Genomic DNA, 72089 nt, shown 5'->3' on the forward strand with positions numbered 1-72089 from the left:
GAGACCAGACCTATAGAGACCTATAGAGACCAGACCTATAGAGACCAGACCTATAGAGACCTATAGAGACCAGACCTATAGAGACCTATAGAGACCAGACCTATAGAGACCAGACCTATAGAGACCAGACCTATAGAGACATATAGAGACCTATAGAGACCAGACCTATAGAGACCAGACCTATAGAGACCAGACCTATAGAGACCTATAGAGACCTATAGAGACCAGACCTATAGAGACCAGACCTATAGAGACCAGACCTATAGAGACCAGACCTATAGAGACCTATAGAGACCAGACCTATAGAGACCTATAGAGACCAGACCTATAGAGACCAGACCTATAGAGACCAGACCTATAGAGACCAGACCTATAGAGACCAGACCTATAGAGACCTATAGAGACCAGACCTATAGAGACCAGACCTATAGAGACCTATAGAGACCAGACCTATAGAGACCTATAGAGACCAGACCTATAGAGACCAGACCTATAGAGACCAGACCTATAGAGACCTATAGAGACCTATAGAGACCAGAGCTATAGAGACCAGACCTATAGAGACCAGACCTATAGAGACCAGACCTATAGAGACCTATAGAGACCAGACCTATAGAGACCAGACCTATATAGACCTATAGAGACCAGACCTATAGAGACCTATAGAGACCAGACCTATAGAGACCAGACCTATAGAGACCAGACCTATAGAGACATATAGAGACCTATAGAGACCAGAGCTATAGAGACCAGACCTATAGAGACCAGACCTATAGAGACCAGACCTATAGAGACCTATAGAGACCAGACCTATAGAGACCAGACCTATAGAGACCAGACCTATAGAGACCAGACCTATAGAGACCAGCCCTATAGAGACCTATAGAGACCAGACCTATAGAGACCTATAGAGACCAGACCTATAGAGACCAGACCTATAGAGACCAGACCTATAGAGACCAGACCTATAGAGACCAGACCTATAGAGACCAGACCTATAGAGACCAGACCTATAGAGACCTATAGAGACCAGACCTATAGAGACCAGACCTATAGAGACCAGACCTATAGAGACCAGACCTATAGAGACCAGACCTATAGAGACCAGACCTATAGAGACCTATAGAGACCAGACCTATAGAGACCAGACCTATAGAGACCAGACCTATAGAGACCTATAGAGACCAGACCTATAGAGACCAGACCTATAGAGACCAGACCTATAGAGACCAGACCTATAGAGACCAGACCTATAGAGACCAGACCTATAGAGACCAGACCTATAGAGACCAGACCTATAGAGACCAGACCTATAGAGACCAGACCTATAGAGACCTATAGAGACCAGACCTATAGAGACCTATAGAGACCAGACCTATAGAGACCAGACCTATAGAGACCAGACCTATAGAGACCAGACCTATAGAGACCAGACCTATAGAGACCAGACCTATAGAGACCAGACCTATAGAGACTAGACCTATAGAGACCAGACCTATAGAGACCAGACCTATAGAGACCAGACCTATAGAGACCAGACCTATAGAGACCAGACCTATAGAGACCAGACCTATAGAGACCAGACCTATAGAGACCAGACCTATAGAGACCAGACCTATAGAGACCAGACCTATAGAGACCTATAGAGACCAGACCTATAGAGACCAGACCTATAGAGACCAGACCTATAGAGACCAGACCTATAGAGACCAGACCTATAGAGACCAGACCTATAGAGACCAGACCTATAGAGACCAGACCTATAGAGACCAGACCTATAGAGACCAGACCTATAGAGACCAGACCTATAGAGACCAGACCTATAGAGACCTATAGAGACCAGACCTATAGAGACCAGACCTATAGAGACCAGACCTATAGAGACCAGACCTATAGAGACCAGACCTATAGAGACCAGACCTATAGAGACCAGACCTATAGAGACCAGACCTATAGAGACCTATAGAGACCAGACCTATAGAGACCAGACCTATAGAGACCAGACCTATAGAGACCAGACCTATAGAGACCAGACCTATAGAGACCTATAGAGACCAGACCTATAGAGACCAGACCTATAGAGACCAGACCTATAGAGACCTATAGAGACCAGACCTATAGAGACCAGACCTATAGAGACCAGACCTATAGAGACCAGACCTATAGAGACCAGACCTATAGAGACCAGACCTATAGAGACCAGACCTATAGAGACCAGACCTATAGAGACCTATAGAAACAACCCCGCTTCAGGCCAGTGCCGTGGCTACGGTCAAGAGGACAGGAAGCCACTACAAGATGTCTTTGGTAAATAATTACAGAGGTAGCCTACAACTACAGTGAATTTGTATTGATTTTGAATAGTCTAGTAATAGGATATTGTTTAGATTTTCATAATTAATAGTCTGACACATTACCTTCAGTTACAGAACTTCTCACCACTGTGCGTTTCCATCCTCCTCTCTCTCCTTCATTCCTTTCTCGAGTGTGCAGAGAGGGGCTGCCAACAGTAAATCTTCTTCAGGATTGGTGGGTACCCTGCGGGACGGTTGAGCTAACGTAGGCTAATGTGATTAGCATGAGGTTGTAAGTAACAAGAACATTTCCCAGGACATAGACATATCTGATATGGGCCGAAAGCTTAAATTCTTGTTAATCTAACAGCACTGTCCAATTTACAGTAGCTATTACAGTGAAATAATACATTTACATTACATTTACATTTAAGTCATTTAGCAGACGCTCTTATCCAGAGCGACTTAATACCATGATATTGTTTGAGGAGAGTGCACAGTTATGAACATGAAAGTTATTAATAAACAAATTAGGCACATTTGGGCAGTCTTGATACATTTTGAACAGAAATGCAATGGTTCATTGGATCAGTCTAAAACTTTGCACATACACTGTAGTCATCTAGTGGCCAAAAAAGACCTGGATAGTATGACAGAACTGTGCAGGCTATCTCTGCAGCAGATTGCAACTCCGTCCTCTTTGGCAATTCTATCTTGATGGAAAATGTTGTAGCTGGGGATGGAAATTTCAGAATTTTTGTTGGCCTTCCTAAGCCAGGATTCAGACACGGGAAGGACACCAGGGTTGGCGGAGTGTGCTAAAGCAGTGAATAAAACAAACTTAGGGAGAAGGCTTCTGATGTTAACATGCATGAAACCAAGGCTTTTACAGTCACAGAAGTCAGCAAATGATAGTGCCTGGGGAATAGGTGTGGTGCTGGAGGTTACAGGGCCTGGGTTAACCTCTACATCACCCGAGGAACAGAGGCTATAAGAACTGGTCGTCTAGTGTGTTTTGAAAAGAGAATAAAAGGAGCAGATTTCTGGACGTGGTAGGATAGATTCAGGGCATAATGTACATACAATGGTATGGTAGGATGTGAATACAGTGGAGGTAAACCTAGGCATTGAGAGACGATGAGAGAGGTTGCATCTCTGGAGGCACCAGTTAAGCCAGGTGAGGTCTCCGCATGTGTGGGGGGTGGGACAAAAGAGGTATCTAAGGCATGATGAGTGGGACTGGGGGCTCTCCAGTGAAATAAAACAATAAGAACTAACTGAAATAGCAGTAGACAAGGCATATTGACATTAGCGAAAGGCATAAAGCAATGATAGGTGTTGATCGGGAGAGCTAAGACAGCAACGGGTAAATGGCGATGAATGAGCAGAGTAGGTCAGTTAGGTAAACACAGGACCTGAGTTCGAGGCTGGGGCCGACAGATAAACAAAATGAGGTACTAGTGTGTTATTAAACAGTCCAGGGGGCATCAGCTGTGTAGCCGAGTGATCATAGGGTCCAATGAGTAGCAATAGGTAAGTCAGGGAGCCATTCGGTAGTCGCTACTACGCTAGGCGAGCGGGAGACAACGGCGTTCAGAAAGCTAGCGGGCATTTAAAATCACACGGCGTTTCAATACAAGTCAGATTACTTTGAGATTTTAGAACAACAGGAGACTCAAAGATTATACCTGTTAGGATAAAAACTGGTCAATTTAGTTGACCAAGACCCTTCCCAAAGTTTGATTACAGCGGAAGCCATTTTCACCCAGGTGAATTCCAACTTTGTCATGGTTTCACCTGTCACCAGAGGACAGCAGAGACGTCCTAGAGACATTAACCACACTCAGGTTGTCATGGTTCCATCTGTCACCAGAGGACAGCAGAGACGTCCAAGAGACATTAACCACACTCAGGTTGTCATGGTTCCACCTGTCACCAGAGGACAGCAGAGACGTCCTAGAGACATTAACCACACTCAGGTTGTCATGGTTCCACCTGTCACCAGAGGACAGCAGAGACCGTCCTAGAGACATTAACCACACTCAGGTTGTCATGGTTCCACCTGTCACCAGAGGACAGCAGAGACGTCCTAGAGACATTAACCACACTCAGGTTGTCATGGTTCCATCTGTCACCAGAGGACAGCAGAGACGTCCTAGAGACATTAACCACACTCAGGTTGTCATGGTTCCACCTGTCACCAGAGGACAGCAGAGACGTCCTAGAGACATTAACCACACTCAGGTTGTCATGGTTCCATCTGTCACCAGAGGACAGCAGAGACGTCCTAGAGACATTAACCACACTCAGGTTGTCATGGTTCCACCTGTCACCAGAGGACAGCAGAGACGTCCTAGAGACATTAACCACACTCAGGTTGTCATGGTTCCACCTGTCACCAGAGGACAGCAGAGACCGTCCTAGAGACATTAACCACACTCAGGTTGTCACGGTTCCACCTGTCACCAGAGGACAGCAGAGACGTCCTAGAGACATTAACCACACTCAGGTTGTCATGGTTCCATCTGTCACCAGAGGACAGCAGAGACGTCCTAGAGACATTAACCACACTCAGGTTGTCATGGTTCCACCTGTCACCAGAGGACAGCAGAGACGTCCTAGAGACATTAACCACACTCAGGTTGTCATGGTTCCACCTGTCACCAGAGGACAGCAGAGACGTCCTAGAGACATTAACCACACTCAGGTTGTCATGGTTCCACCTGTCACCAGAGGACAGCAGAGACCGTCCTAGAGACATTAACCACACTCAGGTTGTCATGGTTCCACCTGTCACCAGAGGACAGCAGAGACGTCCTAGAGACATTAACCACACTCAGGTTGTCATGGTTCCACCTGTCACCAGAGGACAGCAGAGACCGTCCTAGAGACATTAACCACACTCAGGTTGTCACGGTTCCACCTGTCACCAGAGGACAGCAGAGACGTCCTAGAGACATTAACCACACTCAGGTTGTCATGGTTCCACCTGTCACCAGAGGACAGCAGAGACCGTCCTAGAGACATTAACCACACTCAGGTTGTCATGGTTCCACCTGTCACCAGGGGACAGCAGAGACGTCCTAGAGCCATTAACAACACTCAGGTTGTCATGGTTCCACCTGTCACCAGAGGACAGCAGAGACCGTCCTAGAGACATTAACCACACTCAGGTTGTCACGGTTCCACCTGTCACCAGAGGACAGCAGAGACGTCCTAGAGACATTAACCACACTCAGGTTGTCATGGTTCCACCTGTCACCAGAGGACAGCAGAGACCGTCCTAGAGACATTAACCACACTCAGGTTGTCCTGGTTCCACCTGTCACCAGAGGACAGCAGAGACGTCCTAGAGACATTAACCACACTCAGGTTGTCACGGTTCCACCTGTCACCAGAGGACAGCAGAGACGTCCTAGAGACATTAACCACACTCAGGTTGTCCTGGTTCCACCTGTCACCAGAGGACAGCAGAGACCGTCCTAGAGACATTAACCACACTCAGGTTGTCCTGGTTCCACCTGTCACCAGAGGACAGCAGAGACGTCCTAGAGACATTAACCACACTCAGGTTGTCATGGTTCCACCTGTCACCAGAGGACAGCAGAGACCGTCCTAGAGACATTAACCACACTCAGGTTGTCACGGTTCCACCTGTCACCAGAGGACAGCAGAGACGTCCTAGAGACATTAACCACACTCAGGTTGTCACGGTTCCACCTGTCACCAGAACACAGCAGAGACGTCCTAGAGACATTAACCACACTCAGGTTGTCATGGTTCCACCTGTCACCAGAGGACAGCAGAGACCGTCCTAGAGACATTAACCACACTCAGGTTGTCATGGTTCCACCTGTCACCAGAGGACAGCAGAGACGTCCTAGAGACATTAACCACACTCAGGTTGTCATGGTTCCACCTGTCACCAGAGGACAGCAGAGACGTCCTAGAGACATTAACCACACTCAGGTTGTCATGGTTCCACCTGTCACCAGAGGACAGCAGAGACGTCCTAGAGACATTAACCACACTCAGGTTGTCATGGTTCCACTGTCACCAGAGGACAGCAGAGACGTCCTAGAGACATTAACCACACTCAGGTTGTCCTGGTTCCACTGTCACCAGAAAACAGCAGAGACGTCCTAGAGACATTAACCACACTCAGGTTGTCATGGTTCCATCTGTCACCAGAGGACAGCAGGGACGTCCTAGAGACATTAACCACACTCAGGTTGTCATGGTTCCACCTGTCACCAGAGGACAGCAGAGACGTCCTAGAGACATTAACCACACTCAGGTTGTCATGGTTCCACCTGTCACCAGAGGACAGCAGAGACGTCCTAGAGACATTAACCACACTCAGGTTGTCATGGTTCCAGCTGTCCCCAGAGGACAGCAGAGACGTCCTAGAGACATTAACCACACTCAGGTTGTCATGGTTCCACCTGTCACCAGAACACAGCAGAGACGTCCTAGAGACATTAACCACACTCAGGTTGTCATGGTTCCACCTGTCACCAGAGGACAGCAGAGACCGTCCTAGAGACATTAACCACACTCAGGTTGTCATGGTTCCACCTGTCACCAGAGGACAGCAGAGACCGTCCTAGAGACATTAACCACACTCAGGTTGTCACGGTTCCACCTGTCACCAGAGGACAGCAGAGACGTCCTAGAGACATTAACCACACTCAGGTTGTCATGGTTCCACCTGTCACCAGAGGACAGCAGAGACCGTCCTAGAGACATTAACCACACTCAGGTTGTCATGGTTCCATCTGTCACCAGAGGACAGCAGAGACGTCCTAGAGACATTAACCACACTCAGGTTGTCATGGTTCCACCTGTCACCAGAGGACAGCAGAGACGTCCTAGAGACATTAACCACACTCAGGTTGTCATGGTTCCACCTGTCACCAGAGGACAGCAGAGACGTCCTAGAGACATTAACCACACTCAGGTTGTCATGGTTCCACCTGTCACCAGAGGACAGCAGAGACCGTCCAGGAGACATTAACCACACTCAGGTTGTCATGGTTCCACCTGTCACCAGAGGACAGCAGAGACGTCCTAGAGACATTAACAACACTCAGGTTGTCATGGTTCCACCTGTCACCAGAGGACAGCAGAGACGTCCTAGAGACATTAACCACACTCAGGTTGTCATGGTTCCACCTGTCACCAGAGGACAGCAGAGACGTCCTAGAGACATTAACGAAACTCAGGTTGTCATGGTTCCACCTGTCACCAGAGGACAGCAGAGACGTCCTAGAGACATTAACCACACTCAGGTTGTCATGGTTCCACCTGTCACCAGAGGACAGCAGAGACGTCCTAGAGACATTAACCAGACTCAGGTTGTCATGGTTCCACCTGTCACCAGAGGACAGCAGAGACGTCCTAGAGACATTAACAACACTCAGGTTGTCATGGTTCCACCTGTCACCAGAGGGCAGCAGAGACGTCCTAGAGACATTAACCACACTCAGGTTGTCATGGTTCCACCTGTCACCAGAGGACAGCAGAGACGTCCTAGAGACATTAACCACACTCAGGTTGTCATGGTTCCACCTGTCACCAGAGGACAGCAGAGACGTCCTAGAGACATTAACCACACTCAGGTTGTCATGGTTCCACCTGTCACCAGAGGACAGCAGAGACGTCCTAGAGACATTAACCAGACTCAGGTTGTCATGGTTCCACCTGTCACCAGAGGACAGCAGAGACCGTCCTAGAGACATTAACCACACTCAGGTTGTCATGGTTCCACCTGTCACCAAAGGACAGCAGAGACCGTCCTAGAGACATTAACCACACTCAGGTTGTCATGGTTCCACCTGTCACCAGAGGACAGCAGAGACGTCCTAGAGACATTAACAACACTCAGGTTGTCATGGTTCCACCTGTCACCAGAGGACAGCAGAGACGTCCTAGAGACATTAACCACACTCAGGTTGTCATGGTTCCACCTGTCACCAGAGGACAGCAGAGACCGTCCTTGAGACATTAACCACACTCAGGTTGTCATGGTTCCACCTGTCACCAGAGGACAGCAGAGACCGTCCTAGAGACATTAACCACACTCAGGTTGTCATGGTTCCACCTGTCACCAGAGGACAGCAGAGACGTCCTAGAGACATTAACCACACTCAGGTTGTCATGGTTCCACCTGTCACCAGAGGACAGCAGAGACGTCCTAGAGACATTAACCAGACTCAGGTTGTCATGGTTCCACCTGTCACCAGAGGACAGCAGAGACCGTCCTAGAGACATTAACCACACTCAGGTTGTCATGGTTCCACCTGTCACCAAAGGACAGCAGAGACCGTCCTAGAGACATTAACCACACTCAGGTTGTCATGGTTCCACCTGTCACCAGAGGACAGCAGAGACGTCCTAGAGACATTAACAACACTCAGGTTGTCATGGTTCCACTGTCACCAGAAACAGCAGAGACCGTCCTAGAGACATTAACCACACTCAGGTTGTCATGGTTCCACCTGTCACCAGAGGACAGCAGAGACCGTCCTAGAGACATTAACCACACTCAGGTTGTCATGGTTCCACCTGTCACCAGAGGACAGCAGAGACGTCCTAGAGACATTAACAACACTCAGGTTGTCATGGTTCCACTGTCACCAGAAACAGCAGAGACCGTCCTAGAGACATTAACAACACTCAGGTTGTCATGGTTCCACTGTCACCAGAAACAGCAGAGACCGTCCTAGAGACATTAACCACACTCAGGTTGTCATGGTTCCACCTGTCACCAGAGGACAGCAGAGACCGTCCTAGAGACATTAACCACACTCAGGTTGTCATGGTTCCACCTGTCACCAGAGGACAGCAGAGACCGTCCTAGAGACATTAACCACACTCAGGTTGTCATGGTTCCACCTGTCACCAGAGGACAGCAGAGACCGTCCTAGAGACATTAACAACACTCAGGTTGTCATGGTTCCACCTGTCACCAGAGGACAGCAGAGACCGTCCTAGAGACATTAACCACACTCAGGTTGTCATGGTTCCACCTGTCACCAGAGGACAGCAGAGACGTCCTAGAGACATTAACCACACTCAGGTTGTCATGGTTCCACCTGTCACCAGAGGACAGCAGAGACCGTCCTAGAGACATTAACCACACTCAGGTTGTCATGGTTCCACCTGTCACCAGAGGGCAGCAGAGACGTCCTAGAGACATTAACCACACTCAGGTTGTCATGGTTCCACCTGTCACCAGAGGACAGCAGAGACGTCCTAGAGACATTAACCACACTCAGGTTGTCATGGTTCCACCTGTCACCAGAGGGCAGCAGAGACGTCCTAGAGACATTAACCACACTCAGGTTGTCATGGTTCCACCTGTCACCAGAGGACAGCAGAGACGTCCTAGAGACATTAACCACACTCAGGTTGTCATGGTTCCACCTGTCACCAGAGGGCAGCAGAGACCGTCCTAGAGACATTAACCACACTCAGGTTGTCATGGTTCCACCTGTCACCAGAGGACAGCAGAGACCGTTCTAGAGACATTAACCACACTCAGGTTGTCATGGTTCCACCTGTCACCAGAGGACAGCAGAGACCGTCCTAGAGACATTAACCACACTCAGGTTGTCATGGTTCCACCTGTCACCAGAGGACAGCAGAGACCGTCCTAGAGACATTAACCACACTCAGGTTGTCATGGTTCCACCTGTCACCAGAGGACAGCAGAGACGTCCTAGAGACATTAACCACACTCAGGTTGTCCTGGTTCCACCTGTCACCAGAGGACAGCAGAGACCGTCCTAGAGACATTAACAACACTCAGGTTGTCATGGTTCCACCTGTCACCAGAGGACAGCAGAGACGTCCTAGAGACATTAACCACACTCAGGTTGTCATGGTTCCACCTGTCACCAGAGGACAGCAGAGACCGTCCTAGAGACATTAACCACACTCAGGTTGTCATGGTTCCACCTGTCACCAGAGGACAGCAGAGACGTCCTAGAGACATTAACCACACTCAGGTTGTCATGGTTCCACCTGTCACCAGAGGACAGCAGAGACGTCCTAGAGACATTAACCACACTCAGGTTGTCATGGTTCCACCTGTCACCAGAGGACAGCAGAGACGTCCTAGAGACATTAACCACACTCAGGTTGTCATGGTTCCACCTGTCACCAGGGGACAGCAGAGACGTCCTAGAGACATTAACCACACTCAGGTTGTCATGGTTCCACCTGTCACCAGAGGACAGCAGAGACGTCCTAGAGACATTAACGACACTCAGGTTGTCATGGTTCCACCTGTCACCAGAGGACAGCAGAGACGTCCTAGAGACATTAACCACACTCAGGTTGTCACGGTTCCACCTGTCACCAGAGGACAGCAGAGACCGTCCTAGAGACATTAACCACACTCAGGTTGTCACGGTTCCACCTGTCACCAGAGGACAGCAGAGACCGTCCTAGAGACATTAACCACACTCAGGTTGTCATGGTTCCACCTGTCACCAGAGGACAGCAGAGACCGTCCTAGAGACATTAACCACACTCAGGTTGTCATGGTTCCACCTGTCACCAGAGGGCAGCAGAGACCGTCCTAGAGACATTAACCACACTCAGGTTGTCACGGTTCCACCTGTCACCAGAGGACAGCAGAGACCGTCCTAGAGACATTAACCACACTCAGGTTGTCATGGTTCCACCTGTCACCAGAGGACAGCAGAGACGTCCTAGAGACATTAACCACACTCAGGTTGTCATGGTTCCACCTGTCACCAGGGGACAGCAGAGACCGTCCTAGATACATTAACAACACTCAGGTTGTCATGGTTCCACCTGTCACCAGAGGACAGCAGAGACCGTCCTAGAGACATTAACCACACTCAGGTTGTCATGGTTCCACCTGTCACCAGAGGACAGCAGAGACGTCCTAGAGACATTAACCACACTCAGGTTGTCATGGTTCCACCTGTCACCAGAACACAGCAGAGACCGTCCAAGAGACATGAACCACACTCAGGTTGTCATGGTTCCACCTGTCACCAGAGGACAGCAGAGACGTCCTAGATACATTAACCACACTCAGGTTGTCATGGTTCCACCTGTCACCAGAGGACAGCAGAGACCGTCCTAGAGACATTAACCACACTCAGGTTGTCATGGTTCCACCTGTCACCAGAGGACAGCAGAGACGTCCTAGAGACATTAACCACACTCAGGTTGTCATGGTTCCACCTGTCACCAGAACACAGCAGAGACCGTCCTAGAGACATTACCACACTCAGGTTGTCCTGGTTCCACCTGTCACCAGAGGACAGCAGAGACCGTCCTAGAGACATTAACCACACTCAGGTTGTCATGGTTCCACCTGTCACCAGAGGACAGCAGAGACGTCCTAGAGACATTAACCACACTCAGGTTGTCATGGTTCCACCTGTCACCAGAGGACAGCAGAGACGTCCTAGAGACATTAACCACACTCAGGTTGTCATGGTTCCACCTGTCACCAGAGGACAGCAGAGACGTCCTGGAGACATTAACAACACTCAGGTTGTCATGGTTCCACCTGTCACCAGAGGACAGCAGAGACGTCCTAGAGACATTAACCACACTCAGGTTGTCATGGTTCCACCTGTCACCAGAGGACAGCAGAGACGTCCTAGAGACATTAACCACACTCAGGTTGTCATGGTTCCACCTGTCACCAGAGGACAGCAGAGACGTCCTAGAGACATTAACCACACTCAGGTTGTCATGGTTCCACCTGTCACCAGAGGACAGCAGAGACGTCCTAGAGACATTAACAACACTCAGGTTGTCATGGTTCCACCTGTCACCAGAGGACAGCAGAGACGTCCTAGAGACATTAACCACACTCAGGTTGTCATGGTTCCACCTGTCACCAGAGGACAGCAGAGACCGTCCTAGAGACATTAACCACACTCAGGTTGTCATGGTTCCACCTGTCACCAGAGGACAGCAGAGACGTCCTAGAGACATTAACCACACTCAGGTTGTCATGGTTCCACCTGTCACCTGTTCATTGTCAATAGCAGAACCTCAATTGTATTTCCTTGATTGATTGTGTCCTCTCTCCTCGCCTCCTTCTTACAACCCATTTGAGGGCAGAAGGAATCCTTCTCAAAACCCATTGGATGAGATGGTGAGAGGGCCCTCACCTCATCCAATGGGTTTGAAGGAATCAAAGAAAGAGCATGTGAGGATTCAAGGAAATGCAAGTGATATTCTCCCAATGACTATTGTCTATGTTCGTATTGTACAGATTCTTGTAGGCCAATAGGAGAAGCACGTCAGCACGATCCTTTATTCTGCCCAGATACCAAGTCGATTTTGGGGCTTACATATGGGGCAATGTATCAGTGGAGGTTGGGGTCAGCTCCATTTCAATTCAGTCAATTCAGAAAGTCAACTGAAAGTCCAATTCAATGTTTTTCTCACAGGAGGAAATGAGGAAAATATACTTTCTTCATTGACTGAATTGAAAAGGAATTGACCCCAACCCATGTGGAGTTGATACGGTAAACTATGTGATCTCTTTCAATGTGAACCTTTACACTGTGTGCTCTCTTTAAAACCTCTTTGGGCTAGGGGGCAGTATTTTCAGTTCCGGATGGAAAGCGTGCCCTAAGTAAACTGCCTGCTACTCAGGCCCAGAAGCTAGGATATGCATAATATTAGTAGATTTGGATAGAAAACACTCTGAAGTTTCTAAAACTGTTTGAATAATGTCTGTGAGTATAACAGAACTGATTTGGCAGGTGAAACCCCGAGCACAATCCATCCAGGGAAATGTTTTGGGGAGCTCAATCTGTTTTCCATTAGGTTTCTATGGTAAGCCCGTTTTAATAGAAATGTGCTTGCAGTTCCTATGGCTTCCACTAGATGTCAACAGTCTTTAGAAATTGGTTGATGTTTTTCCTTTGAGAAATGAAGAAGTAGCCCTGTTATTTTCATGTGTCACTCCAGGTGTCCTCTAATGTTTTGGTGGGCGCGACCTGGAACGTGCTTCACTTTGTTTTCGTCCGGTATTGAGTATTTCCTGTCTTAAATTTTGTGTGTTGGTATGCTGGGCGCTGTCCTCAGATAATCGCATGGTTTTCTTTCACCGTAAAGCCTTTTTGAAATCTGACTGTGTTTGGATAAACAAGAAGTTAATCTTTAAACCGATGTATAACACGTGTATGCTTTTTGAATTCTTGTTATGATTATTTCTGTTTTTGAATTTGGCGCGCTGCAATTTCACTGGGTGTTGTCAAATCGTATCCCACTGGAGAAAACTACTTACTGCCTGAGGAATAAGTTAAAGACATTTTACAGAATTTGGCAACCTTTTATTGACTATATGGAGAATCTCCCCCCACATCACATTGAATGAATCTCTATATTATCCTTATATAATGTTTCACACGTAATGTATAATATGTAGCCTACGGCAGGTGACCATATGATCCAATGTCTCATTATTTTTTTTTATTGTATGTTTGTATATATAATTATAATTTGTTTTATTTTTTCTTTCTTTGTTACGCTCATCTGTTACTGTCACTTTGTCGTATTATTGTCTAATATCTTTTCACTTTTGTGTTGAATGTTCTTAATTGGAAAATGCAATTAACCACAGGTGGTTAAGTGACAGGTGGATCCATGACAACCTGAGTGTGGTTAATGTGCACTGTGTTCTCTCTTTAAATGTGAACCTTTACACTGTGTTCTCTCTTTAAATGTGAACCTTTACACTGTGTTCTCTCTTTAAATGTGAACCTTTACACTGTGTTCTCTCTTTAAATGTGAACCTTTGTCACGTTCCTGACCTATTTTTATGTTATTTTGATTATGTTTAGTTGGTCAGGGCGTGAGTTGGGGTGGGCATTGTATGTTGTGTGTGTTTTGGTTAGTCTATGGGTGTTGTATGTGTATGGGATAGAGTATTGTTCGGTTGTCTAGTTATGTCTATGGCTGCCTGGATTGGGTCTCAATCAGAGACAGCTGTCATTCATTTGTCTCTGATTGGGAGCCATATTTAAGGTAGTCATAGGCAGTAGGCTTTTGTGGGTAGTTGTCTTGTTTAACGTTTGTTGCTTGTCTGTGCACTTGCGTTATTTAGCTTCACGATCATTTGTTGTTTTTTGTTTGTTTGTATAGTGTTTTCGTTTCATGTTCATCTTCGTTCATTTATTAAAAGAAGATGGCTTATTTTCCTCATGCTGCGTTTTGGTCCGAATCTCTTCCACACGATCGTGACAGAACTACCCACCACAACAGGACCAAGCGGATTGAGGAAGGAAGGAAGGAACTAAAGCAATGGAGAGAAGAGGAATGGAGTTGGGAGCAAATTTTCAATGGAGAAGGACCCTGGGCTAAGGTTGGTGTGAATCGCCGCTTGAGGGAGGAGAAGAAGGCAGCCACAGCCCACGAGCGCTGGTATGAGGAGGCAGCACGTAAGAGAGGCTGGAAGCCCGAGAGGCTCACCCAAAAATTTCTTGGGGGGGGGGGCTAAAGGGGAGTGTGGCGGCTTACCGTGGAGTAAGAGGGCGTCGTACTGGTCAGACACCGTGTTATGCGGTAAAGCGCACGGTGTCCCCAGTACGCGTGCTTAGCCCAGTGCGGGCTATTCCACCTTGCCGCACTGGGAGGGCTAGGTTGGGCATCGAGCCGGATGCCATGAAGCCGGCCCAACGTATCTGGCCTCCAGTACGTCTTCTCGGGCCGGTGTACATGGCACCAGCCTTACAGGTGGTGTCCCCGGTTCGCCTGCATAGCCCAGTGCGGGCTATTCCACCTCGCCGCACTGGCAGGGCTACGGGGACCATTCAACCTGGTAAGGTTGGGGAGGCTCGGTGCTCAAGAGCACGTGTCCTCCTTCACGGTCCGGTATATCCGGCGCCACCTTCCCACCCCAGCTCAGTACCACCAGTGCCTACACCACGCACCAGGCTTCCAGTGCATCTCCAGAGCCCTGTTCCTCCTCCACGCACTCTCCCTATGGTGCGTGTCTCCAGCCCAGTGCCTCCAGTTCTGGCACCACGCACCAAGCCTCCTGTGCGTCTCCAGAGCCCTGTACGCACTGTTCCTTCTCCCCGCACTCGCCCTGAGGTGCGTGCCCTCAGCCCGGTACCTCCAGTTCCGGTACCACGCACCAGGCCTAGAGTGCGCCACGAGAGTCCAGTGTGCCCTGTTGTTGTTCCCCGCACTAGCCTGAAGGTGCGTGTCCTTAGCCCGGTACCTCCAGTTCCGGTACCACGCACCAGGCCTACAGTGCGTCTCAGCCGGCCAGAGTCTGCCGTCTGCCCAGCGGCGCCTGAACTGCCCGTCTGCCCAGCGGCGCCTGAACTGCCCGTCTGCCCAGCGGCGCCTGAACTGCCCGTCTGCCCAGCGGCGCCTGAACTGCCCGTCTGCCCAGCGGCGCCTGAACTGCCCGTCTGCCCAGCGGCGTCTGAACTGCCCGTCTGCCATACGCCGTCTGAACTGTCCGTCTGCCATGAGCCTGCAAAGCCGCCCGTCTGCCATGAGCCTGCAAAGCCGCCCGTCTGCCATGAGCCTACAGAGCCGACCGCCAGACAGGAGCCGCTAGAGCCTTCCGCCAGACCGGATCAGCCAGAGCCTTCCGCCAGACTGGATCAGCCAGAGCCTTCCGCCAGACCGGATCAGCCAGAGCCTTCCGCCAGACCGGATCAGCCAGAGCCTTCCGCCAGACCGGATCAGCCAGAGCCTTCCGCCAGACCGGATCAGCCAGAGCCTTCCGCCAGACCGGATCAGCCAGAGCCTTCCGCCAGACCGGATCAGCCAGAGCCTTCCGCCAGACCGGATCAGCCAGAGCCTTCCGCCAGACCGGATCAGCCAGAGCCTTCCGCCAGACCGGATCAGCCAGAGCCTTCCGCCAGACCGGATCAGCCAGAGCCTTCCGCCAGACCGGATCAGCCAGAGCCTTCAGCCAGCCATGACCAGCCAGAGCCTTCAGCCAGCCATGACCAGCCAGAGCCGTCAGCCAGCCATGACCAGCCAGAGCCGTCAGCCAGCCATGACCAGCCAGAGCCGTCAGCCAGCCATGACCAGCCAGAGCCGTCAGCCAGCCAGGATCCGCCAGCCAGTCCGGAGCTGCCGTCCCTCAGTCCGGAGCTGCCGTCCCTCAGCCCGGAGCTGCCGTCCCTCAGCCCGGAGCTGCCGTCCCTCAGCCCGGAGCTGTCGTCCCTCATCCCGGTGTTGCCCCTTATCCCGGTGCTGCCCCTTATCCCGATGCTGCCCCTTCAGTTAGGTGGGTTTAGTTGGAGGGTGGTCATTGGGGGGGGATACGGAAGCGGGGAGTGACTATGGTGGTGTGGGGACAGCGTCCAGAGCCGGAGCCACCACCGTGGACAGATGCCCACCCAGACCCTCCCCTAGACTTTTGGTGGTGCGTTCGGAGTACGCACCTTGAGGGGGGGGTTATGTCACGTTCCTGACCTATTTTTATGTTATTTTGATTATGTTTAGTTGGTCAGGGCGTGAGTTGGGGTGGGCATTGTATGTTGTGTGTGTTTTGGTTAGTCTATGGGTGTTGTATGTGTATGGGATAGAGTATTGTTAGGTTGTCTAGTTATGTCTATGGCTGCCTGGATTGGGTCTCAATCAGAGACAGCTGTCATTCATTTGTCTCTGATTGGGAGCCATATTTAAGGTAGCCATAGGCAGTAGGCTTTTGTGGGTAGTTGTCTTGTTTAACGTTTGTTGCTTGTCTGTGCACTTGCGTTATTTAGCTTCACGATCATTTGTTGTTTTTTGTTTGTTTGTATAGTGTTTTCGTTTCATGTTCATCTTCGTTCATTTATTAAAAGAAGATGGCTTATTTTCCTCATGCTGCGTTTTGGTCCGAATCTCTTCCACACGATCGTGACAACCTTTACACTGTGTTCTCTCTTTAAATGTGAACCTTTACACTGTGTTCTCTCTTTAAATGTGAACCTTTACACTGTGTTCTCCCTTTAAATGTGAACCTTTACACTGTGTTCTCTCTTTAAATGTGAACCTTTACACTGTGTTCTCTCTTTAAATGTGAACCTTTACACTGTGTTCTCCCTTTAAATGTGAACCTTTACACTGTGTTCTCTCTTTAAATGTAAACCTTTACACTGTGTTCTCCCTTTAAATGTGAACCTTTACACTGTGTTCTCTCTTTAAATGTGAACCTTTACACTGTGTTCTCTCTTTAAATGTAAACCTTTACACTGTGTTCTCTCTTTAAATGTGAACCTTTACACTGTGTTCTCTCTTTAAATGTGAACCTTTACACCGTGTTCTCCCTTTAAATGTGAACCTTTACACTGTGTTCTCCCTTTAAATGTGAACCTTTACACTGTGTTCTCTCTATAAATGTGAACCTTTACACTGTGTTCTCTCTTTAAATGTGAACCTTTACACTGTGTTCTCTCTATAAATGTGAACCTTTACACTGTGTTCTCTCTTTAAATGTGAACCTTTACACTGTGTTCTCTCTTTAAATGTGAACCTTTACACTGTGTTCTCCCTTTAAATGTGAACCTTTACACTGTGTTCTCTCTTTAAATGTGAACCTTTACACTGTGTTCTCCCTTTAAATGTGAACCTTTACACTGTGTTCTACCTTTAAATGTGAACCTTTACACTGTGTTCTCTCTTTAAATGTGAACCTTTACACTGTGTTCTCCTTTTAAATGTGAACCTTTACACTGTGTTCTCTCTTTAAATGTGAACCTTTACACTGTGTTCTCTCTTTAAATGTGAACCTTTACACTGTGTTCTCCCTTTAAATGTGAACCTTTACACTGTGTTCTCTCTTTAAATGTGAACCTTTACACTGTGTTCTCTCTTTAAATGTGAACCTTTACACTGTGTTCTCCCTTTAAATGTGAACCTTTACACTGTGTTCTCTCTTTAAATGTGAACCTTTACACTGTGTTCTCCCTTTAAATGTAAACCTTTACACTGTGTTCTCCCTTTAAATGTGAACCTTTACACTGTGTTCTCCCTTTAAATGTGAACCTTTACACTGTGTTCTCTCTTTAAATGTGAACCTTTACACTGTGTTCTCCCTTTAAATGTGAACCTTTACACTGTGTTCTCCCTTTAAATGTGAACCTTTACACTGTGTTCTCTCTTTAAATGTGAACCTTTACACTGTGTTCTCTCTTTAAATGTGAACCTTTACACTGTGTTCTCTCTTTAAATGTGAACCTTTACACTGTGTTCTCTCTTTAAATGTGAACCTTTACACTGTGTTCTCTCTTTAAATGTGAACCTTTACACTGTGTTCTCTCTTTAAATGTGAACCTTTACACTGTGTTCTCTCTTTAAATGTGAACCTTTACACTGTGTTCTCTCTTTAAATGTAAACCTTTACACTGTGTTCTCTCTTTAAATGTAAACCTTTACACTGTGTTCTCTCTTTAAATGTAAACCTTTACACTGTGTTCTCTCTTTAAATGTAAACCTTTACACTGTGTTCTCTCTTTAAATGTAAACCTTTACACTGTGTTCTCTCTTTAAATGTAAACCTTTACACTGTGTTCTCTCTTTAAATGTAAACCTTTACACTGTGGATGGAGAAGCTGTCTTCAAGTATGGGGATTCTAGTGAGGATATACAGTGTCTTCAGAAAGTATTCACACCCCTTGACTTATTCCACATGTAGTTACGTTACAGCCTGAATTCAACATGCCACCTACACACAATACCCTATAATGAAAACATGTTTTTGGACATTTTTGCTGACATTTTTGCTAATGTATTGAAAAATAAATACAGAAAAATATCGTTTACAGAATTATTCAATACATGTCAGAATCACCTTAGGCAGCAATTCAAATTGTGATTCATGAAGTTCATTTCTTTGACACATTTTAATCAAACAGGATGCACGTTTTGATATATTATTTTTCTGTACAGGCTTCCTGCTTTTCACTCTGTCCATTAGTTTAGTATTGTGGAGTCACTACAATGTTGTTGATCCATCCTCAGTTATCTCCTATCACAGCCATTAACCCTCTAAGGTCGATTCCCCCGTGGAAATCTAGTTAGCATTATACATAAATCCCCATAAAAATCAGTCGGTTTAAGCTAGATGTATCTGTTTTGCATTGTATGCGTCTCAACCTACTGCATCGGCCGATGTCTCACTTCCACATCTGCTTTGGTGACAGACTTAGAGCAGTGTGTGTCAGACCATGAGACATCCCGAATATTGTCTATAGCATCCGAACAATATGGCCTAAAAACTCTCTCTCCCTCTCCCTCCCTCCCTCCCTCTCTCTCTCTCTCTCTCTCTCTCTCTCTCTCTCTCCCTCCCTCTCTCTCTCTCTCTCTCCCCCTCCCTCCCTCCCTCCCTCCCTCCCTCCCTCCCTCCCTCCCTCTCTCTCTCTCTCTCTCTCTCTCTCTCTCTCTCTCTCTCTCTCTCTCTCTCTCTCTCTCTCTCTCTCTCTCTCTCTCTCTCTCTGTCTGTCTCTCTGTGTATGTGGTCATTAGTTCTATACTGAAGTAGGATTTTGGGTTTCATATAAAAGTAGCACGTTCCTTTGTCTCCATGATGACACAACCAGACAGAGATGAAAGAGTGTGTAATATAATAACATCTATGTATGAATAATATAATGTAACACTACCACTGACCACACACAGAGACAACTACACACACTCTCACTACTGCACACTAGCCCAGACCCTCTGTATGCCTATCAAGTTCTGACCATCATGCATCAGTGACTCTACAAGCAAGGGGTGGGGTTGGAGGTAGGGAGGGGTGTAAAAACTGTCTCTGGAAGGCAAATGAGAAAGGGCTGTTTAAAGGGCTGATTAAAATGTGGATGTTTTATTGCCTCTTTAAGTTCTGTTGGCTAAAAGAGAAGAAAAACAAGTGGGAGAAAGGGGAGAGAGAGGTGGAGGAAGAGAGAGGTGGAGGGAGGGAGAGGCGGAGGGAGGCAGAGTGAGGGAGAGAGAGGTGGGAGAGAGGTGGGAGGAGAGAGGTGGGAGGGGAGAGGTGAGGGAGAGTGAGAGAGGTGAGGGAGAGAGAGGTGGGAGAAGGAGGTGGGAGAGAGCTGGAGGGAGAGAGGTGGAGGGAGAGAGAGGTGGAGGGAGGGAGAGTGAGGGAGAGAGAGGTGGAGGGAGAGAGAGGTGGAGGGAGAGAGAGGTGGAGGGAGGGAGAGTGAGGGAGAGAGAGGTGGGAGAGAGGTGGGAGGAGAGAGGTGGGAGGGGAGAGGTGAGGGAGAGAGAGAGAGGTGAGGGAGAGAGAGGTGGGAGAGATCTGGAGGGAGAGAGGTGGAGGGAGAGAGAGGTGGAGGGAGGGAGAGTGAGGGAGAGAGAGGTGGGAGAGAGGTGGGAGGAGAGAGGTGGGAGGGGAGAGGTGAGGGAGAGAGAGGTGAGGGAGAGAGAGGTGGGAGAGAGCTGGAGGGAGAGAGGTGGAGGGAGAGAGAGGTGGAGGGAGGGAGAGGTGGAGGGAGGGAGAGTGAGGGAGAGAGGTGGTAGGAGAGAGGTGGGAGGAGAGAGGTGGGAAGAGAGAGGTGGGAGGAGAGAGGTGGGAGGGAGAGAGAGGTGGGAGGGAGAGAGGTGGAGGGAAAAAGGTGGGAGGAGAGAGATGGGAGGAGGAGAGAGGTGGGAGGAGGAGAGAGGTTGAGTGAGTGAGAGAGAGGTTGAGTGAGTGAGAGGAGACCCCCACTGAGTCCCCCCACTGAGTCCCCCCACTGAGTCACCCTACTGAGTCACCCTACTGAGTCCCTATTTGGTTACTATAGGGGTTACTATAGGGGTTAATATTAGTTTACTATAGGGGTTAATATTAGGTTACTATAGGGGTTAATATTAGGTTACTATAGGGGTTAATATTAGGTTACTATAGGGGTTAATATTAGGTTACTATAGGGGTTAATATTAGGTTACTATAGGGGTTACTATATGGGTTAATATTAGGTTACTATAGGGGTTAATATTAGGTTACTATAGGGGTTACTATAGGGGTTAATATTAGGTTACTTTAGGGGTTAATATTAGGTTACTATAGTGGTTAATATTAGGTTACTATAGGGGTTACTATAGGGGTTAATATTAGGTTACTATAGGGGTTAATATTAGGTTACTATAGGGGTTAATATTAGGTTACTATAGGGATTAATATTAGGTTACTATATGGGTTATTATTAGGTTACTATAGGGGTTAATATCAGGTTACTATAAGGGTTATTATTAGGTTACTATAGGGGTTAATATTAGGTTACTATAGGGGTTAATATTAGGTTACTATAGGGGTTACTATATGGATTAATATTATGTTACTATAGGGGTTAATATTCAGTTACTATAGGGGTTAAAATAGGGGTTAAAATTAGGTTATTTTAGGGATTAATATTAGGTTACTATAGGGGTTAATATTAGGTTACTATATGGGTTAATATTAGGTTACTATAGGGGTTACTATATGGGTTAATATTAGGTTACTATAGGGGTTACTATTAGGTTACTATAGGGGTTACTATATGGGTTAATATTAGGTTACTATAGGGGTTACTATTAGGTTACTATAGGGGTTACTATATGGGTTACTATTAGGTTACTATAGGGGTTACTATATGGGTTAATATTAGGTTACTATAGGGGTTACTATAGGGGTTAATATTAGGTTACTATAGGTGTTAATATTAGGTTACTATAGGGGTTAATATTAGGTTACTATAGGGGTTAATATTAGGTTACTATAGGGGTTAATATTAGGTTACTATAGGGGTTAATATTAGGTTACTATAGGGGTTAATATTAGGTTACTATAGGGGTTATTATTAGGTTACTATAGGGGTTAATATTAGGTTACTATAGGGGTTAATATTAGGTTACTATAGGGGTTACTATATGGATTAATATTATGTTACTATAGGGGTTAATATTCAGTTACTATAGGGGTTAAAATAGGGGTTAAAATTAGGTTATTTTAGGGATTAATATTAGGTTACTATAGGGGTTAATATTAGGTTACTATATGGGTTAATATTAGGTTACTATAGGGGTTACTATATGGGTTAATATTAGGTTACTATAGGGGTTACTATTAGGTTACTATAGGGGTTACTATAAGGGTTAATATTAGGTTACTATAGGGGTTACTATTAGGTTACTATAGGGGTTACTATATGGGTTACTATTAGGTTACTATAGGGGTTACTATATGGGTTAATATTAGGTTACTATAGGGGTTACTATAGGGGTTAATATTAGGTTACTATAGGTGTTAATATTAGGTTACTATAGGGGTTAATATTAGGTTACTATAGGGGTTAATATTAGGTTACTATAGGGGTTAATATTAGGTTACTATAGGGGTTAATATTTGTTTACTATAGGGGTTACTATAGGGGTGTCACGTTCTTTCAAAATCGAACCCAGAAGCAGACCAGGACAAGGAGCGTAGGAAGAAGGTGAGTATTTATTTACAAGTGAATGTGAATGGGTAGATATATCCAGGTGGCGTAGCGGGCAGCGGTGGTGAGTTGATGGGAGTAAATAGGTGGATCCAATGGGGTAGCGGAATCCTCCGACGACCAGGCGGGAATGGGGTAAATGATCCGGGTGAGTAACTGAAGACAAAACAAATGGAGGTAAGTTTAAGGCAAGCAATACGTAAAAAACAACAAAACAAATTCTATCCAACTTGAGGCTGATACTATGGCACAACATACTGTTCATGGCTAACGATCCGGCAGGGAATGGATGTCAGGTCCGGGCTTATGAAGAGGAGAGATGATGATCAGGACCAGGTGTGCAGATAGCTGATGGGATACAGGTGCGGGTAATCAGAACTCCCAACTGGCTACATTGCCCGGCAACCAGACAGGGTGCGTTCCAGGACGCCGGAAAAAACACTCCAGGACAGAACACAGGCAAAAAAACGACTCAGGAAACGGGATTCGTGACAAGGGGGTAATATTAGGTTACTATATGGGTTACTCTAGGGGTTAATATTAGGTTACTATATGGGTTACTATAGGGGTTAATATTAGGTTACTATAGGGGTTAATATTAGGTTACTATAGGGGTTACTATAGGGGGTAATATTTGTTTACTATATGGGTTACTCTAGGGGTTAATATTAGGTTACTATATGGGTTACTCTAGGGGTTAATATTAGGTTACTATAGGGGTTACTATAGGGGTTAATATTAGGTTACTATAGGGGTTAATATTATGTTACTATAGGGGTTACTATAGGGGTTAATATTAGGTTACTATAGGGGTTAATATTAGGTTACTATAGGGGTTAATATTAGGTTACTATAGGGGTTACTATAGGGGTTAATATTAGGTTACTATAGGGGTTAATATTAGGTTACTATAGGGGTTAATATAGGGGTTAATATTAGGTTACTATAGGGGTTAATATTAGGTTACTATAGGGGTTAATATTAGGTTACAATAGGGGTTAATATTAGGTTACTATAGGGGTTAATATTAGGTTACTATAGGGGTTAATATTAGGTTACTATAGGGGTTAATATTAGGTTACTATAGGGGTTAATATTAGGTTACTATAGGGGTTAATATTAGGTTACTATAGGGGTTAATATTAGGTTACTATAGGGGTTACTATAGGGGGTAATATTAGGTTACTATAGTGGTAATATTAGGTTACTATAGGGGTTAATATTAGGTTACTATAGGGGTTAATATTAGGTTACTATAGGGGGTAATTATAGGTTACTATAGGGGTTAATATTAAATTACTATAGGGGGTAATATTAGGTTACTATAGGGGGTAATATTAGGTTACTATAGGGGTTACTATAGGGGGTAATATTAGGTTACTATAGGGGTAATATTAGGTTACTATAGGGGTAATATTAGGTTACTATAGGGGTAATATTAGGTTACTATAGGGGTTAATATTAGGTTACTATAGGGGTTAATATTAGGTTACTATAGGGGTTAATATTAGGTTACTATGGGGGGTAATATTAGGTTACTATAGGGGTAATATTAGGTTACTATAGGGGTAATATTAGGTTACTATAGGGGTTAATATTAGGTTACTATAGGGGTTAATATTAGGTTACTATAGGGGTAATATTAGGTTACTATAGGGGTAATATTAGGTTACTATAGGGGTTAATATTAGGTTACTATAGGGGTTAATATTAGGTTACTATAGGGGTTAATATTAGGTTACTATAGGGGTTAATATTAGGTTACTATAGGGGTTAATATTAGGTTACTATAGGGGTTAATATTAGGTTACTATAGGGGTTAATATTAGGTTACTATGGGGGGTAATATTAGGTTACTATAGGGGTAATATTAGGTTACTATAGGGGTAATATTAGGTTACTATAGGGGTTAATATTAGGTTACTATAGGGGTTAATATTAGGTTACTATAGGGGTAATATTAGGTTACTATAGGGGTAATATTAGGTTACTATAGGGGTTAATATTAGGTTACTACAGGGGTTAATATTAGGTTACTATAGGGGTTAATATAGGGGGTAATATTAGGTTACTATAGGGGTAATATTAGGTTACTATAGGGGTAATATTAGGTTACTATAGGGGTTAATATTAGGTTACTATAGGGGGTAATATTAGGTTACTATAGGGGTTAATATTAGGTTACTATAGGGGTTAATATTAGGTTACTACAGGGGTTAATATTAGGTTACTATAGGGGTTAATATAGGGGGTAATATTAGGTTACTATAGGGGTAATATTAGGTTACTATAGGGGTAATATTAGGTTACTATAGGGGTTAATATTAGGTTACTATAGGGGGTAATATTAGGTTACTATAGGGGTTAATATTAGGTTACTATAGGGGTTAATATTAGGTTACTATAGGGGTTACTATAGGGGTTAATATTAGGTTACTATAGGGGGTAATATTAGGTTACTATAGGGGTTACTATAGGGGGTAATATTAGGTTACTATAGTGGTTAATATTATGTTACTATCAGGTTACTATAGGGGTTACTATAGGGGTTAATATTAGGTTACTATAGGGGGTAATATTAGGTTACTATCGTGGTTAATATTAGGTTACTATAGGGGTTAATATTAGGTTATTATAGGGGTTAATATTAGGTTACTATAGGGGTTAATATTAGGTTACTATAGTGGTTAATATTAGGTTACTATAGTGGTTAATATTAGGTTATTATAGGGGTTAATATTAGGTTACTATAGGGGGTAATTATAGGTTACTATAGGGGTTACTATAGGGGTAATATTAGGTTACTATAGGGGTTAATATTAGGTTACTATAGGGGTTACTATAGGGGTTAATATTAGGTTACTATAGGGGGTAATTATAGGTTACTATAGGGGTTAATATAGGGGTAATATTAGGTTACTATAGGGGTAATATTAGGTTACTATAGGGGGTAATATTAGGTTACTATAGGGGTTACTATAGGGGTAATATTAGGTTACTATAGGGGTTAATATTAGGTTACTATATGGGGTAATTATAGGTTACTATAGGGGTTAACATTAGGTTACTATAGGGGGTAATATTAGGTTACTATAGGGGGTAATATTAGGTTACTATAGGGGTTACTATAGGGGGTAATATTAGGTTACTATAGGGGTAATATTAGGTTACTATAGGGGTTAATATTAGGTTACTATAGGGGGTAATATTAGGTTACTATAGGGGTTAATATTAGGTTACTATAGGGGTTAATATTAGGTTACTATAGGGGTTACTATAGGGGTTAATATTAGGTTACTATAGGGGGTAATATTAGGTTACTATAGGGGTTACTATAGGGGGTAATATTAGGTTACTATAGTGGTTAATATTATGTTACTATCAGGTTACTATAGGGGTTACTATAGGGGGTAATATTAGGTTACTATAGGGGTTAATATTAGGTTACTATAGGGGGTAATATTAGGTTACTATAGGGGTTAATATTAGGTTACTATAGGGGTTAATATTAGGTTACTATAGGGGTTACTATAGGGGTTAATATTAGGTTACTATAGGGGGTAATATTAGGTTACTATAGGGGTTACTATAGGGGGTAATATTAGGTTACTATAGGGGTTACTATAGGGGTAATATTAGGTTACTATAGGGGTTAATATTAGGTTACTATAGGGGTTACTATAGGGGTTAATATTAGGTTACTATAGGGGGTAATTATAGGTTACTATAGGGGTTAATATAGGGGTAATATTAGGTTACTATAGGGGTAATATTAGGTTACTATAGGGGGTAATTATAGGTTACTATAGGGGTTACTATAGGGGTACTATTAGGTTACTATAGGGGTTAATATTAGGTTACTATAGGGGGTAATTATAGGTTACTATAGGGGTTAATATTAGGTTACTATAGGGGTTAATATTAGGTTACTATAGGGGGTAATATTAGGTTACTATAGGGGTTACTATAGGGGGTAATATTAGGTTACTATAGGGGTAATATTAGGTTACTATAGGGGTAATATTAGGTTACTATAGGGGTTAATATTAGGTTACTATAGGGGTTAATATTAGGTTACTATAGGGGTTAATATTAGGTTACTATAGGGGTTAATATTAGGTTACTATAGGGGGTAATATTAGGTTACTATAGGGGTTAATATTAGGTTACTATAGGGGTTAATATTAGGTTACTATAGGGGTTACTATAGGGGGTAATATTAGGTTACTATAGGGGTAATATTAGGTTACTATAGGGGTAATATTAGGTTACTATAGGGGTTAATATTAGGTTACTATAGGGGGTAATATTAGGTTACTATAGGGGTTAATATTAGGTTACTATAGGGGTTAATATTAGGTTACTATAGGGGTTACTATAGGGGTTAATATTAGGTTACTATAGGGGGTAATATTAGGTTACTATAGGGGTTACTATAGGGGGTAATATTAGGTTACTATAGTTGTTAATATTATGTTACTATCAGGTTACTATAGGGGTTACTATAGGGGTTAATATTAGGTTACTATAGGGGTAATATTAGGTTACTATAGGGGTAATATTAGGTTACTATAGGGGGTAATTATAGGTTACTATAGGGGTTAATATTAGGTTACTATAGGGGGTAATATTAGGTTACTATAGGGGTTAATATTAGGTTACTATAGGGGTTACTATAGGGGGTAATATTAGGTTACTATAGGGGTAATATTAGGTTACTATAGGGGTAATATTAGGTTACTATAGGGGTTAATATTAGGTTACTATAGGGGTTAATATTAGGTTACTATAGGGGTTAATATTAGGTTACTATAGGGGTTAATATTAGGTTACTATAGGGGGTAATATTAGGTTACTATAGGGGTTAATATTAGGTTACTATAGGGGTTATTATTAGGTTACTATAGGGGTTAATATTAGGTTACTATAGGGGTTACTATAGGGGGTAATATTAGGTTACTATAGGGGTAATATTAGGTTACTATAGGGGTAATATTAGGTTACTATAGGGGTTAATATTAGGTTACTATAGGGGGTAATATTAGGTTACTATAGGGGTTAATATTAGGTTACTATAGGGGTTAATATTAGGTTACTATAGGGGTTACTATAGGGGTTAATATTAGGTTACTATAGGGGGTAATATTAGGTTACTATAGGGGTTACTATAGGGGGTAATATTAGGTTACTATAGTTGTTAATATTATGTTACTATCAGGTTACTATAGGGGTTACTATAGGGGTTAATATTAGGTTACTATAGGGGTAATATTAGGTTACTATAGGGGTAATATTAGGTTACTATAGGGGGTAATTATAGGTTACTATAGGGGTTGCTATAGGGGTAATATTAGGTTACTATAGGGGTTAATATTAGGTTACTATAGGGGTTACTATAGGGGTTAATATTAGGTTAACCTAGGGGGTAATTATAGGTTACTATAGGGGTTAATATAGGGGTAATATTAGGTTACTTTAGGGGAAATATTAGGTTACTATAGGGGGTAATTATAGGTTACTATAGGGGTTACTATAGGGGTAATATTAGGTTACTATAGGGGTTAATATTAGGTTACTATAGGGGGTAATTATAGGTTACTATAGGGGTTACTATAGGGGTTAATATTAGGTTACTATAGGGGTAATATTAGGTTACTATAGGGGTAATATTAGGTTACTATAGGGGTTAATATTAGGTTACTATAGGGGTAATATTAGGTTACTATAGGGGTTAATATTAGGTTACTATAGGGGTTAATATTAGGTTACTATAGGGGTTAATATTAGGTTACTATAGGGGGTAATATTAGGTTACTATAGGGGTTACTATAGGGGGTAATATTAGGTTACTATAGGGGTTACTATAAGGGTTAATATTAGGTTACTATAGGGGTAATATTAGGTTACTATAGGGGTTACTATATGGGTTAATATTAGGTTACTATAGGAGTAATATTAGGTTACTATATGGGTTAATATTAGGTTACTATAGGGGTTAATATTAGGTTACTATAGGGGTTAATATTAGGTTACTATAGGGGTTAATATTAGGTTACTATAGGGGTTAATATTAGGTTACTATAGGGGGTAATATTAGGTTACTATAGGGGTTACTATAGGGGGTAATATTAGGTTACTATAGGGGTAATATTAGGTTACTATAGGGGTAATATTAGGTTACTATAGGGGTTAATATTAGGTTACTATAGGGGTTAATATTAGGTTACTATAGGGGTTACTATAGGGGGTAATATTAGGTTACTATAGGGGTAATATTAGGTTACTATAGGGGTAATATTAGGTTACTATAGGGGTTAATATTAGGTTACTATAGGGGTTAATATTAGGTTACTATAGGGGTTAATATTAGGTTACTATAGGGGTTAATATTAGGTTACTATAGGGGGTAATATTAGGTTACTATAGGGGTTAATATTAGGTTACTATAGGGGTTAATATTAGGTTACTATAGGGGTTAATATTAGGTTACTATAGGGGTTACTATAGGGGGTAATATTAGGTTACTATAGGGGTAATATTAGGTTACTATAGGGGTAATATTAGGTTACTATAGGGGTTAATATTAGGTTACTATAGGGGGTAATATTAGGTTACTATAGGGGTTAATATTAGGTTACTATAGGGGTTAATATTAGGTTACTATAGGGGTTACTATAGGGGTTAATATTAGGTTACTATAGGGGGTAATATTAGGTTACTATAGGGGTTACTATAGGGGGTAATATTAGGTTACTATAGTTGTTAATATTATGTTTCTATCAGGTTACTATAGGGGTTACTAAAGGGGTTAATATTAGGTTACTATAGGGGTAATATTAGGTTACTATAGGGGTAATATTAGGTTACTATAGGGGGTAATTATAGGTTACTATAGGGGTTGCTATAGGGGTAATATTAGGTTACTATAGGGGTTAATATTAGGTTACTATAGGGGTTACTATAGGGGTTAATATTAGGTTACCCTAGGGGGTAATTATAGGTTACTATAGGGGTTAATATAGGGGTAATATTAGGTTACTTTAGGGGAAATATTAGGTTACTATAGGGAGTAATTATAGGTTACTATAGGGGTTACTATAGGGGTAATATTAGGTTACTATAGGGGTTAATATTAGGTTACTATAGGGGGTAATTATAGGTTACTATAGGGGTTACTATAGGGGTTAATATTAGGTTACTATAGGGGTAATATTAGGTTACTATAGGGGTAATATTAGGTTACTATAGGGGTTAATATTAGGTTACTATAGGGGTAATATTAGGTTACTATAGGGGTTAATATTAGGTTACTATAGGGGTTAATATTAGGTTACTATAGGGGTTAATATTAGGTTACTATAGGGGGTAATATTAGGTTACTATAGGGGTTACTATAAGGGTTAATATTAGGTTACTATAGGGGTTACTATATGGGTTAATATTAGGTTACTATAGGAGTAATATTAGGTTACTATATGGGTTAATATTAGGTTACTATAGGGGTTAATATTAGGTTACTATAGGGGTTAATATTAGGTTACTATAGGGGTTAATATTAGGTTACTATAGGGGTTAATATTAGGTTACTATAGGGGGTAATATTAGGTTACTATAGGGGTTAATATTAGGTTACTATAGGGGTTAATATTAGGTTACTATAGGGGTTAATATTAGGTTACTATAGGGTTTACTATAGGGGTTAATATTAGGTTACTATAGGGGGTAATATTAGGTTACTATAGGGGTTAATATTAGGTTACTATAGGGGTTAATATTAGGTTACTATAGGGGTTAATATTAGGTTACTATAGGGGTTACTATAGGGGGTAATATTAGGTTACTATAGGGGTAATATTAGGTTACTATAGGGGTTAATATTAGTTTACTATAGGGGTTAATATTAGGTTACTATAGGGGTTACTATAGGGGGTAATATTAGGTTACTATAGGGGTTAATATTAGGTTACTATAGGGGTTAATATTAGGTTACTATAGGGGTTACTATAGGGGGTAATATTAGGTTACTATAGGGGTTAATATTAGGTTACTATAGGGGTTACTATAGGGGGTAATATTAGGTTACTATAGGGGTTAATATTAGGTTACTATAGGGGTTACTATAGGGGGTAATATTAGGTTACTATAGGGGTTAATATTAGGTTACTATAGGGGGTAATATTAGGTTACTATAGGGGTTAATATTAGGTTACTATAGGGGGTAATATTAGGTTACTATAGGGGTTAATATTAGGTTACTATAGGGGGTAATATTAGGTTACTATAGGGGTTACTATAGGGGTTACTATAGGGGTTAATATTAGGTTACTATAGGGGGTAATATTAGGTTACTATAGGGGTAATATTAGGTTACTATAGGGGTAATATTAGGTTACTATAGGGGTTAATATTAGGTTACTATAGGGGGTAGTTATAGGTTACTATAGGGGTTAATATTAAGTTACTATAGTGGTTAATATTAGGTTACTATAGGGGTAATATTAGGTTACTGTAGGGGTTAATATTAGGTTACTATAGGGGTTAATTATAGGTTACTATAGGGGTTAATATTAGGTTACTATAGGGGTTAATATTAGGTTACTATAGGGGTTAATTATAGGTTACTATAGGGGTAATATTAGGTTACTGTAGGGGTTAATATTAGGTTACTATAGGGGTTAATATTAGGTTACTATAGGGGTTACTATATGGGTTAATATTAGGTTACTATAGGGGTTAATATTAGGTTACTATAGGGGTTACTATAGGGGGTAATATTAGGTTACTATAGGGGTAATATTAGGTTACTATAGGGGTAATATTAGGTTACTATAGGGGTTAATATTAGGTTACTATAGGGGTTAATATTAGGTTACTATAGGGGTTAATATTAGGTTACTATAGGGGTTAATATTAGGTTACTATATGGGTTAATATTAGGTTACTATAGTGGTTAATTATAGGTTACTATATGGGTTACTATAGGGGGTAATATTAGGTTACTATAGGGGTTACTATATGGGTTAATATTAGGTTACTATAGGGATTAATATTAGGTTACTATAGTGGTTAATATTAGGTTACTATAGGTGTTAATATTAGGTTACTATAGGTGTTAATATTAGGTTACTATAGGGGTTAATATTAGGTTACTATAGGGGTTAATATTAGGTTACTATAGTGGTTAATATTAGGTTACTATAGGTGTTAATATTAGGTTACTATAGGGGGTAATATTAGGTTACTATAGGGGTTAATATTAGGTTACTATAGGGGTTAATATTAGGTTACTATAGGTGTTAATATTAGGTTACTATAGGGGTTACTATAGGGGGTAATATTAGGTTACTATAGGGGTAATATTAGGTTACTATAGGGGTTAATATTAGTTTACTATAGGGGTTAATATTAGGTTACTATAGGGGTTACTATAGGGGGTAATATTAGGTTACTATAGGGGTTAATATTAGGTTACTATAGGGGTTAATATTAGGTTACTATAGGGGTTACTATAGGGGGTAATATTAGGTTACTATAGGGGTTACTATTAGGTTACTATAGGGGTTACTATAGGGTGGTAATATTAGGTTACTATAGGGGTTAATATTAGGTTACTATAGGGGTTACTATAGGGGGTAATATTAGGTTACTATAGGGGTTAATATTAGGTTACTATAGGGGGTAATATTAGGTTATTATAGGGGTTAATATTAGGTTACTATAGGGGGTAATATTAGGTTACTATAGGGGTTAATATTAGGTTACTATAGGGGGTAATATTAGGTTACTATAGGGGTTACTATAGGGGTTACTATAGGGGTTAATATTAGGTTACTATAGGGGGTAATATTAGGTTACTATAGGGGTAATATTAGGTTACTATAGGGGTAATATTAGGTTACTATAGGGGTTAATATTAGGTTACTATAGGGGGTAATTATAGGTTACTATAGGGGTTAATATTAAGTTACTATAGGGGTTAATATTAGGTTACTATAGTGGTTAATATTAGGTTACTATAGGGGTAATATTAGGTTACTGTAGGGGTTAATATTAGGTTACTATAGGGGTTAATTATAGGTTACTATAGGGGTTAATATTAGGTTACTATAGGGGTTAATATTAGGTTACTATAGGGGTTAATTATAGGTTACTATAGGGGTAATATTAGGTTACTGTAGGGGTTAATATTAGGTTACTATAGGGGTTAATATTAGGTTACTATAGGGGTTACTATATGGGTTAATATTAGGTTACTATAGGGGTTAATATTAGGTTACTATAGGGGTTACTATAGGGGGTAATATTAGGTTACTATAGGGGTAATATTAGGTTACTATAGGGGTAATATTAGGTTACTATAGGGGTTAATATTAGGTTACTATAGGGGTTAATATTAGGTTACTATAGGAGTTACTATATGGGTTAATATTAGGTTACTATAGGGGTTAATATTAGGTTACTATAGGGGTTAATATTAGGTTACTATATGGGTTAATATTAGGTTACTATAGTGGTTAATTATAGGTTACTATATGGGTTACTATAGGGGGTAATATTAGGTTACTATAGGGGTTACTATATGGGTTAATATTAGGTTACTATAGGGGTTAATATTAGGTTACTATAGTGGTTAATATTAGGTTACTATAGGTGTTAATATTAGGTTACTATAGGGGTTAATATTAGGTTACTATAGGGGTTAATATTAGGTTACTATAGGGGTTAATATTAGGTTACTATAGGGGTTACTATAGGGGTTACTATAGGGGTTAATATTAGGTTACTATAGGGGTTAATATTAGGTTACTATAGGGGTTAATATTAGGTTACTATAGGGGTTAATATTAGGTTACTGTAGGGGTTAATATTAGGTTACTATAGGGGTTAATATTAGGTTACTATAGGGGTTAATATTAGGTTACTATAGGGGGTAATATTAGGTTACTATAGGGGTTACTATAGGGGTTACTATAGGGGTTAATATTAGGTTACTATAGGGGTTAATATTAGGTTACTATAGGGGTTAATATTAGGTTACTATATGGGTTAATATTAGGTTACTATAGGGGTTAATATTAGGTTACTATAGGGGGTAATATTAGGTTACTATAGGGGTTACTATATGGGTTAATATTAGGTTACTATAGTGAATAATATTAGGTTACTATAGGGGTTAATATTAGGTTACTATAGGGGTTAATATTAGGTTACCAAAGGGGTTAATATTAGGTTACTATAGGGGTTTCTATAGGGGTTACTATAGGGGTTACTATATGGGTTAATATTAGGTTACTATAGTGGTTAATATTAGGTTACTATAGGGGTAATATTAGGTTACTATAGGGGTTACTATATGGATTAATATTATGTTACTATAGGGGGTAATATTAGGTTACTATAGGGGTTAATATTAGGTTACTATAGGGGTTAATATTAGGTTACTATAGGGGTTAATATTAGGTTACTATAGGGGTTAATATTAGGTTACTATATTGGTTAATTTTAGGTTACTATAGGTGTTAATATTAGGTTACTATAAGGGGTAATATTAGGTTACTATAGGGGTTAATATTAGGTTACTATAGTGGTTAATATTAGGTTACTATAGGGGTTAATATTAGGTTACTATAGGGGTTAATATTAGGTTACTATATTGGTTAATTTTAGGTTACTATAGGTGTTAATATTAGGTTACTATAAGGGGTAATATTAGGTTACTATAGGGGTTAATATTAGGTTACTATAGTGGTTAATATTAGGTTACTATATGGGTTAATATTAAGTTACTATAGGGGTTACTATTAGGTTACTATAGAGGTTAATATTAAGTTACTATAGGGGTTAATTATAGGTTACTATAAGGGTTAATATAAGGTTACTATAGGGGATAATATTAGGTTACTATAAGGGTTAATATTAGGTTACTATAGGGGTTAATATTAGGTTACTATAGGGGTTAATATTAGGTTACTATAGGGGTTACTATTAGGTTACTATAGGGGTTACTATAGGGGTTAATATTAGGTTACTATAGGGGTTACTATTAGGTTACTATATGGGTTAATATTAAGTTACTATAGGGGTTAATTATAGGTTACTATAGGGGTTAATATTAGGTTACTATAGGGGTTAATATTAGGTTACTATACGGGTTAATATTAGGTTACTATAGGGGTTAATATTAGGTTACTATAGGGGTTAATATTAGGTTACTATAGGGGTTACTATTAGGTTACTATAGGGGTTACTATAGGGGTTAATATTAGGTTACTATAGCGGTTAATATTAGGTTACTATAGGGGTTAATATTAGGTTACTATAGGGGTTAATATTAGGTTACTATAGGGGTTACTATAGGGGTTACTATAGGGGTGAATATTAGGTTACTATCAGGTTACTATAGGGGGTAATATTAGGTTACTATAGGGGTTAATATTAGGTTACTATAGGGGTTAATATTAGGTTACTATCAGGTTACTATAGTGGTTAATATTAGGTTACTATAGGGGTTAATATTAGGTTACTATCAGGTTACTTTAGGGGGTAATATTAGGTTACTATAGGGGTTACTATAGGGGTTAATATTAGGTTACTATAGGGGTTAATATTAGGTTACTATAGGTGTTAATATTAGGTTACTATAGGGGTTACTATAGGGGTTAATATTAGGTTACTATAGGGGTTAATATTAGGTTACTATATGGGTTAATATTAGGTTACTATAGGGGTTAATATTAGGTTACTATAGTGGTTAATATTAGGTTACTATAGGGGTTAATATTAGGTTACTATAGGGGGTAATATTAGGTTACTATAGGGGTTACTATATGGGTTAATATTAGGTTACTATAGTGAATAATATTAGGTTACTATAGGGGTTAATATTAGGTTACTATAGGGGTTAATATTAGGTTACCAAAGGGGTTAATATTAGGTTACTATAGGGGTTTCTATAGGGGTTACTATAGGGGTTACTATATGGGTTAATATTAGGTTACTATAGTGGTTAATATTAGGTTACTATAGGGGTAATATTAGGTTACTATAGGGGTTACTATATGGATTAATATTATGTTACTATAGGGGGTAATATTAGGTTACTATAGGGGTTAATATTAGGTTACTATAGGGGTTAATATTAGGTTACTATAGGGGTTAATATTAGGTTACTATAGGGGTTAATATTAGGTTACTATATTGGTTAATTTTAGGTTACTATAGGTGTTAATATTAGGTTACTATAAGGGGTAATATTAGGTTACTATAGGGGTTAATATTAGGTTACTATAGTGGTTAATATTAGGTTACTATATGGGTTAATATTAAGTTACTATAGGGGTTACTATTAGGTTACTATAGAGGTTAATATTAAGTTACTATAGGGGTTAATTATAGGTTACTATAAGGGTTAATATACGGTTACTATAGGGGATAATATTAGGTTACTATAAGGGTTAATATTAGGTTACTATAGGGGTTAATATTAGGTTACTATAGGGGTTAATATTAGGTTACTATAGGGGTTACTATTAGGTTACTATAGGGGTTACTATAGGGGTTAATATTAGGTTACTATAGGGGTTACTATTAGGTTACTATATGGGTTAATATTAAGTTACTATAGGGGTTAATTATAGGTTACTATAGGGGTTAATATTAGGTTACTATAGGGGTTAATATTAGGTTACTATACGGGTTAATATTAGGTTACTATAGGGGTTAATATTAGGTTACTATAGGGGTTAATATTAGGTTACTATAGGGGTTACTATAGGGGTTACTATAGGGGTTAATATTAGGTTACTATCAGGTTACTATAGGGGGTAATATTAGGTTACTATAGGGGTTAATATTAGGTTACTATAGGGGTTAATATTAGGTTACTATCAGGTTACTATAGTGGTTAATATTAGGTTACTATAGGGGTTACTATAGGGGTTAATATTAGGTTACTATAGCGGTTAATATTAGGTTACTATAGGGGTTAATATTAGGTTACTATAGGGGTTAATATTAGGTTACTATAGGGGTTACTATAGGGGTTACTATAGGGGTTAATATTAGGTTACTATCAGGTTACTATAGGGGGTAATATTAGGTTACTATAGGGGTTAATATTAGGTTACTATAGGGGTTAATATTAGGTTACTATCAGGTTACTATAGTGGTTAATATTAGGTTACTATAGGGGTTAATATTAGGTTACTATCAGGTTACTTTAGGGGGTAATATTAGGTTACTATAGGGGTTACTATAGGGGTTAATATTAGGTTACTATAGGGGTTAATATTAGGTTACTATAGGTGTTAATATTAGGTTACTATAGGGGTTACTATAGGGGTTAATATTAGGTTACTATAGGGGTTAATATTAGGTTACTATAGGGGTTACTATATGGGTTAATATTAGGTTACTATAGGGGTTAATATTAGGTTACTATAGGGGTTAATATTAGGTTACTATAGGGGTTAATATTAGGTTACTATATGGGTTAATATTAGGTTACTATAGGGGTTAATATTAGGTTACTATAGGTGTTAATATTAGGTTATTATAGGGGTTAATATTAGGTTACTATAATGGTTAATATTAGGTTACTATAGGGGTTAATATTAGGTTACTATAGGGGTTAATATTAGGTTACTATAGGTGTTAATATTAGGTTACTATAGGGGTTACTATAGGGGTTAATATTAGGTTACTATAGGGGTTAATATTAGGTTACTATATGGGTTAATATTAGGTTACTATAGGGGTTAATATTAGGTTACTATAGTGGTTAATATTAGGTTACTATAGGGGTTAATATTAGGTTACTATAGGGGGTAATATTTTGTTACTATAGGGGTTACTATATGGGTTAATATTAGGTTACTATAGTGAATAATATTAGGTTACTATAGGGGTTAATATTAGGTTACTATAGGGGTTAATATTAGGTTACCAAAGGGGTTAATATTAGGTTACTATAGGGGTTTCTATAGGGGTTACTATAGGGGTTACTATATGGGTTAATATTAGGTTACTATAGTGGTTAATATTAGGTTACTATAGGGGTAATATTAGGTTACTATAGGGGTTACTATATGGATTAATATTATGTTACTATAGGGGGTAATATTAGGTTACTATAGGGGTTAATATTAGGTTACTATAGGGGTTAATATTAGGTTACTATAGGGGTTAATATTAGGTTACTATAGGGGTTAATATTAGGTTACTATATTGGTTAATTTTAGGTTACTATAGGTGTTAATATTAGGTTACTATAAGGGGTAATATTAGGTTACTATAGGGGTTAATATTAGGTTACTATAGTGGTTAATATTAGGTTACTATATGGGTTAATATTAAGTTACTATAGGGGTTACTATTAGGTTACTATAGAGGTTAATATTAAGTTACTATAGGGGTTAATTATAGGTTACTATAAGGGTTAATATAAGGTTACTATAGGGGATAATATTAGGTTACTATAAGGGTTAATATTAGGTTACTATAGGGGTTAATATTAGGTTACTATAGGGGTTAATATTAGGTTACTATAGGGGTTACTATTAGGTTACTATAGGGGTTACTATAGGGGTTAATATTAGGTTACTATAGGGGTTACTATTAGGTTACTATATGGGTTAATATTAAGTTACTATAGGGGTTAATTATAGGTTACTATAGGGGTTAATATTAGGTTACTATAGGGGTTAATATTAGGTTACTATACGGGTTAATATTAGGTTACTATAGGGGTTAATATTAGGTTACTATAGGGGTTAATATTAGGTTACTATAGGGGTTACTATTAGGTTACTATAGGGGTTACTATAGGGGTTAATATTAGGTTACTATAGCGGTTAATATTAGGTTACTATAGGGGTTAATATTAGGTTACTATAGGTGTTAATATTAGGTTACTATAGGGGTTAATATTAGGTTACTATAGGGGTTACTATATGGGTTACTATCAGGTTACTATAGGGGGTAATATTAGGTTACTATAGGGGTTAATATTAGGTTACTATAGGGGTTAATATTAGGTTACTATCAGGTTACTATAGTGGTTAATATTAGGTTACTATAGGGGTTAATATTAGGTTACTATCAGGTTACTTTAGGGGGTAATATTAGGTTACTATAGGGGTTACTATAGGGGTTAATATTAGGTTACTATAGGTGTTAATATTAGGTTACTATAGGGGTTACTATAGGGGTTAATATTAGGTTACTATAGGGGTTAATATTAGGTTACTATAGGGGTTAATATTAGGTTACTATAGGTGTTAATATTAGGTTACTATAGGGGTTAATATTAGGTTACTATAGGGGTTACTATATGGGTTAATATTAGGTTACTATAGGGGTTAATATTAGGTTACTATAGGGGTTAATATTAGGTTACTATAGGGGTTAATATTAGGTTACTATATGGGTTAATATTAGGTTACTATAGGGGTTAATATTAGGTTACTATAGGTGTTAATATTAGGTTATTATAGGGGTTAATATTAGGTTACGATAATGGTTAATATTAGGTTACTATAGGGGTTAATATTAGGTTACTATAGGGGTTAATATTAGGTTACTATAGGGGTTAATATTAGGTTACTATAGGGGTTAATATTAGGTTACTATAATGGTTAATATTAGGTTACTATAGGGGGTAATATTAGGTTACTATAGGGGTTAATATTAGGTTACTATAGGGGTTAAAATTAGGTTACTATAGGGGTTAATATTAGGTTACTATAGGGGTAAATATTAGGTTACTATAATGGTTAATATTAGGTTACTATAGGGGTTAATATTAGGTTACTATAGGGGTTAATATTAGGTTACTATAGGGGTTAATATTAGGTTACTATAGGGGTTAATATTAGGTTACTATAACGGTTAATATTAGGTTACTATAGGGGTTAATATTAGGTTACTATAGGGGTTCATATTAGGTTACTATAGGGGTTAATATTAGGTTACTATAGGGGTTAATATTAGGTTACTATAGGGGTTAATATTAGGTTACTATAGGGGTTAATATTAGGTTACTATAGGGGTTAATATTAGGTTACTATATGGGGAAATATTAGGTTACTATAGTGGTTAATATTAGGTTACTATATGGGTTAATATTAGGTTACTATAGGGGTTAATATTAGGTTACTATAGGGGTTAATATTAGGTTACTATAGGGGTAAATATTAGGTTACTATAGGGGTTACTATAGGGGTTAATATTAGGTTACTATAGGGGTTAATATCAGGTTACTATAGGGGTTAATATTAGGTTACTATAGGGGTTACTATAGGGGTTAATATCAGGTTACTATAGGGGTTAATATTAGGTTACTATAGGGGTAAATATTAGGTTACTATAGGGGTTACTATAGGGGTTAATATTAGGTTACTATAGGGGTTAATATCAGGTTACTATAGGGGTTAATAGTAGGTTACTATAGTGGTTACTATAGGGGTTAATATTAGGTCACTATAGGGGTTAATATTAGGTTACTATAGGGGTTAATATTAGGTTACTATAGGGGTTACTATATGGGTTAATATTAGGTTACTATAAGGGTTAATATTAGGTTACTATATGGTTTAATATTAGGTTACTATAGGGGTTAATATTAGGTTACTATAGGGGTTACTATTAGGTTACTATAGGGGTTAATATTAGGTTACTATAGGGGTTAATATTAGGTTACTATAGGGGTTAATATTAAGTTACTATAGGGGTTAATATTAGGTTACTATAGGGGTTAATATTAAGTTTCTATAGGGGTTACTATAGGGGTTAATATTAGGTTACTATAGGGGTTACTATAGGGGTTAATATTAGGTTTCTATAGGGGTTACTATAGGGGTTAATATTAGGTTACTATAGGGGTTACTATAGGGGTTAATATTAGGTTACTAAAGGGGTTAATATCAGTTTACTATAGGGGTTAATATTAGGTTACTATAGGGGTTACTATAGGGGTTAATATTAGGTTACTATAGGGGTTAATATTAGGTTACTATATGGGTTAATATTAGGTACTATAGGGATTACTATTAGGTTACTATAGGGGTTAATATTAGGTTACTATAGGGGTTAATATTAGGTTACTATAGGGGTTAATATTAAGTTACTATAGGGGTTAATATTAGGTTACTATAGGGGTTACTATAGGGGTAAATATTAGGTTACTATAGGGGTTAATATTAGGTTACTATAGGGGTTAATATTAGGTTACTATAGGGGTTAATATTAGGTTATTATAGGGGTTAATATTAGGTTACTATAGGGGTTAATATTAGGTTACTATAGGGGTTAATATTAGGTTACTATAGGGGTTAATATTAGGTTATTATAGGGGTTAATATTAGGTTACTATAGGGGTTAATATTAGGTTACTATAGGGGTTACTATAGGGGTTACTATAGGGGTTATTATTAGGTTACTATCAGGTTACTATAGGGGGTAATATTAGGTTACTATAGGGGTTAATATTAGGTTACTATCAGGTTACTATAGTGGTTAATATTAGGTTACTATAGGGGTTAATATTAGGTTACTATCAGGTTACTTTAGGGGGTAATATTAGGTTACTATAGGGGTTACTATAGGGGTTAATATTAGGTTACTATAGGGGTTAATATTAGGTTACTATAGGTGTTAATATTAGGTTACTATAGGGGTTACTATAGGGGTTAATATTAGGTTACTATAGGGGTTAATATCAGGTTACTATATGGGTTAATATTAGGTTACTATAAGGGTTAATATTAGGTTACTATATGGGTTAATATTAGGTTACTATAGGGGTTAATATTAGGTTACTATAGGGGTTACTATTAGGTTACTATAGGGGTTAATATTAGGTTACTATAGGGGTTAATATTAGGTTACTATAGGGGTTAATATTAAGTTACTATAGGGGTTAATATTAGGTTACTATAGGGGTTAATATTAAGTTTCTATAGGGGTTACTATAGGGGTTAATATTAGGTTACTATAGGGGTTACTATAGGGGTTAATATTAGGTTTCTATAGGGGTTACTATAGGGGTTAATATTAGGTTACTATAGGGGTTACTATAGGGGTTAATATTAGGTTACTATAGGGGTTAATATCAGTTTACTATAGGGGTTAATATTAGGTTACTATAGGGGTTACTATAGGGGTTAATATTAGGTTACTATAGGGGTTAATATTAGGTTACTATATGGGTTAATATTAGGTACTATAGGGATTACTATTAGGTTACTATAGGGGTTAATATTAGGTTACTATAGGGGTTAATATTAGGTTACTATAGGGGTTAATATTAAGTTACTATAGGGGTTAATATTAGGTTACTATAGGGGTTACTATAGGGGTAAATATTAGGTTACTATAGGGGTTAATATTAGGTTACTATAGGGGTTAATATTAGGTTACTATAGGGGTTAATATTAGGTTATTATAGGGGTTAATATTAGGTTACTATAGGGGTTAATATTAGGTTACTATAGGGGTTAATATTAGGTTACTATAGGGGTTAATATTAGGTTATTATAGGGGTTAAAATTAGGTTACTATAGGGGTTAATATTAGGTTACTATAGGGGTTACTATAGGGGTTACTATAGGGGTTATTATTAGGTTACTATCAGGTTACTATAGGGGGTAATATTAGGTTACTATAGGGGTTAATATTAGGTTACTATCAGGTTACTATAGTGGTTAATATTAGGTTACTATAGGGGTTAATATTAGGTTACTATCAGGTTACTTTAGGGGGTAATATTAGGTTACTATAGGGGTTACTATAGGGGTTAATATTAGGTTACTATAGGGGTTAATATTAGGTTACTATAGGTGTTAATATTAGGTTACTATAGGGGTTACTATAGGGGTTAATATTAGGTTACTATAGGGGTTAATATCAGGTTACTATAGGGGTTAATATTAGGTTACTATAGGGGTTAATATTAGGTTACTATAGGGGTTACTATATGGGTTAATATTAGGTTACTATAGGGGTTAATATTAGGTTACTATAGGGGTTAATATTAGGTTACTATATGGGTTAATATTAGGTTACTATAGGGGTTAATATTAGGTTACTATAGGGGTTAATATTAGGTTACTATAGGGGTTAATATTAGGTTACTATAATGGTTAATATTAGGTTACTATAGGGGTTAATATTAGGTTACTATAGGGGTTAATATTAGGTTACTATAGGGGTTAATATTAGGTTACTATAGGGGTTAATATCAGGTTACTATAGGGGTTAATATTAGGTTACTATAGGTGTTAATATTAGGTTACTACAGGGGTTAATATTAGGTTACTGTAATGGTTAATATTAGGTTACTATAGGGGGTAATATTAGGTTACTATAGGCGTTAATATTAGGTTACTATAGGGGTTAAAATTAGGTTACTATAGGGGTTAATATTAGGTTACTATAGGGGTTAATATTAGGTTACTATAATGGTTAATATTAGGTTACTATAGGGGTTAATATTAGGTTACTATAGGGGTTAATATTAGGTTACTATAGGGGTTAATATTAGGTTACTATAGGTGTTAATATTAGGTTACTATAGGTGTTAATATTAGGTTACTATAGGGGTTAATATTAGGTTACTATAGGGGTTACTATAGGGGTTAATATCAGGTTACTATAGGGGTTAATATTAGGTTACTATAGGGGTTAATATTAGGTTACTATAGGGGTTACTATAGGGGTTAATATTAGGTTACTATAGGGGTTAATATTAGGTTACTATAGGGGTTAATATTAGGTTACTATAGGGGGTAATATCAGGTTACTATAGGGGTTAATATTAGGTTACTATAGGGGTTAATATTAGGTTACTATAGGGGTTAATATTAGGTTACTATAGGGGTTAATATTAAGTTACTATAGGGGTTAATATTAGGTTACTATAGGGGTTAATATTAGGTTACTATAGGGGTTAATATTAGGTTACTATAGGGGTTAATATTAGGTTACTATAGGGGTTAATATTAGGTTACTATAATGGTTAATATTAGGTTACTATAGGGGTTAATATTAGGTTACTATAGGGGTTAATATTAGGTTACTATAGGGGTTAATATTAGGTTACTATAGGGGTTAATATTAGGTTACTATAGGGGTTAATATTAGGTTACTATAGGTGTTAATATTAGGTTACTACAGGGGTTAATATTAGGTTACTATAATGGTTAATATTAGGTTACTATAGGGGGTAATATTAGGTTACTATAGGCGTTAATATTAGGTTACTATAGGGGTTAAAATTAGGTTACTATAGGGGTTAATATTAGGTTACTATAGGGGTTAATATTAGGTTACTATAATGGTTAATATTAGGTTACTATAGGGGTTAATATTAGGTTACTATAGGGGTTAATATTAGGTTACTATAGGGGTTAATATTAGGTTACTATAGGGGTTAATATTAGGTTACTATAATGGTTAATATTAGGTTACTATAGGGGTTAATATTAGGTTACTATAGGGGTTAATATTAGGTTACTATAGGGGTTAATATTAGGTTACTATAGGGGTTAATATTAGGTTACTATAGGGGTTAATATTAGGGTACTATAGGGGTTAATATTAGGTTACTATATGGGGAAATATTAGGTTACTATAGGGGTTAATATTAGGTTACTATAGGGGTTACTATAGGGGTTAATATCAGGTTACTATAGGGGTTAATATTAGGTTACTATAGGGGTTAATATTAGGTTACTATAGGGGTTACTATAGGGGTTAATATTAGGTTACTATAGGGGTTAATATTAGGTTACTATAGGGGTTAATATTAGGTTACTATAGGGGGTAATATCAGGTTACTATAGGGGTTAATATTAGGTTACTATAAGGGTTAATATTAGGTTACTATATGGGTTAATATTAGGTTACTATAGGGGTTAATATTAGGTTACTATAGGGGTTACTATTAGGTTACTATAGGGGTTAATATTAGGTTACTATAGGGGTTAATATTAGGTTACTATAGGGGTTAATATTAAGTTACTATAGGGGTTAATATTAGGTTACTATAGGGGTTAATATTAAGTTACTATAGGGGTTAATATTAGGTTACTATAGGGGTTAATATTAGGTTATTATAGGGGTTAATATCAGGTTACTATAGGGGTTAATATTAGGTTACTATAGGGGGTAATATCAGGTTACTATAGGGGTTAATATTAGGTTACTATAAGGGTTAATATTAGGTTACTATAGTAGTTAATATTAGGTTACTATAGGGGTTAATATTAGGTTACTATAGGGGTTAATATTAGGTTACTATAGGGGTTAATATTAGGTTACTATAGGGTTTAATATTAGGTTACTATAGGGGTTAATATTAGGTTACTATAGGGGTTAATATTAGGTTACTATAGGGGTTAATATTAAGTTACTATAGGGGTTAATATTAGGTTACTATAGGGGTTACTATAGGGGTAAATATTAGGTTACTATAGGGGTTAATATTAGGTTACTATAGGGGTTAATATTAGGTTACTATAGGGGTTAATATTAGGTTATTATAGGGGTTAATATTAGGTTACTATAGGGGTTAATATTAGGTTACTATAGGGGTTAATATTAGGTTACTATAGGGGTTAATATTAGGTTACTATAGGGGTTACTATAGGGGTTACTATAGGGGTTATTATTAGGTTACTATCAGGTTACTATAGGGGGTAATATTAGGTTACTATAGGGGTTAATATTAGGTTACTATCAGGTTACTATAGTGGTTAATATTAGGTTACTATAGGGGTTCATATTAGGTTACTATCAGGTTACTTTAGGGGGTAATATTAGGTTACTATAGGGGTTACTATAGGGGTTAATATTAGGTTACTATAGGGGTTAATATTAGGTTACTATAGGTGTTAATATTAGGTTACTATAGGGGTTACTATAGGGGTAATATTAGGTTACTATAGGGGTAATATTAGGTTACTATAGGGGTTAATATTAGGTTACTATAGGGGTTAATATTAGGTTACTATAGGGGTTAATATTAGGTTACTATAGGGGTTAATATTAGGTTACTATAGGTGTTAATATTAGGTTACTATAGGGGTTAATATTAGGTTACTATAGGGGTTACTATATGGGTTAATATTAGGTTACTATAGGGGTTAATATTAGGTTACTATAGGGGTTACTATATGGGTTAATATTAGGTTACTATAGGGGTTAATATCAGGTTACTATAGGGGTTAATATTAGGTTACTATAGGGGTTAATATTAGGTTACTATAGGGGTTAATATTAGGTTACTATAGGGGTTAATATTAGGTTACTATAGGGGTTAATATGGTGGTTAATATTAAGTTACTATAGGGGTTAATATCAGGTTACTATAGGGGTTAATATTAGGTTACTATAGGGGTTACTATAGGGGTTAATATTAGGTTACTATAGGGGTTAATATTAGGTTACTATAGGGTTTAATATTAGGTTACTATAGGGGGTAATATCAGGTTACTATAGGGGTTAATATTAGGTTACTATAAGGGTTAATATTAGGTTACTATATGGGTTAATATTAGGTTACTATAGGGGTTAATATTAGGTTACTATAGGGATTACTATTAGGTTACTATAGGGGTTAATATTAGGTTACTATAGGGGTTAATATTAGGTTACTATAGGGGTTAATATTAGGTTACTATAGGGGTTAATATTAGGTTACTATAGGGGTTAATATTAGGTTATTATAGGGGTTAATATCAGGTTACTATAGGGGTTAATATTAGGTTACTATAGGGGTTACTATATGGGTTAATATTAGGTTACTATAGGGGTTAATATTAGGTTACTATAGGGGTTAAAATTAGGTTACTATAGGGGTTAATATTAGGTTACTATATGGGTTAAAATTAGGTTACTATAGGGGTAATATTAGGTTACTATAGGGGTTAATATTAGGTTACTATATGGGTTAAAATTAGGTTACTATAGGGGTTACTATAGGGGTTAATATTAGGTTACTATAGGGGTTAATATATGGGTTAATATTAGGTTACTATAGGGGTTAAAATTAGGTTACTATAGGGGTTACTATAGGGATTAATATTAGGTTACTATAGGGGTTAATATTAGGTTACTATAGGGGTTAATATTAGGTTACTATAGGGGTTACTATAGGGGTTACTATAGGGGTTATTATTAGGTTACTATCAGGTTACTATAGGGGGTAATATTAGGTTACTATAGGGGTTAATATTAGGTTACTATCAGGTTACTATAGTGGTTAATATTAGGTTACTATAGGGGTTCATATTAGGTTACTATCAGGTTACTTTAGGGGGTAATATTAGGTTACTATAGGGGTTACTATAGGGGTTAATATTAGGTTACTATAGGGGTTAATATTAGGTTACTATAGGTGTTAATATTAGGTTACTATAGGGGTTACTATAGGGGTAATATTAGGTTACTATAGGGGTAATATTAGGTTACTATAGGGGTTAATATTAGGTTACTATAGGGGTTAATATTAGGTTACTATAGGGGTTAATATTAGGTTACTATAGGGGTTAATATTAGGTTACTATAGGTGTTAATATTAGGTTACTATAGGGGTTAATATTAGGTTACTATAGGGGTTACTATATGGGTTAATATTAGGTTACTATAGGGGTTAATATTAGGTTACTATAGGGGTTACTATATGGGTTAATATTAGGTTACTATAGGGGTTAATATCAGGTTACTATAGGGGTTAATATTAGGTTACTATAGGGGTTAATATTAGGTTACTATAGGGGTTAATATTAGGTTACTATAGGGGTTAATATTAGGTTACTATAGGGGTTAATATGGTGGTTAATATTAAGTTACTATAGGGGTTAATATCAGGTTACTATAGGGGTTAATATTAGGTTACTATAGGGGTTACTATAGGGGTTAATATTAGGTTACTATAGGGGTTAATATTAGGTTACTATAGGGTTTAATATTAGGTTACTATAGGGGGTAATATCAGGTTACTATAGGGGTTAATATTAGGTTACTATAAGGGTTAATATTAGGTTACTATATGGGTTAATATTAGGTTACTATAGGGGTTAATATTAGGTTACTATAGGGATTACTATTAGGTTACTATAGGGGTTAATATTAGGTTACTATAGGGGTTAATATTAGGTTACTATAGGGGTTAATATTAGGTTATTATAGGGGTTAATATCAGGTTACTATAGGGGTTAATATTAGGTTACTATAGGGGTTACTATATGGGTTAATATTAGGTTACTATAGGGGTTAATATTAGGTTACTATAGGGGTTAAAATTAGGTTACTATAGGGGTTAATATTAGGTTACTATATGGGTTAAAATTAGGTTACTATAGGGGTAATATTAGGTTACTATAGGGGTTAATATTAGGTTACTATATGGGTTAAAATTAGGTTACTATAGGGGTTACTATAGGGGTTAATATTAGGTTACTATAGGGGTTAATATATGGGTTAATATTAGGTTACTATAGGGGTTAAAATTAGGTTACTATAGGGGTTACTATAGGGATTAATATTAGGTTACTATAGGGGTTAATATTAGGTTACTACATGGGTTAAAATTAGGTTACTATAGGGGTTACTATAGGGGTTAATATTAGGTTACTATAGGGGTTAATATTAGGTTACTATAGGGGTTACTATAGGGGTTAATATTAGGTTACTATAGGGGTTAATATTAGGTTACTATAGGGGTTAATATTAGGTTACTATAGGGGTTAATATTAGGTTACTATAGGGGTTACTATAGGGGTTAATATTAGGTTACTATAGGGGTTACTATATGGGTTAATATTAGGTTACTATAGGGGTTAAAATTAGGTTACTATAGGGGTTACTATAGGGATTAATATTAGGTTACTATAGGGGTTAATATTAGGTTACTACATGGGTTAAAATTAGGTTACTATAGGGGTTACTATAGGGGTTAATATTAGGTTACTATAGGGGTTAATATTAGGTTACTATAGGGGTTACTATAGGGGTTAATATTAGGTTACTATAGGGGTTAATATTAGGTTACTATAGGGGTTAATATTAGGTTACTATAGGGGTTAATATTAGGTTACTATAGGGGTTACTATAGGGGTTAATATTAGGTTACTATAGGGGTTAATATTAGGTTACTATAGGGGTTAATATTAGGTTACTATAGGGGTTAATATTAGGTTACTATAGGGGTTACTATAGGGGTTAATAACATTAAAGGTTAATCTGGGATTCAATCAGCAACTATGCGGAAACCCCGCCACAAATTCTGGATATATTTGACCTCAAATTGGAAGTACAAGCTGCTGATGGGGTAAGACAATTGATCTCAGCTCTAAGTTTTATTCTTCACAAATCAATGGCTCTGTATCATTACCTTCAGTTGAGTTAAATTATATTATTGCATCTTTAACACGAAGAAACAATAAAACAAACAGCCTCATGTCCGGGGGATGATGTAATCGGGTGGAGTCTGGTCCAGCTGCATCCTCGTACCCCAGGGGAGATGGATGTGTGTGTTTCTGTGTTTGTGTGCGCTCGTGTGTGCATGTAGGATATGTTTGTGAAATATGAATTATTTTCAAGAGATTACACAGCCAGCCATTAACAACTACGGTAACGCAGGCAGACACACACACCCATCTCCTCACATCCCCTGAGAGCAGTGTGTTGCCAGGCTGTGCCGATTAAAGGCTATAATGTGGCGGTGGGTTAATGGTGGTTGGCATGGAGCAAGGGATGAGGGAGGAGAGAGAGATAGAGAGGGGTGGCGAGACAGACAATGAGGGTGAGGGGGAGAGAGAAAAAGAGTGGTGGCGAAACATAGAATGAGGGTGAGGGGGAGAGAAGGGTGAGGGAGGAGGAAGGAGTTGGCAAAAAGAGAGGCATGAAGATTGAAAGGTTACATTTACACTTGCTGACCACAGGGATAAAACATTTAGAGAAATTAAAACACTTTTCTCTCCTCCATCTCCCCCTCCCTCCTTCCCAATTCTCTCTCACCATCCCTCCCTCTCCCCCACGCATCGGTCTCTCCCCCTGCCTCCCTCCTCTCTCTCTCTCTCTATGCCTCCCTCCCTCCCTCCTCTCGCTTTCTCTCTCTCTCTCTCTATGCCTCCCTCCCTCCCTCCTCTCGCTTTCTCCCTCTCTCTCTCTATGCCTCCCTCCTCTCGCTTTCTCCCTCTCTCTCTCTCTATGCCTCCCTCCTCTCGCTTTCTCTCTCTCTCTCTCTCTATGCCTCCCTCCTCTCGCTTTCTCTCTCTCTCTCTCTCTCTCTATGCCTCCCTCCTCTCGCTTTCTCTCTCTCTCTCTCTCTATGCCTCCCTCCTCTCGCTTTCTCTCTCTCTCTCTCTATGCCTCTCTCTCTATGCCTCTCTCTCTCTCTCTATGCCTCTCTCTCTCTCTCTATGCCTCTCTCTCTCTCTCTCTATGCCTCTCTCTCCCTCTCTCCCTCCCTCCCTCCCTCTCTCCCTCTCTCCCTCTCTCCCTCCCTCCCTCCCTCCCTCCCTCCGTCTCTCTCTCAGGGTGAATGGCCAGTTCAGATCCAGGTGTGTAATGGACCCTGCCCTCTCTCTCTCCACTCTCATTCTTCCATTCATTTCATCCTCTCTTTTCTAATATTTCCTCTGTGGAAAGGGACAATAAAAATAGTTTCACTTCCTATACAGTCATCTTTTTTAATCAGACCACAGCCGTGTCACTGTGACGGACACATGCACAACACAAACTCAGTGTGGGATCTCTCTATGAAGTGTTTTTGAATTTTAGCACTTAGAGATGCAGATTGACAAAGTTCCTCACAAACCAAACATACATACAGGACAGAGTGTGTTCTGATAGGACAGAGTGTGTTCTGATAGGACAGAGTGTGTTCTTACAGGACAGAGTGTGTTCTGATAGGACAGAGTGTGTTCTTACAGGACAGAGTGTGTTCTGATAGGACAGAGTGTGTTCTTACAGGACAGAGTGTGTTCTGATAGGACAGAGTGTGTTCTGATAGGACAGAGTGTGTTCTGATAGGACAGAGTGTGTTCTGATAGGACAGAGTGTGTTCTGATAGGACAGAGTGTGTTCTTACAGGACAGAGTGTGTTCTGATAGGACAGAGTGTGTTCTTACAGGACAGAGTGTGTTCTGATAGGACAGAGTGTGTTCTTACAGGACAGAGTGTGTTCTGATAGGACAGAGTGTGTTCTTACAGGACAGAGTGTGTTCTGATAGGACAGAGTGTGTTCTTACAGGACAGAGTGTGTTCTGATAGGACAGAGTGTGTTCTTACAGGACAGAGTGTGTTCTGATAGGACAGAGTGTGTTCTTACAGGACAGAGTGTGTTCTGATAGGACAGAGTGTGTTCTTACAGGACAGAGTGTGTTCTGATAGGACAGAGTGTGTTCTTACAGGACAGAGTGTGTTCTGATAGGACAGAGTGTGTTCTTACAGGACAGAGTGTGTTCTGATAGGACAGAGTGTGTTCTTACAGGACAGAGTGTGTTCTGATAGGACAGAGTGTGTTCTGACAGGACAGAGTGTGTTCTGACAGGAAAGAGTGTGTTGTTACAGGACAGAGTGTGTTCTTACAGGACAGAGTGTGTTCTGATAGGACAGAGTGTGTTCTGATAGGACAGAGTGTGTTCTGATAGGACAGAGTGTGTTCTGATAGGACAGAGTGTGTTCTTACAAGACAGAGTGTGTTCTGATAGGACAGAGTGTGTTCTTACAGGACAGAGTGTGTTCTGATAGGACAGAGTGTGTTCTTACAGGACAGAGTGTGTTCTGATAGGACAGAGTGTGTTCTTACAGGACAGAGTGTGTTCTGATAGGACAGAGTGTGTTCTTACAGGACAGAGTGTGTTCTTACAGGACAGAGTGTGTTCTGATAGGACAGAGTGTGTTCTGATAGGACAGAGTGTGTTCTGATAGGACAGAGTGTGTTCTGATAGGACAGAGTGTGTTCTTACAGGACAGAGTGTGTTCTGATAGGACAGAGTGTGTTCTGATAGGACAGAGTGTGTTCTGATAGGACAGAGTGTGTTCTGATAGGACAGAGTGTGTTCTTACAGGACAGAGTGTGTTCTGATAGGACAGAGTGTGTTCTGATAGGACAGAGTGTGTTCTTACAGGACAGAGTGTGTTCTGATAGGACAGAGTGTGTTCTGATAGGACAGAGTGTGTTCTGATAGGACAGAGTGTGTTCTGATAGGACAGAGTGTGTTCTGATAGGACAGAGTGTGTTCTTACAGGACAGAGTGTGTTCTGATAGGACAGAGTGTGTTCTGATAGGACAGAGTGTGTTCTTACAGGACAGAGTGTGTTCTGATAGGACAGAGTGTGTTCTGATAGGACAGAGTGTGTTCTGATAGGACAGAGTGTGTTCTTACAGGACAGAGTGTGTTCTTACAGGACAGAGTGTGTTCTGATAGGACAGAGTGTGTTCTTACAGGACAGAGTGTGTTCTGATAGGACAGAGTGTGTTCTGATAGGACAGAGTGTGTTCTGATAGGACAGAGTGTGTTCTGATAGGACAGAGTGTGTTCTGATAGGACAGAGTGTGTTCTTATAGGACAGAGTGTGTTCTGATAGGACAGAGTGTGTTCTTACAGGACAGAGTGTGTTCTGATAGGACAGAGTGTGTTCTGATAGGACAGAGTGTGTTCTGATAGGACAGAGTGTGTTCTGATAGGACAGAGCGTGTTCTTACAGGACAGAGTGTGTTCTGATAGGACAGAGTGTGTTCTTACAGGACAGAGTGTGTTCTGATAGGACAGAGTGTGTTCTGATAGGACAGAGTGTGTTCTTACAGGACAGAGTGTGTTCTGATAGGACAGAGTGTGTTCTGATAGGACAGAGTGTGTTCTGATAGGACAGAGTGTGTTCTGATAGGACAGAGTGTGTTCTTACAGGACAGAGTGTGTTCTTACAGGACAGAGTGTGTTCTGATAGGACAGAGTGTGTTCTGATAGGACAGAGTGTGTTCTGATAGGACAGAGTGTGTTCTTACAGGACAGAGTGTGTTCTGATAGGACAGAGTGTGTTCTGATAGGACAGAGTGTGTTCTGATAGGACAGAGTGTGTTCTTACAGGACAGAGTGTGTTCTGATAGGACAGAGTGTGTTCTTACAGGACAGAGTGTGTTCTGATAGGACAGAGTGTGTTCTTACAGGACAGAGTGTGTTCTGATAGGACAGAGTGTGTTCTGATAGGACAGAGTGTGTTCTGATAGGACAGAGTGTGTTCTTACAGGACAGAGTGTGTTCTGATAGGACAGAGTGTGTTCTTACAGGACAGAGTGTGTTCTGATAGGACAGAGTGTGTTCTTACAGGACAGAGTGTGTTCTGATAGGACAGAGTGTGTTCTTACAGGACAGAGTGTGTTTTGATAGGACAGAGTGTGTTCTGATAGGACAGAGTGTGTTCTGATAGGACAGAGTGTGTTCTTACAGGACAGAGTGTGTTCTGATAGGACAGAGTGTGTTCTGATAGGACAGAGTGTGTTCTTACAGGACAGAGTGTGTTCTGATAGGACAGAGTGTGTTCTTACAGGACAGAGTGTGTTCTGATAGGACAGAGTGTGTTCTTACAGGACAGAGTGTGTTCTTACAGGACAGAGTGTGTTCTTACAGGACAGAGTGTGTTCTTACAGGACAGAGTGTGTTCTGATAGGACAGAGTGTGTTCTTACAGGACAGAGTGTGTTCTGATAGGACAGAGTGTGTTCTTACAGGACAGAGTGTGTTCTGATAGGACAGAGTGTGTTCTTACAGGACAGAGTGTGTTCTTACAGGACAGAGTGTGTTCTGATAGGACAGAGTGTGTTCTGATAGGACAGAGTGTGTTCTGATAGGACAGAGTGTGTTCTTACAGGACAGAGTGTGTTCTGATAGGACAGAGTGTGTTCTTACAGGACAGAGTGTGTTCTGATAGGACAGAGTGTGTTCTTACAGGACAGAGTGTGTTCTGATAGGACAGAGTGTGTTCTTACAGGACAGAGTGTGTTCTGATAGGACAGAGTGTGTTCTTACAGGACAGAGTGTGTTCTGATAGGACAGAGTGTGTTCTTACAGGACAGAGTGTGTTCTGATAGGACAGAGTGTGTTCTTACAGGACAGAGTGTGTTCTGATAGGACAGAGTGTGTTCTGATAGGACAGAGTGTGTTCTGATAGGACAGAGTGTGTTCTTACAGGACAGAGTGTGTTCTTACAGGACAGAGTGTGTTCTGATAGGACAGAGTGTGTTCTTACAGGACAGAGTGTGTTCTGATAGGACAGAGTGTGTTCTGATAGGACAGAGTGTGTTCTGATAGGACAGAGTGTGTTCTGATAGGACAGAGTGTGTTCTTACAGGACAGAGTGTGTTCTTACAGGACAGAGTGTGTTCTGATAGGACAGAGTGTGTTCTGATAGGACAGAGTGTGTTCTGATAGGACAGAGTGTGTTCTTACAGGACAGAGTGTGTTCTGATAGGACAGAGTGTGTTCTTACAGGACAGAGTGTGTTCTGATAGGACAGAGTGTGTTCTGATAGGACAGAGTGTGTTCTTACAGGACAGAGTGTGTTCTGATAGGACAGAGTGTGTTCTGATAGGACAGAGTGTGTTCTTACAGGACAGAGTGTGTTCTGATAGGACAGAGTGTGTTCTGATAGGACAGAGTGTGTTCTTACAGGACAGAGTGTGTTCTGATAGGACAGAGTGTGTTCTGATAGGACAGAGTGTGTTCTTACAGGACAGAGTGTGTTCTGATAGGACAGAGTGTGTTCTGATAGGACAGAGTGTGTTCTTACAGGACAGAGTGTGTTCTGATAGGACAGAGTGTGTTCTGATAGGACAGAGTGTGTTCTTACAGGACAGAGTGTGTTCTGATAGGACAGAGTGTGTTCTGATAGTACAGAGTGTGTTCTTACAGGACAGAGTGTGTTCTGATAGGACAGAGTGTGTTCTGATAGGACAGAGTGTGTTCTTACAGGACAGAGTGTGTTCTTACAGGACAGAGTGTGTTCTGATAGGACAGAGTGTGTTCTGATAGGACAGAGTGTGTTCTGATAGGACAGAGTGTGTTCTGATAGGACAGAGTGTGTTCTGATAGGACAGAGTGTGTTCTTACAGGACAGAGTGTGTTCTGATAGGACAGAGTGTGTTCTTACAGGACAGAGTGTGTTCTGATAGGACAGAGTGTGTTCTTACAGGACAGAGTGTGTTCTGATAGGACAGAGTGTGTTCTTATAGGACAGAGTGTGTTCTGATAGGACAGAGTGTGTTCTTACAGGACAGAGTGTGTTCTTATAGGACAGAGTGTGTTCTGATAGGACAGAGTGTGTTCTGATAGGACAGAGTGTGTTCTTACAGGACAGAGTGTGTTCTGATAGGACAGAGTGTGTTCTTACAGGACAGAGTGTGTTCTGATAGGACAGAGTGTGTTCTTACAGGACAGAGTGTGTTCTGATAGGACAGAGTGTGTTCTTATAGGACAGAGTGTGTTCTGATAGGACAGAGTGTGTTCTGATAGGACAGAGTGTGTTCTTACAGGACAGAGTGTGTTCTGATAGGACAGAGTGTGTTCTTACAGGACAGAGTGTGTTCTGATAGGACAGAGTGTGTTCTTACAGGACAGAGTGTGTTCTGATAGGACAGAGTGTGTTCTTACAGGACAGAGTGTGTTCTGATAGGACAGAGCGTGTTCTTACAGGACAGAGTGTGTTCTGATAGGACAGAGTGTGTTCTTACAGGACAGAGTGTGTTCTGATAGGACAGAGTGTGTTCTGATAGGACAGAGTGTGTTCTGATAGGACAGAGTGTGTTCTTACAGGACAGAGTGTGTTCTGATAGGACAGAGTGTGTTCTGATAGGACAGAGTGTGTTCTTACAGGACAGAGTGTGTTCTGATAGGACAGAGTGTGTTCTTACAGGACAGAGTGTGTTCTGATAGGACAGAGTGTGTTCTGATAGGACAGAGTGTGTTCTTACAGGACAGAGTGTGTTCTGATAGGACAGAGTGTGTTCTTACAGGACAGAGTGTGTTCTGATAGGACAGAGTGTGTTCTGATAGGACAGAGTGTGTTCTTACAGGACAGAGTGTGTTCTGATAGGACAGAGTGTGTTCTTACAGGACAGAGTGTGTTCTGATAGGACAGAGTGTGTTCTGATAGGACAGAGTGTGTTCTGATAGGACAGAGTGTGTTCTGATAGGACAGAGTGTGTTCTTACAGGACAGAGTGTGTTCTTACAGGACAGAGTGTGTTCTGATAGGACAGAGTGTGTTCTGATAGGACAGAGTGTGTTCTGATAGGACAGAGTGTGTTCTTACAGGACAGAGTGTGTTCTGATAGGACAGAGTGTGTTCTTACAGGACAGAGTGTGTTCTGATAGGACAGAGTGTGTTCTTACAGGACAGAGTGTGTTCTGATAGGACAGAGTGTGTTCTGATAGGACAGAGTGTGTTCTTACAGGACAGAGTGTGTTCTGATAGGACAGAGTGTGTTCTTACAGGACAGAGTGTGTTCTGATAGGACAGAGTGTGTTCTTACAGGACAGAGTGTGTTCTGATAGGACAGAGTGTGTTCTTACAGGACAGAGTGTGTTCTGATAGGACAGAGTGTGTTCTGATAGGACAGAGTGTGTTCTTACAGGACAGAGTGTGTTCTGATAGGACAGTGTGTGTTCTTACAGGACAGAGTGTGTTCTGATAGGACAGAGTGTGTTCTGATAGGACAGAGTGTGTTCTGATAGGACAGAGTGTGTTCTGATAGGACAGAGTGTGTTCTTACAGGACAGAGTGTGTTCTGATAGGACAGAGTGTGTTCTGATAGGACAGAGTGTGTTCTTACAGGACAGAGTGTGTTCTGATAGGACAGAGTGTGTTCTTACAGGACAGAGTGTGTTCTGATAGGACAGAGTGTGTTCTGATAGGACAGAGTGTGTTCTTACAGGACAGAGTGTGTTATTACAGGACAGAGTGTGTTCTGATAGGACAGAGTGTGTTCTTACAGGACAGAGTGTGTTCTGATAGGACAGAGTGTGTTCTTACAGGACAGAGTGTGTTCTGATAGGACAGAGTGTGTTCTTACAGGACAGAGTGTGTTCTGATAGGACAGAGTGTGTTCTGATAGGACAGAGTGTGTTCTTACAGGACAGAGTGTGTTCTGATAGGACAGAGTGTGTTCTTACAGGACAGAGTGTGTTCTGATAGGACAGAGTGTGTTCTTACAGGACAGAGTGTGTTCTGATAGGACAGAGTGTGTTCTGATAGGACAGAGTGTGTTCTGATAGGACAGAGTGTGTTCTTACAGGACAGAGTGTGTTCTGATAGGACAGAGTGTGTTCTTACAGGACAGAGTGTGTTCTGATAGGACAGAGTGTGTTCTGATAGGACAGAGTGTGTTCTTACAGGACAGAGTGTGTTCTGATAGGACAGAGTGTGTTCTTACAGGACAGAGTGTGTTCTGATAGGACAGAGTGTGTTCTGATAGGACAGAGTGTGTTCTTACAGGACAGAGTGTGTTCTGATAGGACAGAGTGTGTTCTGATAGGACAGAGTGTGTTCTTACAGGACAGAGTGTGTTCTGATAGGACAGAGTGTGTTCTGATAGGACAGAGTGTGTTCTTACAGGACAGAGTGTGTTCTGATAGGACAGAGTGTGTTCTTACAGGACAGAGTGTGTTCTTATAGGACAGAGTGTGTTCTGATAGGACAGAGTGTGTTCTGATAGGACAGAGTGTGTTCTGATAGGACAGAGTGTGTTCTGATAGGACAGAGTGTGTTCTGATAGGACAGAGTGTGTTCTTACAGGACAGAGTGTGTTCTGATAGGACAGAGTGTGTTCTTACAGGACAGAGTGTGTTCTGATAGGACAGAGTGTGTTCTTACAGGACAGAGTGTGTTCTGATAGGACAGAGTGTGTTCTTACAGGACAGAGTGTGTTCTGATAGGACAGAGTGTGTTCTTACAGGACAGAGTGTGTTCTGATAGGACAGAGTGTGTTCTGATAGGACAGAGTGTGTTCTGATAGGACAGAGTGTGTTCTTATAGGACAGAGTGTGTTCTGATAGGACAGAGTGTGTTCTGATAGGACAGAGTGTGTTCTGATAGGACAGAGTGTGTTCTGATAGGACAGAGTGTGTTCTGATAGGACAGAGTGTGTTCTTACAGGACAGAGTGTGTTCTGATAGGACAGAGTGTGTTCTGATAGGACAGAGTGTGTTCTGATAGGACAGAGTGTGTTCTTACAGGACAGAGTGTGTTCTGATAGGACAGAGTGTGTTCTTACAGGACAGAGTGTGTTCTGATAGGACAGAGTGTGTTCTGATAGGACAGAGTGTGTTCTGATAGGACAGAGTGTGTTCTGATAGGACAGAGTGTGTTCTGATAGGACAGAGTGTGTTCTTACAGGACAGAGTGTGTTCTGATAGGACAGAGTGTGTTCTGATAGGACAGAGTGTGTTCTGATAGGACAGAGTGTGTTCTTACAGGACAGAGTGTGTTCTGATAGGACAGAGTGTGTTCTTACAGGACAGAGTGTGTTCTGATAGGACAGAGTGTGTTCTGATAGGACAGAGTGTGTTCTGATAGGACAGAGTGTGTTCTGATAGGACAGAGTGTGTTCTGATAGGACAGAGTGTGTTCTGATAGGACAGAGTGTGTTCTGATAGGACAGAGTGTGTTCTGATAGGACAGAGTGTGTTCTTACAGGACAGAGTGTGTTCTGATAGGACAGAGTGTGTTCTGATAGGACAGAGTGTGTTCTGATAGGACAGAGTGTGTTCTGATAGGACAGAGTGTGTTCTTACAGGACAGAGTGTGTTCTTACAGGACAGAGTGTGTTCTGATAGGACAGAGTGTGTTCTGATAGGACAGAGTGTGTTCTGATAGGACAGAGTGTGTTCTGACAGGACAGAGTGTGTTCTTACAGGACAGAGTGTGTTCTTACAGGACAGAGTGTGTTCTGATAGGACAGAGTGTGTTCTGATAGGACAGAGTGTGTTCTTACAGGACAGAGTGTGTTCTGATAGGACAGAGTGTGTTCTTACAGGACAGAGTGTGTTCTGATAGGACAGAGTGTGTTCTGATAGGACAGAGTGTGTTCTTACAGGACAGAGTGTGTTCTGATAGGACAGAGTGTGTTCTTACAGGACAGAGTGTGTTCTGATAGGACAGAGTGTGTTCTGATAGGACAGAGTGTGTTCTTACAGGACAGAGTGTGTTCTGATAGGACAGAGTGTGTTCTGATAGGACAGAGTGTGTTCTTACAGGACAGAGTGTGTTCTGATAGGACAGAGTGTGTTCTTACAGGACAGAGTGTGTTCTGATAGGACAGAGTGTGTTCTGATAGGACAGAGTGTGTTCTTACAGGACAGAGTGTGTTCTGATAGGACAGAGTGTGTTCTTACAGGACAGAGTGTGTTCTGATAGGACAGAGTGTGTTCTTACAGGACAGAGTGTGTTCTGATAGGACAGAGTGTGTTCTGATAGGACAGAGTGTGTTCTGATAGGACAGAGTGTGTTCTGATAGGACAGAGTGTGTTCTGATAGGACAGAGTGTGTTCTTACAGGACAGAGTGTGTTCTGATAGGACAGAGTGTGTTCTGATAGGACAGAGTGTGTTCTGATAGGACAGAGTGTGTTCTTACAGGACAGAGTGTGTTCTGATAGGACAGAGTGTGTTCTGATAGTACAGAGTGTGTTCTGATAGGACAGAGTGTGTTCTTACAGGACAGAGTGTGTTCTGATAGGACAGAGTGTGTTCTGATAGGACAGAGTGTGTTCTGATAGGACAGAGTGTGTTCTTACAGGACAGAGTGTGTTCTGATAGGACAGAGCGTGTTCTGATAGGACAGAGTGTGTTCTTACAGGACAGAGTGTGTTCTGATAGGACAGAGTGTGTTCTGATAGGACAGAGTGTGTTCTTACAGGACAGAGTGTGTTCTTACAGGACAGAGTGTGTTCTGATAGGACAGAGTGTGTTCTGATAGGACAGAGTGTGTTCTGATAGGACAGAGTGTGTTCTGATAGGACAGAGTGTGTTCTTACAGGACAGAGTGTGTTCTGATAGGACAGAGTGTGTTCTGATAGGACAGAGTGTGTTCTTACAGGACAGAGTGTGTTCTGATAGGACAGAGTGTGTTCTGATAGGACAGAGTGTGTTCTGATAGGACAGAGTGTGTTCTTACAGGACAGAGTGTGTTCTGATAGGACAGAGTGTGTTCTGATAGGACAGAGTGTGTTCTTACAGGACAGAGTGTGTTCTGATAGGACAGAGTGTGTTCTGATAGGACAGAGTGTGTTCTGATAGGACAGAGTGTGTTCTTACAGGACAGAGTGTGTTCTGATAGGACAGAGTGTGTTCTGATAGGACAGAGTGTGTTCTTACAGGACAGAGTGTGTTCTTACAGGACAGAGTGTGTTCTGATAGGACAGAGTGTGTTCTTACAGGACAGAGTGTGTTCTGATAGGACAGAGTGTGTTCTTACAGGACAGAGTGTGTTCTGATAGGACAGAGTGTGTTCTGATAGGACAGAGTGTGTTCTTACAGGACAGAGTGTGTTCTGATAGGACAGAGTGTGTTCTGATAGGACAGAGTGTGTTCTGATAGGACAGAGTGTGTTCTTACAGGACAGAGTGTGTTCTGATAGGACAGAGTGTGTTCTGATAGGACAGAGTATGTTCTTACAGGACAGAGTGTGTTCTGATAGGACAGAGTGTGTTCTGATAGGACAGAGTGTGTTCTTACAGGACAGAGTGTGTTCTGATAGGACAGAGTGTGTTCTTACAGGACAGAGTGTGTTCTGATAGGACAGAGTGTGTTCTGATAGGACAGAGTGTGTTCTGATAGGACAGAGTGTGTTCTGATAGGACAGAGTGTGTTCTTACAGGACAGAGTGTGTTCTGATAGGACATAGTGTGTTCTGATAGGACAGAGTGTGTTTTGATAGGACAGAGTGTGTTCTTACAGGACAGAGTGTGTTCTGATAGGACAGAGTGTGTTCTTACAGGACAGAGTGTGTTCTGATAGGACAGAGTGTGTTCTTACAGGACAGAGTGTGTTCTGATAGGACAGAGTGTGTTCTTACAGGACAGAGTGTGTTCTGATAGGACAGAGTGTGTTCTTACAGGACAGAGTGTGTTCTGATAGGACAGAGTGTGTTCTGATAGGACAGAGTGTGTTCTTACAGGACAGAGTGTGTTCTGATAGGACAGAGTGTGTTCCTACAGGACAGAGTGTGTTCTGATAGGACAGAGTGTGTTCTTACAGGACAGAGTGTGTTCTGATAGGACAGAGTGTGTTCTGATAGGACAGAGTGTGTTCTGATAGGACAGAGCGTGTTCTTACAGGACAGAGTGTGTTCTGATAGGACAGAGTGTGTTCTGATAGGACAGAGTGTGTTCTGATAGGACAGAGTGTGTTCTGATAGGACAGAGTGTGTTCTGATAGGACAGAGTGTGTTCTTACAGGACAGAGTGTGTTCTTACAGGACAGAGTGTGTTCTGATAGGACAGAGTGTGTTCTTACAGGACAGAGTGTGTTCTGATAGGACAGAGTGTGTTCTTACAGGACAGAGTGTGTTCTGATAGGACAGAGTGTGTTCTGATAGGACAGAGTGTGTTCTTACAGGACAGAGTGTGTTCTGATAGGACAGAGTGTGTTCTGATAGGACAGAGTGTGTTCTGATAGGACAGAGTGTGTTCTTACAGGACAGAGTGTGTTCTGATAGGACAGAGTGTGTTCTGATAGGACAGAGTATGTTCTTACAGGACAGAGTGTGTTCTGATAGGACAGAGTGTGTTCTGATAGGACAGAGTGTGTTCTTACAGGACAGAGTGTGTTCTGATAGGACAGAGTGTGTTCTTACAGGACAGAGTGTGTTCTGATAGGACAGAGTGTGTTCTGATAGGACAGAGTGTGTTCTGATAGGACAGAGTGTGTTCTGATAGGACAGAGTGTGTTCTTACAGGACAGAGTGTGTTCTGATAGGACAGAGTGTGTTCTGATAGGACAGAGTGTGTTTTGATAGGACAGAGTGTGTTCTTACAGGACAGAGTGTGTTCTGATAGGACAGAGTGTGTTCTTACAGGACAGAGTGTGTTCTGATAGGACAGAGTGTGTTCTTACAGGACAGAGTGTGTTCTGATAGGACAGAGTGTGTTCTTACAGGACAGAGTGTGTTCTGATAGGACAGAGTGTGTTCTTACAGGACAGAGTGTGTTCTGATAGGACAGAGTGTGTTCTGATAGGACAGAGTGTGTTCTTACAGGACAGAGTGTGTTCTGATAGGACAGAGTGTGTTCTTACAGGACAGAGTGTGTTCTGATAGGACAGAGTGTGTTCTTACAGGACAGAGTGTGTTCTGATAGGACAGAGTGTGTTCTGATAGGACAGAGTGTGTTCTGATAGGACAGAGCGTGTTCTTACAGGACAGAGTGTGTTCTGATAGGACAGAGTGTGTTCTGATAGGACAGAGTGTGTTCTGATAGGACAGAGTGTGTTCTGATAGGACAGAGTGTGTTCTGATAGGACAGAGTGTGTTCTGATAGGACAGAGTGTGTTCTGATAGGACAGAGTGTGTTCTGATAGGACAGAGTGTGTTCTGATAGGACAGAGCGTGTTCTTACAGGACAGAGTGTGTTCTGATAGGACAGAGCGTGTTCTTACAGGACAGAGTGTGTTCTGATAGGACAGAGTGTGTTCTTACAGGACAGAGCGTGTTCTTACAGGACAGAGTGTGTTCTGATAGGACAGAGTGTGTTCTTACAGGACAGAGTGTGTTCTGATAGGACAGAGTGTGTTCTTACAGGACAGAGTGTGTTCTGATAGGACAGAGTGTGTTCTTACAGGACAGAGTGTATTATTATGACAGCTTGTTTCCTAATAGGAGAGCGTGTTTTCTTATAGGACAGCTTGTTTCCTAATAGAACAGCTTGTTTCCTAACAGAACAGCTTGTTTCCTAATAGGACAGCTTGTTTCCTTATAGGACAGCTTGTTTCCTAATAGGACAGCATGTTTCCTTATAGGAAAGCTTGTTTCCTTATAGAACAACTTGTTTCCTAATAGGACAGCTTGTTTCCTAATAGGACAGCTTGTTTCCTAATAGGACAGCTTGTTTCCTTATAGGACAGCTTGTTTCCTTATAGGACAGCTTGTTTCCTAACAGAACAGCTTGTTTCCTAATAGGACAGCTTGTTTCCTTATAGGACAGCTTGTTTCCTAATAGGACAGCGTGTTTCCTTATAGAACAGCTTGTTTCCTAATAGGACAGCATGTTTCCTAATAGAACAGCTTGTTTCCTTATAGGACAGCGTGTTTCCTTATAGGACAGCATGTTTCCTAATAGGACAGCATGTTTCCTAATAGAACAGCTTGTTTCCTAATAGAACAGCTTGTTTCCTAATAGGACAGCTTGTTTCCTAACAGAACAGCTTGTTTCCTTATAGAACAGCTTGTTTCCTAATAGGACAGCGTGTTTCCTAATAGGACAGCTTGTTTCCTAATAGGACAGCTTGTTTCCTAATAGAACAGCGTGTTTCCTAATAGGACAGCTTGTTTCCTAACAGAACAGCTTGTTTCCTTATAGAACAGCTTGTTTCCTAATAGGACAGCGTGTTTCCTAATAGGACAGCTTGTTCCTAATAGGACAGCTTGTTTCCTAAAAGGACAGCGTGTTTCCTTATAGGACAGCATGTTTCCTTATAGGACAGCTTGTTTCCTTATAGAACAGCTTGTTTCCTAATAGAACAGCTTGTTTCCTAACAGAACAGCTTGTTTCCTAATAGGACAGCTTGTTTCCTTATAGGACAGCTTGTTTCCTAATAGGACAGCGTGTTTCCTTATAGAACAGCTTGTTTCCTAATAGAACAGCTTGTTTCCTAATAGAACAGCTTGTTTCCTTATAGGACAGCTTGTTTCCTTATAGGACAGCATGTTTCCTTACAGGACAGCATGTTTCCTAATAGGACAGCTTGTTTTCTTATAGGACAGCTTGTTTCCTAATAGGACAGCGTGTTTCCTAATAGGACAGCGTGTTTCCTTATAGGACAGCTTGTTTCCTTATAGGACAGCATGTTTCCTTATAGGACAGCGTGTTTCCTTATAGGACAGCGTGTTTCCTAATAGGACAGCATGTTTCCTAATAGAACAGCTTGTTTCCTTATAGGACAGCATGTTTCCTTATAGGACAGCGTGTTTCCTAATAGGACAGCTTGTTTCCTTATAGGACAGCGTGTTTCCTAATAGGACAGCATGTTTCCTTATAGGACAGCATGTTTCCTAATAGGACAGCTTGTTTCCTAATAGAACAGCTTGTTTCTTTATAGGACAGCATGTTTCCTTATAGGACAGCATGTTTCCTTATAGGACAGCGTGTTTCCTAATAGAACAGCTTGTTTCCTTATAGGACAGCATGTTTCCTTATAGGACAGCGTGTTTCCTAATAGGACAGCATGTTTCCTAATAGAACAGCTTGTTTCCTTATAGGACAGCTTGTTTCCTAATAGGACAGCATGTTTCCTTATAGGACAGCTTGTTTCCTTATAGAACAGCTTGTTTCCTAATAGAACAGCTTGTTTCCTAATAGGACAGCTTGTTTCCTAATAGGACAGCTTGTTTCCTTATAGGACAGCTTGTTTCCTATAGGACAGCGTGTTTCCTTATAGGACAGCATGTTCCTTATAGGACAGCGTGTTTCCTAATAGGACAGCTTGTTTCCTAACAGAACAGCCTGTTTCCTTATAGAACAGCTTGTTTCCTAATAGGACAGCGTGTTTCCTAATAGGACAGCTTGTTTCCTAATAGGACAGCTTGTTTCCTAATAGGACAGCGTGTTTCCTTATAGGACAGCATGTTTCCTTATAGAACAGCTTGTTTCCTAACAGAACAGCTTGTTTCCTAATAAGACAGCTTGTTTCCTTATAGGACAGCTTGTTTCCTAATAGGACAGCGTGTTTCCTTATAGAACAGCTTGTTTCCTAATAGAACAGCTTGTTTCCTAATAGGACAGCATGTTTCCTAATAGAACAGCTTGTTTCCTTATAGGACAGCGTGTTTCCTTATAGGACAGCGTGTTTCCTAATAGGACAGCATGTTTCCTAATAGAACAGCTTGTTTCCTTATAGAACAGCTTGTTTCCTAATAGAACAGCTTGTTTCCTAATAGGACAGCTTGTTTCCTAATAGGACAGCTTGTTTCCTTATAGGACAGCTTGTTTCCTTATAGGACAGCGTGTTTCCTTATAGGACAGCATGTTTCCTTATAGGACAGCGTGTTTCCTAATAGGACATCTTGTTTCCTAACAGAACAGCTTGTTTCCTTATAGAACAGCTTGTTTCCTAATAGGACAGCGTGTTTCCTAATAGGACAGCTTGTTTCCTAATAGGACAGCTTGTTTCCTAATAGGACAGCGTGTTTCCTTATAGGACAGCGTGTTTCCTTATAGGACAGCTTGTTTCCTTAAAGAACAGCTTGTTTCCTAATAGAACAGCTTGTTTCCTAACAGAACAGCTTGTTTCCTAATAGGACAGCTTGTTTCCTTATAGGACAGCTTGTTTCCTAATAGGACTGCGTGTTTCCTTATAGAAGAGCTTGTTTCCTAATAGAACAGCTTGTTTCCTAATAGAACAGCTTGTTTCCTAATAGGACAGCTTGTTTCCTTATAGGACAGCATGTTTCCTTATAGGACAGCTTGTTTCCTAATAGGACAGCATGTTTCCTTATAGGACAGCTTGTTTCCTTATAGAACAGCTTGTTTCCTAATAGAACAGCTTGTTTCCTAATAGTACAGCTTGTTTCCTAATAGGACAGCTTGTTTCCTTATAGGACAGCTTGTTTCCTTATAGGACAGCTTGTTTCCTAATAGGACAGCGTGTTTCCTAATAGGACAGCTTGTTTCCTAATAGGACAGCTTGTTTCCTTATAGGACAGCGTGTTTCCTAATAGGACAGCATGTTTCCTTATAGGACAGCATGTTTCCTAATAGGACAGCTTGTTTCCTAATAGAACAGCTTGTTTCTTTATAGGACAGCGTGTTTCCTAATAGGACAGCATGTTTCCTTATAGGACAGCATGTTTCCTTATAGGACAGCGTGTTTCTTAATAGGACAGCATGTTTCCTAATAGGACAGCATGTTTCCTTATAGGACAGCATGTTTCCTAATAGGACAGCTTGTTTCCTAAAAGGACAGCTTGTTTCCTAATAGGACAGCATGTTTCCTTATAGGACAGCGTGTTTCCTTATAGGACAGCGTGTTTCCTAATAGGACAGCATGTTTCCTAATAGAACAGCTTGTTTCCTTATAGGACAGCGTGTTTCCTTATAGGACAGCGTGTTTCCTTATAGGACAGCGTGTTTCTTAATAGGACAGCATGTTTCCTTATAGGACAGCTTGTTTCCTAATAGGACAGCTTGTTTCCTAATAGGACAGCTTGTTTCCTTATAGGACAGCTTGTTTCCTAATAGGACAGCTTGTTTCCTTATAGGACAGCTTGTTTCCTAATAGGACAGCGTGTTTCCTAATAGGACAGCGTGTTTCCTAATAGGACAGCGTGTTTCCTTATAGGACAGCATGTTTCCTTATAGGACAGCTTGTTTCCTTATAGAACAGCTTGTTTCCTAATAGAACAGCTTGTTTCCTAACAGAACAGCTTGTTTCCTAATAGGACAGCTTGTTTCCTTATAGGACAGCTTGTTTCCTAATAGGACAGCGTGTTTCCTTATAGAACAGCTTGTTTCCTAATAGAACAGCTTGTTTCCTAATAGAACAGCTTGTTTCCTAATAGGACAGCTTGTTTCCTTATAGGACAGCTTGTTTCCTTATAGGACAGCATGTTTCCTTATAGGACAGCATGTTTCCTAATAGGACAGCTTGTTTCCTTATAGGACAGCTTGTTTCCTAATAGGACAGCGTGTTTCCTAATAGGACAGCGTGTTTCCTTATAGGACAGCATGTTTCCTAATAGAACAGCTTGTTTCCTTATAGGACAGCGTGTTTCCTTATAGGACAGCGTGTTTCCTAATAGGACAGCATGTTTCCTTATAGGACAGCTTGTTTCCTAATAGGACAGCTTGTTTCCTAATAGGACAGCTTGTTTCCTTATAGGACAGCTTGTTTCCTAATAGGACAGCTTGTTTCCTTATAGGACAGCTTGTTTCCTAATAGGACAGCGTGTTTCCTAATATGACAGCATGTTTCCTTATAGGACAGCGTGTTTTCTTATAGGACAGCGTGTTTCCTTATAGGACAGCGTGTTTTCTTATAGGACAGCGTGTTTCCTAATAGGACAGCTTGTTTCCTAATAGGACAGCGTGTTTCCTAATAGGACAGCGTGTTTCCTTATAGGACAGCATGTTTCCTTATAGGACAGCTTGTTTCCTTATAGGACAGCATGTTTCCTTATAGGACAGCTTGTTTCCTAATAGAACAGCTTGTTTCCTAACAGAACAGCTTGTTTCCTAATAGGACAGCTTGTTTCCTTATAGGACAGCTTGTTTCCTAATAGGACAGCGTGTTTCCTTATAGAACAGCTTGTTTCCTAATAGAACAGCTTGTTTCCTAATAGAACAGCTTGTTTCCTTATAGGACAGCTTGTTTCCTTATAGGACAGCATGTTTCCTTACAGGACAGCATGTTTCCTAATAGGACAGCTTGTTTTCTTATAGGACAGCTTGTTTCCTAATAGGACAGCGTGTTTCCTAATAGGACAGCGTGTTTCCTTATAGGACAGCTTGTTTCCTTATAGGACAGCATGTTTCCTTATAGGACAGCGTGTTTCCTTATAGGACAGCGTGTTTCCTAATAGGACAGCATGTTTCCTAATAGAACAGCTTGTTTCCTTATAGGACAGCATGTTTCCTTATAGGACAGCTTGTTTCCTAATAGGACAGCTTGTTTCCTTATAGGACAGCGTGTTTCCTAATAGGACAGCATGTTTCCTTATAGGACAGCATGTTTCCTAATAGGACAGCTTGTTTCCTAATAGAACAGCTTGTTTCTTTATAGGACAGCATGTTTCCTTATAGGACAGCATGTTTCCTTATAGGACAGCGTGTTTCCTAATAGAACAGCTTGTTTCCTTATAGGACAGCATGTTTCCTTATAGGACAGCGTGTTTCCTAATAGGACAGCATGTTTCCTAATAGAACAGCTTGTTTCCTAATAGAACAGCTTGTTTCCTAATAGAACAGCTTGTTTCCTAATAGGACAGCTTGTTTCCTTATAGGACAGCTTGTTTCCTTATAGGACAGCATGTTTCCTTATAGGACAGCATGTTTCCTAATAGGACAGCTTGTTTCCTTATAGGACAGCTTGTTTCCTAATAGGACAGCGTGTTTCCTAATAGGACAGCGTGTTTCCTTATAGGACAGCATGTTTCCTAATAGAACAGCTTGTTTCCTTATAGGACAGCGTGTTTCCTTATAGGACAGCGTGTTTCCTAATAGGACAGCATGTTTCCTTATAGGACAGCTTGTTTCCTAATAGGACAGCTTGTTTCCTAATAGGACAGCTTGTTTCCTTATAGGACAGCTTGTTTCCTAATAGGACAGCTTGTTTCCTTATAGGACAGCTTGTTTCCTAATAGGACAGCGTGTTTCCTAATATGACAGCATGTTTCCTTATAGGACAGCGTGTTTTCTTATAGGACAGCGTGTTTCCTTATAGGACAGCGTGTTTTCTTATAGGACAGCGTGTTTCCTAATAGGACAGCTTGTTTCCTAATAGGACAGCGTGTTTCCTAATAGGACAGCGTGTTTCCTTATAGGACAGCATGTTTCCTTATAGGACAGCTTGTTTCCTTATAGGACAGCATGTTTCCTTATAGGACAGCTTGTTTCCTAATAGAACAGCTTGTTTCCTAACAGAACAGCTTGTTTCCTAATAGGACAGCTTGTTTCCTTATAGGACAGCTTGTTTCCTAATAGGACAGCGTGTTTCCTTATAGAACAGCTTGTTTCCTAATAGAACAGCTTGTTTCCTAATAGAACAGCTTGTTTCCTTATAGGACAGCTTGTTTCCTTATAGGACAGCATGTTTCCTTACAGGACAGCATGTTTCCTAATAGGACAGCTTGTTTTCTTATAGGACAGCTTGTTTCCTAATAGGACAGCGTGTTTCCTAATAGGACAGCGTGTTTCCTTATAGGACAGCTTGTTTCCTTATAGGACAGCATGTTTCCTTATAGGACAGCGTGTTTCCTTATAGGACAGCGTGTTTCCTAATAGGACAGCATGTTTCCTAATAGAACAGCTTGTTTCCTTATAGGACAGCATGTTTCCTTATAGGACAGCTTGTTTCCTAATAGGACAGCTTGTTTCCTTATAGGACAGCGTGTTTCCTAATAGGACAGCATGTTTCCTTATAGGACAGCATGTTTCCTAATAGGACAGCTTGTTTCCTAATAGAACAGCTTGTTTCTTTATAGGACAGCATGTTTCCTTATAGGACAGCATGTTTCCTTATAGGACAGCGTGTTTCCTAATAGAACAGCTTGTTTCCTTATAGGACAGCATGTTTCCTTATAGGACAGCGTGTTTCCTAATAGGACAGCATGTTTCCTAATAGAACAGCTTGTTTCCTTATAGGACAGCTTGTTTCCTAATAGGACAGCATGTTTCCTTATAGGACAGCTTGTTTCCTTATAGAACAGCTTGTTTCCTAATAGAACAGCTTGTTTCCTAATAGGACAGCTTGTTTCCTAATAGGACAGCTTGTTTCCTTATAGGACAGCTTGTTTCCTAATAGGACAGCGTGTTTCCTTATAGGACAGCATGTTTCCTTATAGGACAGCGTGTTTCCTAATAGGACAGCTTGTTTCCTAACAGAACAGCCTGTTTCCTTATAGAACAGCTTGTTTCCTAATAGGACAGCGTGTTTCCTAATAGGACAGCTTGTTTCCTAATAGGACAGCTTGTTTCCTAATAGGACAGCGTGTTTCCTTATAGGACAGCATGTTTCCTTATAGAACAGCTTGTTTCCTAATAGAACAGCTTGTTTCCTAATAGGACAGCTTGTTTCCTTATAGGACAGCTTGTTTCCTAATAGGACAGCGTGTTTCCTTATAGAACAGCTTGTTTCCTAATAGAACAGCTTGTTTCCTAATAGGACAGCATGTTTCCTAATAGAACAGCTTGTTTCCTTATAGGACAGCGTGTTTCCTTATAGGACAGCGTGTTTCCTAATAGGACAGCATGTTTCCTAATAGAACAGCTTGTTTCCTTATAGAACAGCTTGTTTCCTAATAGAACAGCTTGTTTCCTAATAGGACAGCTTGTTTCCTAATAGGACAGCTTGTTTCCTTATAGGACAGCTTGTTTCCTTATAGGACAGCGTGTTTCCTTATAGGACAGCATGTTTCCTTATAGGACAGCGTGTTTCCTAATAGGACATCTTGTTTCCTAATAGGACAGCGTGTTTCCTTATAGGACAGCGTGTTTCCTTATAGGACAGCTTGTTTCCTTAAAGAACAGCTTGTTTCCTAATAGAACAGCTTGTTTCCTAACAGAACAGCTTGTTTCCTAATAGGACAGCTTGTTTCCTTATAGGACAGCTTGTTTCCTAATAGGACTGCGTGTTTCCTTATAGAACAGCTTGTTTCCTAATAGAACAGCTTGTTTCCTAATAGAACAGCTTGTTTCCTAATAGGACAGCTTGTTTCCTTATAGGACAGCATGTTTCCTTATAGGACAGCTTGTTTCCTAATAGGACAGCATGTTTCCTTATAGGACAGCTTGTTTCCTTATAGAACAGCTTGTTTCCTAATAGAACAGCTTGTTTCCTAATAGTACAGCTTGTTTCCTAATAGGACAGCTTGTTTCCTTATAGGACAGCTTGTTTCCTTATAGGACAGCGTGTTTCCTTATAGGACAGCATGTTTCCTTATAGGACAGCGTGTTTCCTAATAGGACAGCTTGTTTCCTAACAGAACAGCCTGTTTCCTTATAGAACAGCTTGTTTCCTAATAGGACAGCTTGTTTCCTTATAGAACAGCTTGTTTCCTAATAGGACAGCGTGTTTCCTAATAGGACAGCTTGTTTCCTTATAGGACAGCTTGTTTCCTTATAGAACAGCTTGTTTCCTAATAGGACAGCCTGTTTCCTTATAGAACAGCTTGTTTCCTAATAGAACAGCTTGTTTCCTTATAGAACAGCTTGTTTCCTAATAGAACAGCTTGTTTCTTTATAGGACAGCGTGTTTCCTAATAGGACAGCATGTTTCCTTATAGGACAGCATGTTTCCTTATAGGACAGCGTGTTTCTTAATAGGACAGCATGTTTCCTAATAGGACAGCATGTTTCCTTATAGGACAGCATGTTTCCTAATAGGACAGCTTGTTTCCTAAAAGGACAGCTTGTTTCCTAATAGGACAGCATGTTTCCTTATAGGACAGCGTGTTTCCTTATAGGACAGCGTGTTTCCTAATAGGACAGCATGTTTCCTAATAGAACAGCTTGTTTCCTTATAGGACAGCGTGTTTCCTTATAGGACAGCGTGTTTCCTTATAGGACAGCGTGTTTCTTAATAGGACAGCATGTTTCCTTATAGGACAGCTTGTTTCCTAATATGACAGCTTGTTTCCTAATAGGACAGCGTGTTTCCTTATAGAACAGCTTGTTTCCTAATAGAACAGCTTGTTTCCTAATAGAACAGCTTGTTTCCTAATAGGACAGCTTGTTTCCTTATAGGACAGCTTGTTTCCTTATAGGACAGCATGTTTCCTTATAGGACAGCATGTTTCCTAATAGGACAGCTTGTTTCCTTATAGGACAGCTTGTTTCCTAATAGGACAGCGTGTTTCCTAATAGGACAGCGTGTTTCCTTATAGGACAGCATGTTTCCTAATAGAACAGCTTGTTTCCTTATAGGACAGCGTGTTTCCTTATAGGACAGCGTGTTTCCTAATAGGACAGCATGTTTCCTTATAGGACAGCTTGTTTCCTAATAGGACAGCTTGTTTCCTAATAGGACAGCTTGTTTCCTTATAGGACAGCTTGTTTCCTAATAGGACAGCTTGTTTCCTTATAGGACAGCTTGTTTCCTAATAGGACAGCGTGTTTCCTAATAGGACAGCATGTTTCCTAATAGGACAGCTTGTTTCCTAATAGGACAGCTTGTTTCCTAATAGGACAGCATGTTTCCTTATAGGACAGCGTGTTTCCTTATAGGACAGCGTGTTTCCTAATAGGACAGCATGTTTCCTAATAGAACAGCTTGTTTCCTTATAGGACAGCGTGTTTCCTTATAGGACAGCGTGTTTCCTTATAGGACAGCGTGTTTCTTAATAGGACAGCATGTTTCCTTATAGGACAGCTTGTTTCCTAATAGGACAGCTTGTTTCCTAATAGGACAGCTTGTTTCCTTATAGGACAGCTTGTTTCCTAATAGGACAG

The 72089-nt window shown here is 40.3% G+C and overlaps 1 long non-coding RNA gene across 1 annotated transcript; it reads right to left on the bottom strand.

The window, feature by feature from the left end:
* Positions 1 to 22701: 22701 nt before the first annotated feature.
* Positions 22702 to 23084, bottom strand: LOC139582349 (uncharacterized). Its single transcript, XR_011676322.1, has 2 exons — positions 22973 to 23084; positions 22702 to 22870 (listed from the first exon to the last, which is right to left on the bottom strand). It is a non-coding gene; the product is annotated as an uncharacterized lncRNA (long non-coding RNA).
* Between the last annotated feature and the right edge of the window lie 49005 nt (positions 23085 to 72089).

This window comes from Salvelinus alpinus, chromosome 8, assembly GCF_045679555.1.
Source record: "Salvelinus alpinus chromosome 8, SLU_Salpinus.1, whole genome shotgun sequence".
NCBI lineage: Eukaryota > Metazoa > Chordata > Actinopteri > Salmoniformes > Salmonidae > Salvelinus > Salvelinus alpinus.